The sequence below is a fragment of the Zingiber officinale genome, chromosome 6A, assembly GCF_018446385.1.
Source record: "Zingiber officinale cultivar Zhangliang chromosome 6A, Zo_v1.1, whole genome shotgun sequence".
Lineage (NCBI taxonomy): Eukaryota > Viridiplantae > Streptophyta > Magnoliopsida > Zingiberales > Zingiberaceae > Zingiber > Zingiber officinale.
This window is the reverse complement of record NC_055997.1, coordinates 133,212,500-133,284,588: the sequence shown is the minus strand read 5'-3', so window position 1 is coordinate 133,284,588 and position 72,089 is coordinate 133,212,500. Positions and strand designations below refer to the sequence as shown.

The window sequence follows — 72,089 nt, the reverse complement described above, 5'->3', positions numbered from 1 at the left end:
GTTTCTTTCTACAAATCAAGTTAGCGCAGCGAAAAAATAACAACAGAAACGTAAATGGAGAAATCAAACCTCAAGCACAGCGATATAACGAGGTTCGGAGATGAAACTCCTAATCCTCGACATGTCCGTAAGGTGGACGAAGCCTATCAATCCGTCGGTGGATGAGTCCCCGGAGAACCGGCTAATATGAACTCCTTCTGGGTGGATAAACCTCACCACAAAGTCTTTGCAACAGCAAAACAGAGGAGTACAACAATAGAGGAAACAAACAAGAACAATAGAAATTGTAAACACACTTGCTTGCCTTCTCGTCGGAGTCCGTTGATGAAACAGCAGCTTCACGGCTCCAGTAGCTAGAAAACTAGCACGAAGCTCACGCAAAGCTTCAGCAAACCGAGAGCTCAACAAAGCTCAAATCGCAGTAAAGAGGAAGAGCAAGAACTTGCAGAAGCAAGAAGAATAGTCCTATAGAGTCGCTCGACTCTTTATATAGCTGAATCTGCAAACCTGTGAAGGCAGAAGAAGACACAGAAGACCGAGATCTAGCCGTTGTCACTCACAACGGCTAGGCCTGGACCGATCAGGCTCCAACCTGATCGGTATCCCCTACGACCGCGATCTCTCTAAGAGCGCCCTATGTCCTCGATCGGCCATAGACTCGATGGACCGATGCGTCCCCTCGATCGTCTGGACCCACAACATGCATCCTTCCTTTTCTCCCGAACTTCTTTCGTGTTTTTGCAGACCCACGATAGTCATATCACCAACTCATGGACGGCTCCAGAACTTACCGGATCTCACTGGATCGATCCACAATCATCTCGATCGATCGATCGATCGATCGATCCTGATTTGCCCAACTCAAAGTCTAGGGTTCTCAAACCCAACATCCGGTCAACCTTTACATGTTGGGACTTCGTCACCAAGTGTCCGGTCAATCTTTTGACCCACTTGGACTTTTCTCTCCATGCTAAGTGTCCGGTCCTCCTAGACCCACCTAGATTTCCACGTGCCTAGCTTCACTCACCAGGACTTCCTTACTGCCTAGCTTCACTCACTAAGACTTTCACCTGGCTTTACTCACCAGGATTTCCATCTGCCTAGCTTCATTCACTAGGGCTTTCACATAGCTTCACTCACTAGGTCTTTCACCTAGCTTCACTTATCAGGATTTCCCATCTGCCTAGCTTCACTCACTAGGTCTTTCACTTAGCTTCACTCACTAGGATTTCCCTTCTGCCTGGCTTCACTCACCGGATTTTCTGACCAAGTGTCCGACCATTTGGATTTTCATCTTCTACCAATCTTCCCGTTAGACTTTCCAATCAAGTATCTGGTCAACCTTAACCTACTTGACTCTTCTTCACTTTAAACTGGTCAACCTTGACCAATCTCCCTAAACGGACAATTGCACCTCCACTCAAGTCCCCATACTTGACCCTCTTGGACAAGTCTCCATTATGACTCAAGCTTGAGTCATTCAAGCTAAGCCCTCGACTTTTCCGTGCCAACTCACCTCGGGTCAACCAGGTCAACCATGACCAGGATTGCACCTGACCTCCCAGTTTACATTCGTCAAACATCAAGATACAACTTGAGTCAGGTCAACTCGAGTCAGGTCAACCAGGTCAACCGTGACCTAAGGTTGCACCAACAACCTCCCAGCAAAATACAACTCTTCTGTTCTCGTCAAACATCAAAATACAACTCGAGTCAGGTCAACTCGAGTCGGGTCAACCAGGTCAACCTTGACCTAAGGTTGCACCAACAATCTCCCACTTTTTGATGTTTGACAAAACCATAACCTAACTTAGGTTTTCTAATGTTCTTCCTTGAACATTCTCCCCAAACCTACACTCTCTCCCTTTTTGACACACATCAAAAAGAGTGAATCAAGGTCAAGAGTTTCTTTCTAATGAAGGTCTCATACCTTTCATTGAAACCCTTAATTTTCCCCTTGATACTAAGATCAACAATTAACTTAGTGATAATCCCATATCACTCAAGTCTTTAGGAGTAAAAACTCCCCCTAAAGGTCAACTCCCCCTTGACCAGTAGTAAAACTCCCCCTAAAGGTCAACTCCCCCTTGACCATTGCACCAACAATGTCTTGGAGAGTTTCAAACCTTTAGAAATCTAAACCACCAACTTCCATAGCTGAAATTTCAGTCAACAATCGAAAAATTAGCATTTGACACGCTTTGATCGGTCACCAGACCGATCAGCCTTCACTGGATCGATCACCAGACCGATCCACACTCTCCTGGATCGGTCCTAGTGACCGATCCACACTATCCTGGACCGATCAGAATCCTCTCTGATCGGTCCACAAGACTGATATCAGAATTTCTGATTTTCCTCCCGAAATTCAGAAAATTCTAGAAAATTCCAGAAAATTCCAAAAATTGTAAAACTTTGAGGATACATTCCTCATAACATATACTATCAAGAAAAAATAGTTTTCTATGAAAATAACTTCCATTTTCAAATCTTGATACAAAGTTCAAAAGATCTTGAAATAACTCAAAGTTAATCAATCTTTGTATCAACTTACTCAATAATGAATGCTATCACTAGAAAAGCTTTATCAAGGTTTTTCAAATTAACTTTGAAATGATTTTAAACCATTTAATTTAAGACCACAATCTTAGGGCTAAATGTACATAACTTGTACACAAGCTTTCCCTATGATCCTCAATTTCGAATTAGGCTCATCTAGGTACAAGAACTATGCACCTTGATCCTAACTCATAATCCTAATATCTCACACACATCTAAGGTGTATCAAACACATCCAAGTCAATTTTGATGTGAGATATGGGTTTAGGTCATCTTAAGCTAAGTTCTCATGCATTTTCTGAACAACAATTTGATTTCCATATCAAATTATGTTTTTGTCCTTAAATCAAATTAATTGATTATAAATGCAAAAGATGATGACATGACATATAATGATATCATAAGTAAAAATATGTGTCAATGTCATGATGTCATGTCATAAAGTATGAAACTTAAATAAGGCATGACATATAGCTAACCCAAGTATTATCATGACATTTCAAATGATACTAAATTAAATATGATGTCATGACATGGCATATGACAAACAATATATGGCAAATAACATGTAAAGGTATAGGAAATACCTAATTCTAGCCTTAGTTGTCATTTTTGATAATTTTGATCATTTTGTCATAGGTTCTATATTCCTAAGAGTAATAGACCTAAAATCATATACCAAAGATTTTTAGATCAACTATGTGCCAATTAGATTGACTCTAGAAAACTCCTCAAATGTGATTGGCACATCCTAATCACCTTAGGAATAACTTTCCATTTCATTTTCAAGGCTTGATTACACCTTGAAAATTTCTAAAGTGCCACCTTTTGCCATGATTAGGTTAACTACCTATTCAAGTAAGGTTGGCACACCCTAAACCATCTACGTGATGGAATCACGCTCTCAGGAACCCAAAACCTATTTGAGCTCATTGGGTTCACTATGTCACGCCCCAGAGGAGTCCCTGTCCGAAAAAAAAATTCGATAACATCTCTCTTGTACGGGTGGCAATCTGAAGCATTACTACATACAAAATATACCTCAGCCACACTCGGCTGGAATATATGCACAAATAGAAACAACATAACACGTAGTTTAATATACTCAGTCAACTCGCTGGACAAAATGAATAACACATAACCATCATCTATAACCATCAGCCTAAATGGCTGGAACAAAATAGAAACACACACAGTGGAAGACAGAACGATAAATACTCAGCCTACACGGCTGGATATAAACGTAGCGGAAATCACAAAAAGAAAATAAATGTATAACCGACAAAGTCACTAACTAAATTACCTGCAACCACCAAACTAGACTCCAAAATCCATATCGAAGCATACAATACCAAGTTCACAAAACCAAAACATAAATAGCGTTAGCAACCAAAACCAGAAAGAGAAACTATCCTCGAGTGTGTCGTGGGACTGGCAGCTGGAACTCTCCAAGCATCCATGAATCATCTACTGCTCCCTGGCGAAAGAAAACCAATTTGCGAGGTGGTGAGTACAAGGACTCAGCGGGTATAGAAAGATAGTGCATGAATATAACGTACAACTATAAAGTGAGCCAAGAGTATATAGTCTCAGAAAGGAAATAGCAGATACCACCATGATGTTAACATAAATGATCATACCTGAAGTCATATCCTAGGCTAACAATAGAAGGTCAAAGTAGCACAGATCTGCTACTGTACTGCTACTAACTACAAGGTAGTAGGTAAGGTATATACAAATTTCCAATGAGAAGACATCTACAATGAGAATATATCTCAACCTAAGTAAGCATATCAGCATATGTGAACAACAACAGTAAACAATAACAGCATATATAGACAGTAACAACCAAAGCAAATATAATAACAACAGCGTATGCACGGATGGTCACTCCCGCCCACCTCTCTGCACCATGACCCTTGTATGGTCGAGAGGCCGGGTTAGTGACAGACTGTACACCACTCCAGCTACCACTCACACGAATGGCCGAGGGGACAGTTGCATAGTAGCTAACTAGCTACATCTGCGACAGGGTCCCTGCTGCTCGTACTCCAGCTACCACTCACACGAGTGGCCGAGTGCGGCACGACAGGACAAGCGGCATCAACTCCAGCTACTACTCTCTCGAGTGGCCGAGGATGCGGCATGCATGCAATGACATGATGCTAACAATGCAACAGTCATCATATATATGTATAAGCAGAAACAGGTATACTACATGAAGCCAGCATGCTCAATATAGTACATAAATAAACAGCAGTCAAAGCATACAAACATGGTATCTAGTGTCTGCTATTGATCATGGACAACAACAGGAGACTGTATAGATATAGAAACGAATTTCTCAAAGATTGCGTGGAAGTATCAAGCGCCGGAAAATAAGAGTGGAGTCAAGGTAAACAATCCTTATCCAAAATAATTTATGCACTAAGGTCAAAGTACTAAAAGAAAATAAAGCAAGAAGTACCCGCCTTAAATGTAGACCGAGCTAAACAATCTCCACGTCGAAGTGCTCGTCTCGAATTACAGCCCTGTAAATCACACAATGTACAGTTTAACTAATTTCATAAATAACAACTAGCTAAACCGAAACCCAACCTAATTAGCGGAAAACCCTAATTCAACTATGAACCTTGATTCATCCAAAATCCATCCAAAATTCAAAGCTATTTATCGAAACCAAAACAATATTGAGATTGTTTCGAAATATACAGACCCGCTCAGAAATCCAAAGTTGTCATGCCGAACAAAAACTACATCAAGATCAATTCACAACCCTTAAGTCTATCCAAACAAGTCCCAAGCGACACAAAGAATCAAGAACAGCATCACAGTACTCTAAACCTCAATTCCAATCGATCCAACACACTGAAACCATCCTCCAAGAACAAAACACATCACCAACAAAATTCAACTCCCAACCTGTTCCAAAATCCACAGCAAGCTTGCGGAACAAAATACCACAACAAATCCGAATCCTTACCTTCCTAAACCCGACCAATAAACAACGAAAGGAACCTTCACGAGGGCAGTGAAAGAAAGGAAGACAAACATCAAACTACAACCCTAAAATCCATTTCCATAGAACAAAACTCATTACAAGAAAATCCTACTATCATCAAAACCGAACAACCTCTCCCAAAATCACAGCAGAAAGAAGAGAACAACATAATAGAAAAGTCTTGGTGCCCTAGCAGAGATAGCCTCCGATTTAGTTTGTAACCTTACTAGAAAAACACACATTCATACCTACTAGCAGAATCTTCTTACTGGATCAGTTAGGGCACGGCTGATGGTGCGGAAAGAGATTGCCGGATGCGGTGTCCGGCGGCTATGGCTTCTTGGTGCTCGCGTGAGGAGAAGAAATCGCCAGCTGTGCGACTCGAGAGAGAAGAGGAGACGGCTGGCGCTGGGAAGAGGGGAGAAAGGGTTTCGGTGAAGGCAGAGAGTGGCAGCTTCGCGAGAGGGAAGGAAAGGCCGGCGGGGTGCGGCGTCGCTGGTGCTGGCATGAGGAGGAGAACCGGCGGCTGTGGCTCGAGGGAGAAGAGGAGAGCCAGCGAGCTACTGGGGTGCGCACGCGCGAGGAAGAGAGGAGGTTGCGAGAGGAAGAGGGCTCGGGGAAGATAAGAGTTCGGCGGGTGTGGGAGTTAGGGCACGGGCAATTTTCCTTTTATAACTTATGGATTTGTTAATTAAATCCTAGATCTATTCTTTAATCAACTCCCACCTCCGGGTATTCCAACCAGACTTTATCTAGCTTAACCGACCTGCCCTTCTTAAACTCGTCATATGGGCTCTAATTAAATCCAGAAAAATTTCTAAAAATTCCTGAAAAATCCAATAAAAATATTTGTCAAATAACTCTATTTTTAATTATTATTTGGGTGTCATATTTTACACACTAAATATTCACTAGGGAAGACTTCCCTAACAACCCTCCTAATGACCCTCCTAGGCTTTAAAGCCTTGGTCATTTGGGACTCATCAAGATCAACTCTAGGGGTGACTCCCCTTATGACCTTGGTGATGGTCTTTCTAGCCCTAGGTCTTGTTCCATAATCGAATGGAACATTATGATAAGTGGGCTTGATCACTTGAGTCTTAGGTTTGTGACCCAAACCTCTCATGTTCTTGGGCTTTGATTTTTGACCCTTAGACCCTTGAGTTGACTTCTCTAAATTCTTAAGGGTCTTTTCTAAATTGTCAAGTCTTGACCTCAAGACTTGATTTTCCTTTTCTAATACCTCAAGTTTTAATTTGTCATTTATCTTTGAGGTATTCCTAGGCATATGTCTAGTTGTTTTGGGATTTCTACCTAGGTTCTCCTTAACCTTAGATGAGTTAATTCTAGGGTTGGCATTTCTAGTATTATCCTTACCTAGACTAACATGTTTGGCACCTAAGTACATGTATCGATTTCTATGGTTATCGTGCTTATCATCATTGGCAATTGCAATAAAGCTACTAGCATGTTTCTTATTAGAATTGCAATAATGTGCCTTAAAAGGTACCTTAGGGTTTGCCTTAGCTCCCCCTATCAATGTGCTCGATCTCTTGTCCTTGTGAGGTTGCCTCCCCCTCGGACATTGACTCCTATAGTGTCCCCTTTGCTTGCATTGGAAGCACACCACGTGCTCCTTGCCCTTGCGTATCGGGACTCCGACTTCCTTGACCTTTGGCGCCGGTGGAGTCTTCCTTATCCTCTTTGGACACTTACTCTTGTAATGTCCATATTCCCTACACTCAAAGCACATTATATGTAATTTACAAGAAATTAAATTGCTTGAGTTACCTAGTGTTGAGGGTGGTTGTATGCTTTCTTCTTCATCCCTTCCGGAGGTAGAAGCTTCTTCTTCTTGCTCCAATCTTGAAGAAGAGCTCTCCTCCTTTTCTTCCTTAGATGTTGAGTAACCCTCAACTTCTAATTCCTTACCTCTATGATGTGAGCTACTTGACTCACTTGACTTCTCTTCATGACTTGAAGTGGAGCTCTCCTCATGGAACTTAGCCAAGTTATTCCACAACTCCTTGGCATCGTTGTATCCACCTATCTTACACAAGATATCATTAGGTAATGAAAATTCAAGGATTTTCGTTACCTCGTCGTTGATTGTGGATTGGTGGATTTGTTCCTTCGTCCACTTCTTCTTCTCGAGAGGTTCTCCCTTTTTATCCACCGGAGGAGTAAAACCTACTCGTACACAATTCCAATTCACTAGGTTAGTCATAAGAAAATACTTCATTCTTACCTTCCAATACACGAAGTCGTCGCGATCGTAGAAGGGTGGAATCGTGATGTCTTCTCCAAGTAGATCCATTCTCTAGCTTGTGCTCCCTTGGGTGTTAATCCGACGAAGAGCAACCTCGCTCTGATACCACTTGTTAGGATCGATGGTCGCGGCTAGAGAGGGGGGTGTGAATATCCGACCCCAAATTCGCGTTTCTTTCTACAAATCAAGTTAGCGCAGCGGAAAAATAACAACAGAAACGTAAATGGAGAAATCAAACCTCAAGCACAGCGATGTAACGAGGTTCGGAGATGAAACTCCTACTCCTCGGCGTGTCCGTAAGGTGGACGAAGCCTATCAATCCGTCGGTGGATGAGTCTCCGGAGAACCGGCTAATATGAACTCCTTTTGAGTGGAGAAACCTCACCACAAAGTCTTTGCAACAGCAAAACAGAGGAGTACAACAATAGAGGAAACAAACAAGAACAATAGAAATTGTAAACACACTTGCTTGCCTTCTCGTCGGAGTCCGTTGATGAAACAGCAGCTTCACGGCTCCAGCAGCTAGAAAACCAGCACGAAGCTCACGCGAAGCTTCAGCAAACCGAGAGCTCAGCAAAGCTCAAATCGCAGTAAGGAGGAAGAGCAAGAACTTGCAGAAGCAAGAAGAATAGTCCTGTAGAGTCGCTCGACTCTTTATATAGCTGAATCTGCAAACCTGTGAAGGCAGAAGAAGACACAGAAGACCGAGATCTAGCTGTTGTCACTCACAACGGCTAGGCCTGGACCGATCAGGCTCCAACCTGATCGGTCCATACTGTCCCTGATCGGTCTTGGGGACCAATCAGGCTAAGCCTGGACCGATCAGGCTATGTCCTGATCGGTCCAGGAAGACCCTGATCGGTCCTGGGGACCGATCAGAGCTTCCTCTGATCGGTCCAGGGACTGATCAACATGCATGTCCCTTCCTTTTTCTCCCGAACTTCTTGCCTTCTGATCGTTGTTTCCTGATCGGTCTGCAGACCGATCAGATAACACTCAGTAGGCTACTGTTTGGATACTGATCGGTCACCAGACCGATCCAGATACCCAATGTATCACTAGATCGATCCATTGATCGATCCAGAGCTTGGTTTTTGCCCAAACCAAGTCCCATGCCTTCCAAACCAACATCCGGTCAACCTTGACCTGTTGGTACATCATGCTTAGCATCCGGTTACTCCCTTGACCTGCTAAGACTCCCCACCAAGTGTCCGGTCAATCCCTTTGACCCACTTGGACTTTTTTCTTCGTGCCAAGTATCCGGTCACTCCCTTGACCTTCTTGACCTTCACAACACCAGATGTCCGATCAGCCTTGATCCATCTGGATTTTTCCTTGCCCGACTTCACTCACCAGGACTTCCCAACTGCCTGGCTTCACTCACCAGGACTTTCACCAACTGCCTGGCTTCACTCACCAGGACTTTCACTTTCACCTAGCTTCACTCACTAGGGTTTTCACCTGGCTTCACTCACCAGGACTTCCAATCTGCCTGGCTTCACTCACCAGGACTTTTCCGTCTGCCTGGCTTCACTCACCAGGACTTTCCATCTGCCTAGCTTCACTCACCGGGACTTTCACCTGGCTTCACTCACCAGGATTTTCCATCTGCCTTCCTGATCTAGAGAACGAGCTACCGAGCCCTCTCTGACCTAGTCCGGAGAACGAGCTACCGAGCCCTCTCCGTCTTTCACTTTCGGTCCAGAGAACGAGCTACCGAGCCATCTCTGACCTAGTCCGGAGAACGAGCTACTGAGCCCTCTCCGACTTCCACTTGCCAAGTTCCCATACTTGGACTTCTCCGTGCCAAGTCTCCATACTTGGACTTTCTCCCATGCCAAGCTCCCTGCTTGGACTTTTCCCGTGCCAAGCTCCCTGCTTGGACTTTTTCGTGCCAAGTCAACTCACCTCGGGTCAACCAGGTCAACCTTGACCAAGGGTTGCACCCACAACCTCCCAAGTTTCTGTTATTGTCAAACATCAAGATACAACTTGAGTCAGGTCAACTCGAGTCAGGTCAACCAGGTCAACCTTGACCTAAGGTTTCACCAACAACCTCCCAGCAAAATACAACTCTTCTGTTCTCTTCAAACATCAAAATACAACTCGAGTCAGGTCAACTCGAGTCGGGTCAACCAGGTCAACCTTGACCTAAGGTTGCACCAACAGTGTACAACTCATCAAGTACATCAAACTTTCAATCACTCGAGAGTGCTCTATATGAGAGATACTTTCACCTTGATTTTTTGATAGATGTTGACTCGTATGTATTGACTTTTGTGCCAAAGTAATATCATCATTGGTGAATTTTTCAAGAATCTTATCCACTTAATAGGACTAACTAAGAACAAGTTCTTCTGTTATTCTAAGAATTTTGATTCCTAGAATTACATCAGCTAGGCCCAAGTCTTTCATGTCAAATCTTGAGTTCAACATATCTTTAGTGGATTTGATTATCTTATCATTACTCCCAATGATAAGTATGTCATCTACATATAGGTACGAGATGGCGTAGTCATTCTTTGTGACTTTCATGTAGACACATTTATCATATTCATTAATCTTGAATTCACATTCCTTCATGATATTATCAAATTTTTCATGTCACTGCTTTTTGTGCTTGTTTCAAGCCATATAATGACTTCACCAATCTACAAACTTTATTTTCCTGTCTTGACACAGAAAACCCCTCAGGTTACTCCTGTTGGTGCAATCGACCTCCTAGGTTTTAATGTCAGATAAATATGTTTAAGTAAGAATGTTTTAGTATGGAGCTTGATCTAGAGAAGTCCTAGTTGTAGGCTAGGCAAGGGAAATCCTAGTTGGAGGCTAGGCAAGGAGAGAAATCTTGGTATATCGTGGAAGCCAGGTGGATAGGTCTGGAAGACTTGATCCCTGGGTAGCCGAATACTGAGTCCTAGTTGTAGGCTAGGTAAGGGAAATCTCGGTATGTCGTGGAAGCCAGGTGGATAGGTCTGGAGGACTTGATCCCTGGGTAGCCGAATACTGAGTCTTGGTGAGTGAAGCCAAGTGGAGAAAATCCTAGGGGGTGGTAACCTTAGGTAACGAGAAGTCTTGGAGGAGTGAACTCCAAGCAAGGTTGATCGGATGGTTTCCGGTCGACCGCGTGCGGTCGACCGAACTAGCGAATCTCGGTAAATCTAGGTTTAGGTTTACTATTATTTTCTGTATTACTATTATTGCTGTAAATCTAGGTAAATCTAGGTTTAGGTTTAGGTTTCTCTTGCAGGAAAAGTTTTAGTGGATCAGGCGATCAGACACTGAGCAGACAAAAGACCAAACATGTCTGGAGGATCATGTTTGGCAGGTAAGTTGAGGTATGCAACTGGAAGAGCTACAGTGAGGTCGGGTTCCTAAAGGGAACAACCTAAGGTCGATGATCCAACTGAAGAAACCGGGAAGGTTTCCAAATTGAGATCAAGACAGTTCTACTGCTGTCTTTATATTACTCATTCATTATTATGCTGTGTGCTAACATCTGTGTTGCAGGAAGTTTTTGTTCTAACACTATGCTGCAAGTCAGACTGGATCGGTCGACCGAACCAACGGTTCAGTCGACCGAACAAAAGCATAACAGAAAGCAAATGGCACAGACCAGATCAAAGTCAAAATCCGATGAATACCTGATCGGTCGACTGAACAGTAAGATCGGTCGACCGAACCTGATGACTCAGCAAAGCCAGCTCGTCAGCACTGATCAGCAAGCAAAGGAAATAAGCTGATCGGTCGACCGAACCTGGGGATCGGTCGACCGATCCAATCAACATTAAACGCGCATTAATTCAAGATTCTGGCAGACTTCGACGAACAAGGTAAAAGCTTGTTCGGTCGACCGATAAAAGGGTTTGGTCAACCGAACCATTGAAGGCCAGTTAATGCAGAATTTACGAGTCAGCGTCAGACTCCAGCTGTGGGTGATCGGAGCTAGTTCGGTCGACCGAACAGAGGGATCGGTCGACCGAACCTCAGTGCACCTATAAATTAAGGCTCGAGGTCAGAGGCCGGTAACAACTTTACTGATAAAAAAATTGTTGTTCTGCAAGCTGCTCGAAGCAACAAGTCTCCATCAATCTCTGCATTCGCGCCGACCACAAGCTTCGACTTTCAAATTCATTTGTCGGTAAATTTATTATTGTTGCACTTAAATTATATAAGATAGTAGAGCTGTTACTATCTTATATCTCTTGTACTTGTACGATCTGCTTCTCTCCGAGGAGTTCGGAGAGAAGAGTTTTAGTGCTTTGCCCATCGGTGCGGTCAAGGACTGCGGGCCTTCGAGTAGGAGTCGAGCTAGGCTCCGAATGAAGTAAAATACCTTGTCTCTCTTTATTTTCCGCTGCACGACTTCGGTTTCAAAAGAAAAGAATAGTTTTAAAGCGTGCGATATTCACCCCCCCCTCTATCGCTTCAAACGATCCATCAACTCCATGTAGATTTTCTCTTCTAAATCCCCATTTAAAAAGGTTGTCTTTACATTCATCTGATGTATTTCGAGATTCCATAGAGTGGCAATAGCCAACAATACTCTAATGGAAGTTATTCTCGACACCGAAGAATACGTATCAAAGTAATCAAGGTCTTCTTGTTGTCGGTATTCTTTGATTACCAATCTGGCATTATACTTATCAATTGTGTCATCTGACTTTATTTTCTTCTTGAAGATCCACTTGCAACCTAGTGATTTACTTCCAGGGGAAGACCCACAAGTTCCCAAGTGTGATTCTGCAAGATAGAATTTATCTCAGATGCAATTGTCTCTCTCTAGTGAGGTCCATCAAAAGAACCTACAGCTTCTAAGTAGGGGTGTAAATGAGTCAAACCACTCGCGAGCCATTCGTGAGTGGCTCGATCAAAACTCGACTCGAGTTCAGAGTTGACCGAGCTCGAGCCAAGCTCGAGCCAGCTCGTTTAATATTTGAGTCGATCTCGAGCCCATTTAATACTGGCTCGAAGGCTCGTCGAGCTTGTTCGAGCTTGGCCAATTTAATATTTAAAATAATTACTACTTTAAAGTTAAGTAATAAGTTGAGGAGGTGTTTATGGCTAGAGTGTTTCATAAGGTTCTTAGAAGTTGAAGGTTCGAATCTCAGTTGTACGCACTTATTTTTACATTTAAATTCATTGTTTTGAGCCAAGCTCGAGCCCATGATTAAATGGTTGAGTTGAGCTCGGGCTCAAATTTAGAAACTCGCTCGAGCTCGAGCCGAGCCTCTTTAATTTTCTTGAGCTTGAGCTCGAGAGCTCGGCTCATTTGTAACCCTACTTCTGAGTAACTTCGAAGTTCACTTTCCAATATGAAAGTGATAAAATTCGAGGTATTGGATTTTTCTACTTGAGCTCTTTTGCTCTATCTAAGCTCAACCTCCACTGGTTCCTCATCATCTTCACCTTGTGTTTCATATGTCTACTTTGAGGAGTTAGTATCCTCTCGGGTCTTATACGGAAACACATGCTCGAAAAACGAGAAATTTCTCGATTCTATTATCGAGTTCTTGTGTATCTTCGGTATTTATGACTCATACACAAAAAGCTGATATGCGCTGCTATTCTGTGCATATCTAATAAATATGCAGTCAACAGTGTTTGGTCTTATTTTAATTCTTTTTAGACCAAGCACCAATACTTTGGCAAGACACCCCCACATTCATAAATATTTGTAGGACAGTTGTCTTCCATTTCACAACTTATAAGGGCTCTTATCTATTTTCTTTCAGGGCACCTTATTTAAAGATAATTAGTTGTTAACATAGCTTCCCCCCACATGAACTCTAGCAGTCCAGAGCTCAATAGAAGAGTATTCATTATCTTCTTTAGAGTTTGATTTTTTCTTTCAGCGACTCCATTTTGATGAGGAGTATAAGGAGTTATAATTTCGTGTGTGATCCTATGTTTAGCACATGACTCAGCGAATGGTGATACATATTCACCGCCTCGGTTACTTCGAACCACCTTAATATTTCTATTAAGCTGATTTTCAACCTCATTCTTATAGAGTGTAAATTTCTCCATAACTTCATCCTTACTTTTAAGAAGATACACATAACTTTATTTTATGTTATCATCCATAAAAGTGATAAAGTATTTGTTAGAGTATATACTAAAAGCCTAGCTTTTTGTAAACATTTATTTTGAAATAAAGAATTACATTGGTCAAATGTCTACATTTATATGCTAAGTGTAGTTGTTCAATTAATTTATATTGTAGATAACATGATGTGTGGTGTCACACACAGTAGATCATGTTATCAATTTCTTATAAATTATAAATAGTTGCTCATGACTAAGATGGATAGAAACAAACTATTGGAATATTCGTAGTATAATTTGGTATTAGTTTATCTTGACTATAAAATTACACTAGTACACTCTGAGTGTATTGAGTAGGACCATTTAAGATAGTTTCTTTTTATACTGACTGCATAAAAGAACAAGACCTTTGTTATTATGGAAGTGTGTGCTCTTAATTTTGATATAATATAACAAGCATATATATTTAGTATTTATTTCTTTAATTTATCAAAGGGTGCGATTTAGTTCGATAAACCAATAGGCCCGATAAGTTGGGAAATAATATTATTTATAGTGTATGTTGTTAATTATAGAAGGAAACTGTGTCCTAGGAATCTAGGTTGATGATGTCCCCAAGAGGAGATCATAAGGATTGTCATGTAAACCCTGTAGGTGGACTTAGTCTAAGATGACGATAAGGTTGAGTTGTACTACTCTTGGAGCTAGATATTAATTAAGTGAGTTGTCAGTAACTCATTTAATTAGTGGACGTTCTATATCTTAAACACAAGGAGACTAACACACTCATGATAAGAAGAAGCCCATATCGTAATATGGGATTAGTGCGATAGTCCAATAATAACTCTTTAGTGAATGAGATATTATTGATGAACTTGAGTTAGGTGTTTAGGGCGAACACGGGAAGCTCAAGTTCATCGGGAGACCAAAACCAATTTCTCTTCTCGGTCCCTGTCATAGTCTCTTATTTATAAAGTCTTATACCCACGCATACCCACTTTCTTACCCATCCATAGGTGGTCGGCTAAGCCAAGCTTGGAGCCCAAGCAAGGGTCGGCCACATCAAGACTTGGATGGATCAAGTGGTGGCCGGCCCTAGCTTGGAGCCCAAGCTTAGGTGGCCGACCACAATAAATTAAAAGGATTTTATTTTTTAAAATATTTCCTTATGTGGAAGCCATGGTTTTAAAAAAGAGTTTAAAATTTAAATCTTTCCTTTTATAGTTTTCTACAAAAGATTAAGAGAAAGGTTTGATATCTTTCCTTATTTGTAGTTAAAAGGAAGATTTTAATTTTTTATAAAACTTTCCTTTTATGTAACCATCCTCATGATTTTAAAAGAGAGTTTTAAAATTAAATCTTTCCTTTTATAGCTTTCTACAAAAGATTAAGAGAAAGATTTGATATCTTTCCTTATTTGTAGTTAAAAGAAAGATTTTAATTTTAGAGAAAACTTTCCTTTTTATAAATCATCCACATGTTTTAATAGAAAGATTTTAATCTATAAAAGTTTCCTTTTATAACCAACTATGAAGGGAATTTTTAAAAGAGAAATTTTTATTTTAAAAATTTCCGGAAACAAATTAGGAAGTTTTAATTTTTGTTTAAAACTTTCCTTGTTTGGAGGATAATGAGGTGGTCGGCCATTAAGGGTTGAAAAGGAAATTTTTAATTAAATTTTCCTTCTTAAACATTGGCAAGGAATATAAGGAAATTTTATTTATTAAACTTTCCTTATTTGCCAAAACCAAGGAATATAAAAGAGAGGGTAGAGGTGTCTCACCTCATAACAATACATCTATTATTTCCTCTCTTCTCTTTCTTGGTGGTGGCCGACCCTCATCCTCTCCTCCTTTTCTTCTCTTTGGCCGGCGGCATTAACTCTCTAGGAGACTCTTGGTGGCCGGATTTTGCTTGGAGAAGAAGTAGAGAAAGGAGGATTTGTTTCTTTGTATCCCTTGGAGCTTGGTTGGTGGTTGAAGTTCTTCATCTCTAGGAGATTGTTGTTGGCTGAAACTTGCAAGGAGAAGAAGGAGGCTTGGGTGGATTCTCGTCTCGATAGATCGTTGCTCACACAACGTCCAAGATAAGAAGAGGAGTACGACAGAAGATCGTGAGGTCTATAAGCTACAAAAGGTATAACTAGTTATTAGTTTCCGTATCATAACTATTTCATCTTTTTGTTTAGATCTTGAAATACCAAACACAAGAGGCTAGTGATTCTAGGTTTTCGAATTTATGATTCGAGTTTGTGTTTCTTTTGTTTTTTCGATCTTGTGATTTGATTGTTCTTAATGGTTAAACCGAGGGTTACTATAAGGAGATTAAATATTGAAATTCGTTGAAAGACTTTGTCTAGGAAGTGGTGGATGCTCCCATAACCAAGAAGGCCTAGTGTCTCGCCATGTTTAACCTGAAAGCCGATCTCTGAACTAAATATTTAATCAAATTTGTAACATAGGTGTATTTGGATTAATAATGTTAAGCATCGTTTGCGATCCAAGTCTAAACCTCTAAGAACAGATAAATTGAATTTGTAATCAATAATGTTAAGTTCTGTTTACGATCCCAAATTTAATTTCTAAATAACACAATAGGTTGTTAGGAATGGTTCAGGACTTGTACAAAATTTTTGTACAGGGGAACCAGTACGATATTCTGAGTAGCAACCAACAATTGGTATCAGAGCTAGGGTTTGCCTCTGTGTTTGGTTTTCAGTTTAATTATGCATATGTCATACATAATTTAAGCAGAATAATAGTAGGATATGCTAACTCTGTGGTTACAGGCTCTAACTATTATAGCTTATAGAGATTGTGTGTGATTGGACCCTTGGACATGTCAAGGCATTTTATTTGTGTGCATGATTGTATGTATTAAATACAGCAGGAGTTGTATTAGTTTTAGGATTTTACATTTTTGTTTCAATCTAGATTACATGTACATTCCTTTGTGGAATATATGATCGATATATGTAAAATTCTATTTTTGTTGCAGATCGTATCCTTGCGAGGCGTGGTACTATTTGTGGACTAGAGGCGCAGCAGAAAAAGAAGCAAGATAGATGCGGCGACTAAATCTGATTGCGGTGGCTAAAGATGAAAGTAGCTAGGGTTGACAGCACACGAAGGACAGTGATGAAAAGGTCATAATAGTTGGAAAATTGTTTTTCCATATTTATTGCTTTATTTGCTGTGATGTGTGTATGCATGTTAAAATTCCTCACCTTAAATAACTAAGTGGGAGAGAGATTAGTAAATAAATTCCACGATCTCCATTACTGGTTTGTAAGTGATGCGACAAACTTGCGTGTTGGCTCTGAGTGCCTCCCTCCACAACGGATGAGTTTGTTTGCAGATCACTAGATCAAACTTCTTTTATGGATGATTATAGGAAATTATTTAAGAGCGTGTGATCTTCTCCAACTGAAGGGGCACAATCCTATTTAATGGACTAAGTATTAAATAATGGTATACACTTAGGCACATTTAGTAGTATCCTCCCCAATAGAGTCACTGTTATTATTTGTGTGACCAAAGGAATACCAACTATTAATTTTACTTGTCATAAAGTTATGATGATAAGATAATAAAATTAATGGGTAAGACCCTCCTCTTACAAATGTTTAATTTTGTATACGTCCACACTATCGTGGCATGCAAAATTCATGATGTTTTGAAGTGTTGGTAAATTTAAATAATATTGTTTAAGGAATCAATATTATTCTAAATTTAGAGTCTTGACCAAAAAGTTTATTTTGTGATTCTTAGAATGACTTTTAACCCACTAGCTATTATACTGAAAGAGAACAAACTTACTAGTCCCAACTACATAGATTGGAAAAGAAACCTGGACATTGTCCTAACTGCTGAAGGCTATAAGTTTGTACTGTTAGAGGTCTGCCCTAATGTGCCTAACAACGATTCTAGTGAAGAGGAGATTTTCACATCATAGGAAATGGGTCAAGGCAGATGAGATGACGCGGTATTACATTTTGGCTTCAATGTCAAATGTACTGCAACATCAGCATCAGGACTAACCAACTGCCTATGACATGATGAACAATCTCAAGGAACTTTTCGGACACCAAAATCGGGCTGCTAGGCAAGAGGCAATGAGAAAATTAATGACAACCACCATGTCAGAGGGGACACCCGTAAGGGATCATATCCTAAAGATGATGGCTTACTTGAACGAAATAAAGATCCTTGGAGTTGAAATCGATGGGGAAACCCAGATCAATATTATTCTCCAAACACTACCCAGAAGTTTTGAGCAGTTCCGCCTAAACTATAACATGAACAAAAGGGCTTATACGTTGGCGGAACTTCTGACAAAACTTCAGGCAACAGAAGGTATATTTCGTCATAGTTCTCAGATTCACTTTGCTGAAAATGTTTCTACTTTTAAGTCGAAAGGCAAGAATAAGAAGAAACAGGTTGACTCAGCAAAGAAGGTGAAAAGATCTCTTGGTACTGGACCTAAAGCTGGAGTGAAGAAGCCAAAGGGCAAGTGCTTCACTGCAAGCAGTCGGGACATTGGAAGGTAGACTGTCCTCGTAGGAATCAGAACAATAGAAGTATATCTTATTCTCTTGTAGTTGAAACATATTTAGCGGTGTTATCTACCAGTACCTGGTATGTAGATACAAGAGCCACTGATCATGTCTGCAATACATTGTAGGGGTTCCAGGAAACCGGATGACTATTTGAGGGAGAGATAACCGTCTACATGGACAATGCTACGAAAATGGCGGCTATTGTAGTGGGAGATGTCTACTTATCATTTGATAGGAATAGAAGTTTGGTTTTGAGAAATTATCTTTATGTACCAACTTTTAGAAAGAATTTAATTTCAGTTTCTAAACTGTTTGTGGATGGATATTCTGTTTCTTTTGATGACAAAGTAGTTATCAAGAAGAATAGGGTTATTATCTATTATGGTACATTAGTAGGCAATTTGTATACTCTAAATCCAATAACTCCCATAAAGCAACAAATGTAAACTAATAGCACATCTTCTAATTCTAATAAGAGAAAGGAACATTCGTAAATAAACCAAACATATCTTTGGCATCTAAGGCTTGGTCATATTAACTTGAGTATGATTCAAAGGCTTATAGCCGATGGACTCTTAGGTTCATTAGTGTTGAAAAATTTTCCAACTTGCGAATCTTCCTTGGAAGGTAAAATGACCAAGAGACCTTTTAAGGCCAAGGGGTATAGAGCCAAAAATGTATTGGAACTGGTTCATTCTGATTTGTGTGGTCCTATGTCTATCCAGGCAAGAGGTAGTTTTGAATATTTTCTCTTTTATAGATGACTATTCAAGATACAGGTACATTTACTTGATGCGTCGCAAGTTTGAATGCTTTGATAAGTTCAAAGAGTACAAGGCTGATGTGAAGAAACGTCATGGTAAAAGTATCAAGACACTACGATTTGATCGTGGTGGCGAATACCTCTTTGGAGAGTTTAGGAATTACTTATCAGAGGCTGGGATTCAATCCCAATTGTCTGCACCTGGTACACCCCAACAGAATGGTGTGGCAGAACGAAGGAATATGACTCTTATGGAAATGGTTAGATCGATGATGAGTTATTCAAAATTACCAAATTCGTTTTGGGGATATGCTCTGAAAACAGTATTGTACATTCTGAATATGGTACCTTCTAAATCAGTACCCTTTACTCCCATAGAATTATGGAATGGGTGTAAGCCTAGTCTGAGTCATAGTCGGATATGGGGTAGTCCAGCACATGTGCTGAAGGGAGATACTGACAAGTTGGAATCACGTACAGAAGTTTGTTTGTTTGTAGGATATCCTAATGGAACGAAAGGTGGTTTGTTTTAAAATCCTAAAAATCAGAAGATCATTGTTAGCACCAATACTCGATTTTTAGAGGAAGATTATGTAATGAACCATAAGCCCATGAGTGAAATTGTTCTAGAAGAAATGCGAGAGGACACGCCTACTTTAGTACCAACAATGCATCCTGCTTCCTTGTCCCTCATTCCTGGTCCCTCATTCATGTTGGCCTCCTGCTTCTTCTTTAACTTTCTTCACTTCAAAGATTTGTGACCCACTTGATCACAGTTGAAGCACTTTCCAGATAACTTCTTTTTGTTGATGCCTCCTCTGGGTCTTATCTTGGAAGATTTGGAGTTCTTTCATTTCGAGCTTTGACCATGCTCGACCACGTTGGCTTTCACAGTAGCCTGAGAGAACAACTTTCTCTCTGAACTCTTGTTGTCTTCTTTAATGTGAAGTCTAACAAGGAGTTCCTCCACATTCATCTCCTTCCGCTTGTGTTTCAGGTATTTCTTGAAGTCCTTCCACCGAGGGAGCAACTTCTCAATGATAGCAGCCGCCTGGAAGTGTTAGGACCAGTGGCGACCGGCTAGAGGGGTGTTAACAGCCCTGCAATAAAAAAAAAAAAGAACCTTCCTCGAACGTTATAGCTTAATTAAATACTTGCATAAAAATTAATTATATAATAAAGTAAAATTAACAAGAAAAGGCATAAAGAGGTTTATTTAGTTATAACCCGGGAGGTTGTTAATCCAAGGAAGTTGAAAAGCGTACTAAATCCTCCTTCAGACGGAGAAACCTCTTTACAACAATTAAAGCACTTAAAAAGCAGAGTTAAACAGAAGAAATTGTTTACAAGTGTTCTGTTTTAATTTCTGGAACCAAGACTGTATTTATAGCCTTGGTTGGGGTGCCTGAAGGGTTCCAGGCTCCTGGAGGGAATAAAACTTTTATCCCCATCGTAATGGATCGTGTTTGATGCAATCTGGATAACAATTCGAGTCCGGGTGCTCGGAAGGGTTTCGGGCGCTGGGAGTCTGGTGAGTCCGGGCGCCCAGACCAAGAAAGTCAACATCTTGTTGACTTTTGGTCTCGGTCTTCCGCTCCGGTTCCGTTTGCCTTGGTTCGGGTCTTCCACTCCAACTCCGATTACTTGGGTGATCTCGGCCATTTGGAATAGGGCTCACTTGAACCCAACTTCCAACATTTGAGCAATCTTCTGCTCCGTCTTCTCGTTCCTTGAAAACATCGTGCGCCTCCTTCTCGTCCGCCCACGTACTCTTCCGTAGCACTTCGTCCCTTAGATGCACCGAGTCCGTTGGCTCTCTTCCGTGTCGTACTTTTCGCTAGTTGCATCTTTTGCTCGACTTCTTATGCTCCTAAGTTCCTGCACACTTAGACACAGGATTAAAAACCAACAGGACCTAACTTAACTTGGTTGATCACATCAAAACTACCTTGAGGTACTAACAGGAATGTTTCACTCAGAACCATCCATGCTAAGTGGATCTCGTGCAAGATCACCTGAACCTCCTAGACTTGGCTGGTCATTATTTTGGAGTCAACCATCTTGTAGTCCAGGAATCAGCCCATGATGAACTTCTTGGCCCCTGCATCCTTTGTGTTGTACTTCTTATCCAAGGACTCCCACAACTCCTTAGCTGTTCTCTTCATGTTATACACAGCGTACAGCGAGTCAACAAGGCGGTTGAGGATGCAGTTTCGGAAAAGAAACTCAGAATGAGTCCATGCCTCCACTACACTGATGTTTTGCGCATCAGCATCCTTAGCACGCTTGGGAGAGTCCTCGGTCAAGAACCGAGCCAGATTAAGCGTGGTCAAGTAGAAAAGCATCTTCTGCTGCCACCTCTTGAAGTTCAGTCCACTAAACTTCTTTGGCTTTTACCCGTAATTGATTGATACAGTTCCAATTGGAGCGGAGGGGGCCTTCATGTATTGAGTCTGTTGCATCTCAACATTTTGTTCTGTGGCCATCTCAACATAATCAAATCAGTTTCAAGATTGTTGGACAAAATAATCTGTTGAAGATATTTAGGACTTTGTCGAATTTAAATTACACAAAATTAAATTCTACTTATCTGTAGAAATGATCTGAGTTGATAATCTCAGGCTGCCAGCAGGGGTTAGTTTTTGCTAATTGCTGAGTGCAGACTGACCTCCGAGTCCAAGTAGCAAAGTCTGAGTGGGCTGACCAGCTGGGCGGCCAAGCAATAGATTAGACGACCGGGAAGAGTGTAGAGCGGTCGACCAGGTAGTTAGGCCAAGCGGGTGGATGACATGTTAGAGTGTATACTAAAAGCCTAGCTTTTTGTAAACATTTATTTTGAAATAAACAATCACATTGGTCAAATGTCTACATTTATATGCTAAGTGTAGTTGTTCAAATAATTTATATTGTAGATAACATGGTATGTGGTGTCACATACAGAATATCATGTTATCAATTCCTTATAAATTATAAACAGTAGCTCACGACTAAGATGGATAGGAACAAACCATTAGAATAGTCGTAGTGTAATTTGGTATTAGTTTATCTTGACTATAAAATTACACTAGTGCACTCTGAGTATATTGAGCAGGACCATTTAAGGTAAGTTCTTTTTATACTAACTGCATAAAAGAACAAGACCTTTGTTATTATGGAAGTGTGCGCTCTTAATCCTGATATAATAACAAGCGCATATATTTAGTATTTATTTCTTTAATTTATCAAAGGGTATGATTTAGTTTAATAAATCAATAGGCCCGATAAGTTGGAAAATAATATTATTTATAGTATGTGTCGTTGATTATAGAAGGAAACTGTGTCCTAGAAATCTAGGTTGAAGATGTCCTCAAGAGGAGCTCATAAGGATTGTCATGTAAACCTTGCAGGTGGACTTAGTCCGACATGACGATGAAGTTGAGTGATACTACTCTTGGAGCTAGATATTAATCAAGTGAAGTTGTCAGTAACTCATTTAATTAGTGGACGTTCTATATCTTAAATATAGGGAGACTAACACACTTATGATAAGAAGAAGCTCATATAGTAATATGGGATTGGTGCGGTAGTTCAATAATAACTCTTTAGTGGAATGAGATATTATTGATGAACTCAAGTTGAGTGTTCGGGGCGAACACGGGAAGCTCAAGTTCATCGGGAGACCAAAACTAATTCCTCCTCTCGGTCCCTGTCGTAGCCGCTTATTTATAAAGTATTATATCTACTCATACCCACCTTCTTACCCACCTTAAGGTGGCCGGCCAAGCCAAGCTTGGAGCCCAAGTTAGGGCCGGCCAAACCAAGGTGATCAGTTGGTTTCATTAGGTGGCCGACCCTAGATTGAACCCAAACTTGGTGTGGTCGGCCACATTAAATTAAAAAGGATTTTATTTTAAAATATTTCTTATGTGGAAGCCATGGTTTTATAAAAGAGTTTAAAATTTAAATCTTTCCTTTTATAGTTTTCTACAAAAGATTAAGTGAAAGGTTTGATATCTTTCCTTATTTATAGTTAAAAGGAAGATTTTAATTTTTGATAAAACTTTCCTTTTTTGTAACCATCCTCATGATTTAAAAGAAAGTTTTAAAATTAAAATTTTCCTTTTATTGTTTTTACAAAAGATTAAGAAAAGATTTGATATCTTTCCTTATTTGTAGATTGTAAGGAGGATTTTAATTTTAGAGAAAACTTTCATTTTGTAAATCATCAACATGTTTTAATAGAGAGATTTTAATTTATAAAAGTTTCCTTTTATGACCAACCATGAAGGGAATTTTTTAAAAGAGAAATTTTTATTTAAAAATTTCCGTAAACAAATTAGGAAGTTTTAATTTTGTGTTTAAAACTTTCCTTTTTTGGAGGGATTAAGGTGGTCGTCCATATAAAGTTTGAAAGGGAAATTTTATTAAACTTTCCTTTCATTGGCAAAGAGAATAAGGAAGTTTTAATAAAACTTTCCTTATTTGCCAAAACCAAGGAATATAAAAGAGAGGGTAGAGGTGTCTCACCTCAAAACAATATCTCTTTTATTGGTTCCTCTCTTCCTTGGTTGTTGGCCGACCCCTCTCCTCCTCTCCATCTCCTATTCTTCTTCCTTGGCCAACGACATCTTCATCTCAAGGAGTTTTTGTTGGTGGCCGAATATTGATAGAGGAAGAAGGAGAGATAGGAGGCTTTGTTTCTAGCATCCCTTGGAGCTTGGTGGTGGTGGTGGCCGAACCATATCTTCTCTTGGAGTTCTTGTGGTGGCCGAAACTTGTTGGAGAAGAAGGAAGCTTGGGTGGTTCTCATCTCGATAGATCGTCATCCACACGACGTCCGAGATAAGAAGAGGAATACGATAGAATAACAAGAGGTTGTTGCTTATAAAGAAGGTATAACTAGTAATTCTATTCCGCATCATACTAGTTTTCTTTGTATAGATTTTGAAATACCAAACACAAGAGGCATATGATTCTAGATTTCAAATTTGTGATTCGAGTTTGTGTTCTTTTGTTTTTTTTCAATCTTGTGATTCGATTGTTCCTTTTGGTTAAACCTAGGGTTACTATAAGGAAATTAAATATTAAATTTCATTAAAAGGCTTTGTCTAGGAAGTGGTGGATGCTCCCACACCTAAGAAGGCCTAGTGTCTCGCCATGTTTAACCTGGAAGTCAATCTCTGAAATTAATATTTAATTGAATTTGTAACATGGGTGGTGATGCGGATATGTTAGAGGCCCAAAGGGAATTAAGGAAAAGGAGAGGGGTGTTTTGGTCTTTTGAGGATTAGGGTTGGGAGTTTATAGTGGACATTATTTTTCGTGTCCGAGGGGGGAAGGAGGGGTCTTGCGCTTTGGCGCCGCCGCCATGGGGGGGTGGGGGGAAGGAGGGGTCTTGCGTTTTGGCGCCGCCGCCATGGGGGGGGGAGGAGGGGTCTTGCGTTTTGGCGCTGCCGCCATGGGGAGGAACAGGGGGGCTCATCGGGTTTTTGCGCCACCACCGAGCACGGGAGGGGAAAGGCCACTACAGCCGGCTGCCTAGTGCCAACAACCCTCTCACTGTCCCTAGCGTCACTTCCTTCGTCACGGGCCATCTGTTGCCCTCCTTCTCTCGCTCGAATGCACGTCGCTGCTCTCAAGCGTTGTCGTCCCCTCCTTTATGACGGACGCCACCAGCCACGTCGTCGGCTACCTCCTCGCGCCTGGCCTCTAAGCTCTCTCCGATGGCTCGATCGCCTGTCTCGTGCACGCCCACGACCTCACGCCGCCTCCCTGTCGTAGAACATTGCAAACAACCTCCCTCCTCGCCCAACACTCTACCCCAGCCGCACCCTCCACTGGCAGCACCCTTCGCGTGTCCTTCCTCATTGCCGTCTACGCCAGTACTACATCAGCCAAATGTCGCCCCGACAGGGTCCTACTACCTTCAGCGCAGATCCGGAGGTTGGTACCGCCTTTAGCCGCCATCACTGTCGAGTCCCACGACCTCCGCTGTCGTCGCCAGGTCTAGCAGCCACCACCGCCATCTCCAGCAGGAGGCGCCGCCTCCAACTGTCGGTGTCACTCGTATTATTTGTCTATATCAGCCTTCGAGCCGAGATGGTGTTCCGGCCATCGAGCTGTTATATTTCATTTTGTACTGTTATTATGATTGTGGTTATTGGTCTTAGCCGGCCTATGTGTCATGCACCGGTCAGCGAGCCGCTATCATATCCAGCTTACGTGTCATCTTTTTGGAGCCCTACCGCACTGGACTCTAGGGCGTCGCTCTTAGGTCCAGCTCCCCAGCTAGCTCACGCCCATCTACTCATCCGGCCCATGACAACTCAATCAGCACCGCGATCAGCTCACCGACCCATCCGAGGGCGCCCCCCTGGGGCCAGGGTACGTTCTCGTACTCCTTATCCGTGCATTTATTCCTCTATTATTATCTGGCTGCTCATATATTCGTGGGACCCACCTCGAGCATCGAGCTACTAGGGATCGGGGCAACCCGGTCGCTGGTTAAAGGTGTTACTGACCAGAAGACTTCGGACGACTTGGTCAACATAGAGGACAACTCACCATCCGGGTCATGGAGATGCAGTCAACCTTCTAGACACATCACACTGGCAGGTCCGTCTTTCTAGATTCCCGATAGGATCAAATTGGCGCCATCTGTGGGAACGCACCTGATCTGGAACATGAAGATGGACGACGCCGGAAAGTCCTGTCATACTCATGACCTTGATGGATTCCGACGAGTATATCATATTTCCCTCACTCCACGGGTATTCGGGAGTCGAGAAATTGAGTCAGACCCGTTGCTGGTCGGCAGGTCAATTTTTCCGGTATATTTTCTTTCAGTCATAGAACTATTATAGTTCCTCGAGTGGGGGCGCCTGTGCCGATCGACCGGGTGTATATTATCCTAGCTACAGGCTCGATGTCGAAGACCCGTGTCGATCGACCGAGCGTATATTATCCGAGTCATGCGCTCGATGTCGAAGGCCCCGTGCCGATCGGCCGGGTGTATATTAGCCGAGCCACAGGCTCGATGTCGAAGACCCCGTGCCGATCGGCCGGGCGTATATTATTCGAGTCATGGGCTCGATGTCGAAGACCCCGTGTCGATCGGCCATGCGTATATTATTCGAGCCATGGGGTTCATGTCGAAGACCCCGTGCCGATCGGCTGGGTGTATATTATTCGAGTCATGGGCTCGATGTCGAAGGCCCCGTGCCAATCAATCGGGTGTATATTATCCGAGTCATGCGCTCGATGTCGAAGGCCCCGTGCCGATCGATCGGGCGTATATTATCCGAGCCACGGGCTCGATGTCGAAGACCTCGTGTCGATCGGCCGGGCGTATATTATTCGAGCCATGGGCTCGATGTCGAAGACCCCGTGTCGATCGGCCAGGCGTATATTATTCGAGCCATGCGCTTAATGTCGAAGACCCCGTGCCGATCGGCTGGGCGTATATTAGCCTAGCCGCGGGCTCAATGTCGAAGACCCTGTGCCGATCGGCCGGGCTTATATTATTCAAGCCACGGGCTCGATGTCGAAGGCCCCATGTTGATCGGCCGGGTGTATATTATTCGAGCTATGGGCTTGATGTCGAAGACCCCGTGCCGATCGGGCGGGTGTATATTATCCGAGCCACGGGCTCGATGTCGAAGGCCCCGTGCCAATCAACCGGGCATATATTATCTGAGCCATGCGCTCGATGTCGAAGGCCCCATGCCGATCGGCCGGGCGTATATTAGCCGAGCCACAGGCTCGATGTCGAAGACCCCGTCTGATCGACCAAGCGTATATTATTCAAGCCATGGGCTCGATGTCGAAGACCCCATGCCGATCGGCCGGGCGTATATTATCCGAGCCATGGACTCGATGTCAAAGACCCCGTGCCGATCGGCCGAGCGTATATTATTCGAGCCATGAGCTTGATGTCGAAGGCCCCGTGCCGATCGACCGGGTGTATATTAGCCGAGCCACGGGCTCGATGTCGAAGGCCCCGTGCTGATCGGCCGGGCGTATATTATCCGAGCCATGCGCTCGATGTTGAAGGCCCCTTGCCGATCGGTCGGGCGTATATTAGCCGAGCCACGGGCTCGATGTCGAATACCCCGTGCCGATCGGCCGGGCGTATACTATTCGAGCTATGGGCTCGATGTCGAAGACCCCGTGCCGATCGGCCGACCATATATTATTCGAGCCATGGGATTGATGTCGAAGACCCCGTGCAGATCGGCCGGGTGTATAATATCCGAGCCACGAGCTCGATGTCGAAGGCCCCGTGTCGATCGGTCGGGCATATATTATCCGAGCCATGCGCTCGATGTCGAAGGCCCCGTGCCGATCGACCGGGCGTATATTATCTGAGCCACGGGCTCGATGTCGAAGACCCCGTGTCGATCAGCCGAGCGTATATTATTCGAGCCATGGGCTCGATGTCAAAGACCCCGTGCCGATCGGCCGAGCGTATATTATTCGAGCCATGCGCTTGATGTCGAAGACCCCGTGCCGATCTGCCGGGCGTATATTAGTCGAGCCACGGGCTCAATGTCGAAGACCCCGTGCCGATCGGCGGGACGTATATTATTCGAGCCACGGGCTCGATGTCGAAGGCCCCATGCGATCGACCGAGCGTATATTGTTCGAGCCATGGGCTTGATGTTGAAGACCCCGTGCCGATCGGCCGGGTGTATATTATCCGAGCCACGGGCTCGATGTTGAAGGCCCCGTGCCGATCGGCTGGGCATATATTAGCCGAGCCATGGGCTCGATGTCGAAGACCCCATGCCTATCGGCTGAGCGTATATTATTCGAGCCATGGGCTCGATGTCGAATACCCCGTGACGATCAGCCGAGCGTATATTATCCGAGCCATGGGCTCGATGTCGAAGATCCCATGCCGATCAGTCGGACGTATATTATTCGAGCCATGGACTTGATGTCGAAGGCCCCGTGCTGATCGGCAAGGTGTATATTAGCCGAGCCACGGGCTCGATGTCGAAGACCTTGTGCCGATCGGCCGGGCGTATATTATTCGAGCCACGGGCTCGATGTTGAAGGCCCCGTGCCAATCGGGCGGGCGTATATTATCCGAGCCACGGGCTCGATGTGGAAGGCCCCATGTCGATCGGTCGGGCGTATATTAGCCGAGCCACGGGCTCGATGTCGAAAGTCCCGTGCTGATCGGCCAGGCGTATATTAGTCGAGCCATGGGCTCAATGTCGAAGACCTCGTGCCGATCGACCGAGTTTGAGTTATGCTAGAAGACAGTCGAGCGGCGACCTTAAACCCTCGCGTCATCGGAGGTCGAGCGGTGACCTTAAACCCTCGCATCATCGACGGTCGAGCGGCGACCATAACCCTCGCGTCATCGGCGGTCAAGCGGCGACCTTAAACCCTCGCGTCATCAACGATGGAGTGGTGACCTTAAACCCTCGCGTCATCGGCGGTCGAGCGACGACCTTAAACCCTCGCGTCATCGACGGTCGAGCGGCGACCTTAAACCCTCGCGTCATCGGCGGTTGAGCGGCGACCTTAAACTCTCGCGTCATCGGCGGTCGAGCGACGACCTTAAACCCTTGCATCATCGGCGGTCGAGTGGCGACCTTAAACCCTCGCGTCATCGACGGTCGAGCGGCGACCTTAAACCTGTGTCTTCACCGACCAACTTATCAGAGCATCAGATATTCTATCTCCCCCGTTCGGGGTAGAGTGATCGTCATTGGTCTCGGGCCAGCTTTAGATATTCTATCTCCCTCGTTCGGGGTCGAGCTTATCAGAGCAGCTATCTCCCCCGTTCGGGGTCGAGCTTATTAGAGCAACTATCTCCCCCATTCGAGGTCGAGCTTATCAGAGCAGCTATCTCCCCCGTTCGGGGTCAAGCTTATCAGAGCAGTTATCTCTCCCGTTCGGGGTCGAACTTGTCAGATATTTTATCTCCCCGCTCAGGGTCGAGCAGTCTTCACTGATCTCGAATCAAGTTATCAGTGCATCGTATTTCTTATCTCCCCCGTTCGTGGTCGATGGTCGTCATTGGTCTCGGACTGGCTTATCAAATATCCTCTCTCCCCCGTTCGGGGTCGAGCAGTTCTCACGAGCACTCATCTCCTCTGTTCGGGATCAAGCCATCTTTAATAATCACGGACAAGAGTGTCCACTGGTTTCGGACCCGGATATCTCGCGGACTCTATGCCCGCTCGGCTAAAGACTTTCGCTTCAGTGCGCCTTCGATTCACGAGCTATGCTCCAGTTCAGTCTATGTGTGATGCGCCTGTTCAGCTCATTACTTTCATCTCTGCACACTCAATCTCACGGGTTATGCTCTCACTTAGTTTTTGGGCTCCGCTCCCGCCCTGCGCTGTTTCGTCGCTTGCTCGGTATTCGGCTATGTGCGCACTTGGCATTCGGCCAATAGCTTGCCTGACAGCTGGTCCGCACTATTTTTCGTCGCTCGATCAACACTTTGGTAGTCGTCTGATCCTTCGCCCGATAGTCCGCTTAGCCACGCACTTGTTTCACTCGACATCCTTCCGATTGCCCGGTCGACATCTTACCGGTTGCACGCTCTGCATCGTCTGCTCGGCGTCTACTCACTCGATCGACATCCTTCCGACCGTCCGTCAGCCCACACGCTTGAGCTAGGTCGCACGCTCAGCATTGCTCGTTCGCTCTGTCCACTCGTCATCTTGCGTGCCGCTCGGTTGACTATCATTTCACTCGCCGCTCACTTAACGTTTTGCCGCTCTCTCGGCATCGCGTTCTGCCGCTCTCTCGATATCGTTCCGGCTGTTGACTTGGTATTATTTCTCGTAGTTTGCTCGACATCGCTACCATCTCCCGCGCGACGCTCTCTTGATTATTTGGTTCGCATTTTTTTGATCGCCTGATCAGCATCTTCTTGATCGCGAGCTCGGCTCGATCGCCCGTCTTTCTACCTGATCAGCATTATCTCCGTTGCCTGGACGACATTATTTCTTGTCGCTTACTCGATGCTACTTGAGTCACTTGCTCGACATCGCCACAGTTACTCATTTAACATGATAGGATGAGCCCAGTGATTTCGCGTTCGGTAGTGATTCTATTTAGGGCTTGGTCCAGTCAGTCGGACTTGCGCCTCCTTCGACTAGACTTGAAGGGGAGGCTTGTGATGCGGATATATTAGAGGGCCCAAAGGGAATTAAGGAAAAGGAGAGGGGTGTTTTGGTCCTTTTGAGGATTAGGGTTGGGAGTTTATAGTGGACACTATTTTTTGTGTCCAAGGGGGGAAGGAGGGGTCTTGCGTTTTGGCGCCGCCGCCATGGGGGGGGAAGGAGGGGTCTTGCGTTTTGGCGCCGCCGCCATGGGGGGGGAAGGAGGGGTCTTGCATTTTGGCTCCACCGCCATGGCGAGGAACAGGGGGGCTTGTCGGGTTTTTGCGCCACCACCGAGCACAGGAGGGGAAAGGCCGCTACAGTCGCCTGCCTAGCGCCGACAGCCCTCTCGCTGTCCCCAGCGTCACTTCCTTCGTCACCGGCCATCCGTTGCCCTCCTTCTCTCGCTCGAAGGCACGCCGCCGCTCTCAAGCGTTGGCGTCCCCTCCTTTATGACGGACGCCACCAGCCACGTCGTCGGCTGCCTCCTCGCGCCTGGCCTCTAGGCTCTCTCCAACGGTCGATCGCCTGTCTTGCGCACGCCCACGACCTCACGCCGCCTCCCTACCATCGAACACCGCAGACGACCTCCCTCCTCGCCCAGCGCTCTACCCCAGTCGCACCCTCCACTGGCAGCACCCTTCGCGTATCCTTCCTCATTGCCGGCTATGCCAGTACTACATCTGCCAAATGCAGCCCCCGGCCGGGTCCTACTACCTTCAGCGCGGATCCGGAGGTTGCTACCGCCTTTAGCCGCCATCGCCACCAAGTCCCACAGCCTCCGCTGCCATTGCCAGGTTTGGCAGCTACCACCACCGCCATCTCCAACAACGGGTGCCGCCTCCAGCTGTCGGCGCTGCTCGTATTATTTGTCTACATCAGCCTTCGAGCCGAGATGGTGTTCCGACCATCGAGCCATTATATTTCATTTTGTACTTTTATTATGATTGTGGTTATTGGTCTTAGCCGGCCTGCGTGCCGTATTATCCGGCCTATGTGCCGTGTACCGGCCGGCGAGCCGCTATCATATCCGACCTACGTGCCATCTTTTTGGAGCCTTGTCGCATTAGACTCCAGGGCGTCGCTCTTAGGTCCGGCTCCCCAGCTAGCTCACGCCCATCTACTCATCCGGGCCATGACGACTCGATCAGCACCGCGATCAGCTCACCGACCCATTCAAGGGGGCCCCCCGGGGCCAGGGTACGTTCTCGTACTCCTTATTCATGCATTTATTCCTCTATTATTATCTGGCTGCTCATATGTTCGCGGGACCTATTAGAGTGTATACTAAAAGCATAGCTTTTGTATAAACATTTATTTAGAAATAAAGAATCACAAAGGTCAAATGCCTACATTTATTTGTTAAGTGTGGTTGTTCAATTAATTTATATTGTAGATAACATGGTATGTGGTGTCACACACAGAAGATCATGTTATCAGTTCTTTATAAATTATAAACAGTTGCTCACGACTAAGATGGAAAGGAACAAACCATTGGAATATTCATAGTGTAATTAGGTATTAGTTTATCTTGACTAATAAATTACACTAGTACACTCTAAGTGTATTGAGTAGGACCATTTTAGGTAAGTTCTTTTTATACTGACTTGATAAAAGAACTAGACCTTAGTTATTATGGAAGTGTGTGCTCTTAATCCTAATATAATAACAAACACATATATTTGGTATTTATTTCTTTGACTTATCAATGGGTGAGATTTAGCTCGATAAATCAATAAGCCCGATAAGTTGGGAAATGATATTACTTATAGTGTGTGTTGTTGATTATAGAAGGAAACTGTGCCCTAGTAATCTAGGTTGAGAATGTCCCCAAGAGGAGCTCATAAGGATTGTCATGTTAAACCCTACAGGTGGACTTAGACCGACATGACGATGAGGTTGAGTGGTACTACTCTTGAACTAAGATATTAATTAAGTGAGTTGTCAGTAACTCATTTAATTAGTGGGCATTAGACATCTTAAACACAAGGAGACTAACACACTCATAATAAGAAGGAGCCCAAAATGTAATTTGAGATTGGTGCGGTAGTTCAATAATAATTCTTTAGTGGTATGAATTATTATTGATAAAGTTAAGTTGTGTGTTCGAGGCGAACATGGGGAGCTTAATTTCATTGGGAGACCAAAACCAATTCCTCCTCTCGGTCTCTATCGTAGCCTTTTGTATATAGAGAATTATACCCACCTATACCCACCTTCTTGTTAGGATCTCTTCGTACGGCTAGAGAGGGGGGTGTGAATAGCCGACCCCAATTGCTCGCGTTTCTTTCTACAAACTAGGGTTAGCGCAGCGGAAACTAAATGCAGAAAGAAAACAGGAGAAGAAATCAGACCTCTACGCAAGGATGTAACGAGGTTCGGAGATGAAACTCCTACTCCTCGGCGTGTCCGTAAGGTGGACGAAGCCTATCAATCCGTCGGTGGATGAGTCCCCGGAAAACCGGCTAAATCAAACTCCTTGTGGGTGGAGAAACCTCGCCACAATTACTTGCAACAGCAAGCTAAGAGTACAAGAGAATAGCAAGAACAAAATACAACAGGAATGTAAACACAGTAGCTTGCCTTCTCGTCGACTGGGGTCCCGGATGAAGTAGCAACTTCACGGACAGATGCAACAAGCAACTCAGCAGCAGCTGATCCAGTCGTGGAATGAAGCTCACGCGAAGCTTCGACAAGGAGGAGCTCAACAAAGCTCAAGCACAACAACACTTCCAACTGGAAGGAAGAAGAAGAAGTATCACGTAAGATGCCCTCGCCTTTATACCGTGAAGAAGAAATGAAGAAACTAGCCGCTGCATCACAACGGTAGAACCCGATCGGTCCGGTGGACCGATCAGTCTCCTCTGACCGGCGATCAGGCTCGATGTGGAGCTTCTGTTCCGTCCCTGATCGGTCATCGGTCCATGGACCGATCAGGAACCTCCGATCGGTCCACGATCGATCGGAACTTCGACGGCCTGGGACCGATCAGCCAGGCCGATCGGCCCTCGCATCGATCAGCCTCTCTGCGCCCGCCTCCTGCTCGACGATCGACCCGGTCACCGATCGACCGTTATCACACGCGAGGCTATCGATAGCATCGACGGTCACCGCACCGATCGAATATTCGAGATCACCGATCGATCACCGATCGATCTAGTTCATGGTTTTCGCCAAACCAAGTCCAAACCAACATCCGGTCAATCTTGACTTGTTGGTACTTCATTCCTAGCATCCGGTCACCCTTGACCTGCTAGAATTCTTCGCCAAGTGTCCGTCAATCTTTGACCTACTTGGACTTTCCTCAACACCGATGTCCGATCATCCCCGATCCATCGGATTTTCCTTGCCCGGCTTCACTCACCGGACTTTCACCGGCTTCACTCACCGGATTTCCATACCGCCTAACATCCCTAGGACTTTTTCACCGCCGCTTCACTCACTGGACTTTCAACCGCCTAACGTCCAGTTAGGACTTTCCAACCGCCTGGCTTCACTCACGGTGACTTTCCACACCGCCTAGCATCCCGCTTAGACTTTCCCACCGCTCGCTTCACTCACCGGACTTTCCACACCGCCTAACATCCCAGTTAGGACTTTCTCGTGCCAAGCTCCCCGCTTGGACTTTCCGCGTGCCACCTGCTTGGACTTTTCCCCTGCCAAGTCTCCGACTTGGACTTTTCGCGCAAGCTCCTCGCTGACTTTTCCTCGAATCACGGTCAACCAGGTCAACTTTGACCTAAGGTTGCACCTACAATCTCCCAAACACCTATTCTTGTCAAACATCAAGAATACAACTCTCTTCTCGTCAAACATCGTCAAACATCAAAACACAACTCGAGTCAGGTCAACTCGAGTCAGGTCAACCAGGTCAACCAGGTCAACCTTGACCTAAGATTGCACCAACACTTCTTACCCATCCTAATGGGACCGGCCTAGCTTGAAACCCAAGCTAGGGCCGGCCAAGATCAAAGGATTGAGCCAAGTTAATTGGCCGGCCATGGCTTGGAGTCTAAGCTTGATTGGCCGTCCATATTAAAAGGAATTTTATTTTTATTTAAATTTTTTTCTTAATGTGGATATCATGGTTTTAAAAGAGAGTTTAAAATTTAAATCTTTCTTTTTATAGCTTTCTACAAAAGATTAAGAAAAGATTTGAAATCTTTTCTTATTTGTAGATTGAAAGATGGATTTTAATTTTAAGAAAACTTTTCTTTTTTAACCATGTTCATGATTTAAAAGAGAGTTTAAAAAATTAAAATATTCCCTTTTATAAGTTTCTACAAATGATTAAGAAAAGATTTGATATCTTTCCTTATTTGTAGATTGAAAGGAGATTTTAATTTTTAAAGATAACTTTCCTTTTTGGAAATCATCCACATGTTTAAAAGAAAGATTTTAATTTATAAAATTTCCTTTTTACAAACCACCATGAAGGGAAAAACTATTGGAGAAATTTTTTATAAATTTCTAGAAACAAATTAAGAAGTTTTAATTCTTGTGTTAATTAAAACTCTCCTTGTTTTGGAGATTAAAGTGGCCGACCATGTTGTTTAAGAAAAGAGAAATTGATTTTAAATCAATTAAATTTTCTTTTTCATGGCAAAAGAATTAAGGAAGTTTTTATTTAAATTTCCTTATTTGCCAAGACCAAGGATTATAAAAGAGGGGGTAGAGATGCCTTCATGGCTAACAACTCTTATTCTCTTGCTTGGAGATCTCTTGGTGGTCGGCCCTCTCCCTTCTCCCTTTCCCTTTGCTCTCTTCTCCTTGGTGGTGGTGGTGATTGGATTTTAGAAGAGAAGGAGGCTTTTGGGTGGTGTTCATCTTGGAGGATCGTCGCCCACACGACGTCCAAGGCGAGGTGAGGAATAGGCAGAAGATCTCTTGGTCATTAGCTTACAAAGAGAAGATATAACTAGTAATTTTCTTCCGCATCATACTATTTATTTTCTTTGTAAGAATTCTAAATACAAGAGGCAATTAGATCTAGTTTATCGAATTTATTTTTCAAGTTTGTGTTTTCTTCTTTTCAAATTTGTGATTCGATTGTTCCTTTTAGTTAACCTAGAGTTATTAAGGAAATAAATATTAGCTTTCCTTAAAAGGCTTTGCCTAGGCGGTGGTGGTTGCTCCCATATCCAAGAAGGTCATGTGCCTCACCATGCAGTCCTGGAAGCTAATTTTGGAAATTAATATTTAATGGAATTAATAATATAGGTGGATTTGGATCAATAGTGTTAAGTTCCGCTTGCAATCCAAATCTAAATCATCAAGAACAGATAAGTTAAATTTGGAATCAATGATGTTAAGTTCCATCTACGATTCCTAATTTAACTTCTAAAGAACACAATAGGTTATTTAGGAAAAAGGTTCGACACCTGTACAAAATTTTTATACAGTGGAACCGGTACGGTCTTCCTAGAACTAACCAACAGGACCCACCTCAAGCATCGAGCTACCAGGGATCGGGGCAACCCGGTCGCTCGTTGTAGGTGTTGCTGACCAGAAGACTTCGGACGACTTGGTCAACATAGAGGACAGCTCACCATCCGGGTCATGGAGATGCGGTCAACCTTCCAGACACGTCACACCGACAGGTCCGTCTTTCCAGATTCCCGACTGGATCAAATTAGCGCCGTCTGTGGGAACACACCTGATCTGGAACGTGAAAATGGACGACGCCGGAAAATTCTGCCATACTCATGACCTTGATGGATTCCGACAAGTATATCTTATTCCCCTCACTCTACGGGTATTCGGGAGTCGAGAAATTGAGTCAGACTCGTTACTGGTCGGCAAGTCAGTTTTTTCGATATATTTTCTTTCAGTCATAGAATCTATCATAGTTCCCCGAGTGGGGGCGTCCATGCTGATCAGCCGGGTGTATATTATCCGAGCCATGAGCTCGATGTTGAAGGCCCGTGCCGATCGGCCGGGCGTATATTATCCGAGCCATGCGCTCGATATCGAAGGCCTCGTGCCGATCGACCGGGCGTATATTAGCCGAGCAAAGGGCTCGATGTCGAAGACCCCGTGCCGATCGGTCGGGCGTATATTATTCGAGCCATGGGCTTAATGTCGAAGATCCCGTACCGATCGGCCGGGCGTATATTTTTCGAGCCATGGGCTTGATGTCAAAGACCCCGTGTCGATCGACCGGGTGTATATTATCCGAGCCACGGGCTCGATGTCGAAGGCCCCGTACCGATCGGCCGGACGTATATTATCCGAGCCATGCACTCGATGTCAAAGGCCCCGTGCCGATCGGCCGGGCATAGATTATCCGAGCCATGGGCTCGATGTCGAAGACCCCGTGTCGATCGCCCGGGCGTATATTATTCGAGCCATGGGCTCGATGTCGAAGACCCCGTGCCGATCCAGCTGCCGGCGCCGCTCGTATTATTTGTCTACATCAGCCTTCGAGTCAAGATGGTGTTCCGACCATCGAGCCGTTATATTTCGTTTTGTACTGTTATTATGATTGTGGTTATTGGTCTTAGCCGACCTGCATGTCGTATTATCAGGTCTATGTGCCATGCACCGGCCGGCGAGCCGCTATCATATCGGGCCTACGTGCCGTCTTTTTGGAGCCCTACCACACTGGACTCCAGAGCGTCGCTCTTAGGTCCGGCTCCCCAGCTAGCTCACACTCATCTACTCATCCGGGCCACGATGACTCGATCAGCACCGCGATCAGCTCACCGACCCATCCGAAGGCGCCCCCTGGGGCCAGGGTACGTTCTTGTACTCCTTATTCGTGCATTTATTCCTCTATTATTATCTGGCTACTAATATGTTCGTGGGACCCACCTCGAGCATCGAGGTACCAGGGATCTGGGCAACCCGGTCGCTGCGACTTGGTCAACATAGAGGATAGCTCACCATCCGGGTCATGGAGATGCGGTTAACCTTCCAGACACGTCACACCAGTAGGTCCGTCTTTCCAGATTCCCGACAGGATCAGGTGGATTTGGATTAATAATGTTAAGTATCGTTTGCGATCCAAGTCTAAACCTCTAAGAACAAATAAGTTAAATTTGGAATCAATAATGTTAAGTTCCGCTTGTGATTCCTAATTTAATTTCTAAAGAACACAATAGGTTGTTAGGAATGGTTCAGGATTTGTACAAAAATTTTGTACAGGAGGACCGTTACAATATTCCGAGTATCAACCAACACGACCAACCCTACGCCCGAGTCACACAGTAGAGAGGTCGACTGGGTAGTAAGGCCGAGAAAGTTTGACCGGACAAAGTAGCCTACCGGGTGAGAGGCCAGTTGGGAGAAGCAGATTGGCCGAGCGAGAGGTCGGTCGGGTGAAGAAGATAGGCCGAGCGAGTGGCTGGTTAGGCGAAGTACACAGGCCGGGCGAGTGGTCGGTCAGGCGAAAGCCAAGCGACCTGGCGAACAAGCGGTCGATCGAACTGGGTGAGCGGACGACTAAACTGAACGAGTGGCCGGACGAGAGGCCGACCATGCGAGCTTGAGGGCTACTGGGTGAGCTTGAGGCCAACCGGGCATAGAGGCCTAGTGAACTTCTTCTGGAAGAATGAAACAATCGAGCGGGCCAAGCAGAGAAATTGGCCAGGCGAGCACACTGAAAGATTGGACATACGAGCACACTAAGCGAATTGAGGCTTGTGATGAACACAGTTTCCTTGAAATAGATTCGCCCCACCTCCAACTGTACTTCGAAACTTTCTCGCGTCATCTATCTCCCAGGATTCAATGGTGAATCATGATTCCCACCAAACACTGATGGTCATGGTGAACTGAGAGGTACTCGACTGCTATCACGTATGCTCCACCGAGCAAGAGATGCACGATAGAGGAGGAAGTGAATGTAGGCGGAGAGCTTCAGCTTTTCACGTGTGTAACATTTTGCCTGTGGTCGCAGCCTCCTTATATAAGAGCTCAAGACCAAAGGGTAGCGTTAATGATTATCTAAAGATCATTATTCGCCAACTGTGAAATGCCAATGTTTTACTCGGTTGCATTATCTTTCATTAATGCATCCGTTACACAAGTAGTAAAAAAGTTTATGTGGTAAAATATTGGTTGTTCCACTTGGGCAAATTTTGCCCTGATCGATCTAGCATTCAGCATGCGCAGGTCATGCTTGCACATGAGTCAACTTTATTCAATGCAATCCGGGCCTTGGATTAACACCCCCCTGCGCACCCACGCGTGAGAGAGAGCATTTCCCCTTGCATTTGTTCACATCATCAATGCATGTGAATCAATATAAACTAACCAATATACTTTGAAACTCCCAATATTGGACTAAAGTCCCATTCATAATGGAACTTCATATCTCTTCCACCTCTTATCTATTCATATATATCCAATAGTTGTTCATCTATTCTAGGAGGTTTTAGGACAAGCTAGTGCTATTGCATTCAAGCTTCCAAAGGGCACTCCATAGCAATCAAGTTCTTTGTAATATGTACTTATTACATTTCATTATTTGTATCCATTTTCATATTTGTGTATTTCTATAAGAATATACATTTGTAAGAAGTTTCTTCACCTCCAAAAGATATCCAATAAGGAGGAAAATTAAAGTAGTAAGACTGCAATGGAGTAGGAATCCATGAGTTTCTCACCACTTAAAATATCATTCTGCATGATGTGTACATGATGGTCCCTCACTAGGTGGAACACTTTTTTGTCTTCAACATCTAAGGTATATGATAATGAATGATGTATGATATGATAATGAATGTATGCGATCAAGATTTATGAATAGAAGAATGAGTTCAAATTAGTCCCCAAAACACAAAAGAAATTGATACTGATTGTCATGAGTGGAATCAAGAGATCACATGATGGTTAAAGTTAAGGTGATATGACAGTCAAAGTCAATGAAGGAGAATATCTCCTCATCTGGCTCTGATTGGTGGCCTGGTGCTAGGGCTCGTTGGATGGGTTTAGTCGGATTCTGAGTTGTGCGAGAAAAAGGCTGAGCGACCTTTAAGTCGGTCGAACATAAGGATTTTAATGCTTCACCTCTGAGCTAAAAAAATAACATGTTGGGCCACTCAATAGCCGATCGAGTTTAAGGACAGTCGTCCTTACAAGCCGACTAGAATAACTAATCCACCGTCAAAAGGAGGATTGAATTTATTACTCTGTAGGAGCCTTTCTACATACGTCCGATTAATCTAATCATTGATCAACCCTATGGGTATATGTTCAATAGTAGAACTGACCGGGTTTATATGACTCCATACCCATCTCTTCTATGTATAAGTAGGATAGCTTTATAAATCTTGTCGGATGACTAGGTGCACTTTACCTACAAGTTATTATACTCTTGGCCGAACAAAAGGTGGACTAGGCCTAATACACTTGAGCTCAGGATATTGATCGGACCTCTTAGAACACAACATTTCTCTAGAGGCTCGTTGTATGACTGGGCAGACAAAATACCGATCGGGCCTAAGGCGCTTAGCTTCATATTGCGGATTGAACGAAATTCTAGCGCGCACAAATTATTATATTATTTCTCAAATAGATTCTCAATGTGTCTAGGGCATTATATTATTTCTCAAGCAGATTCCTAACGTAACCAGGGCATTATATTATTCTCTGAATGGATGTCTTAAAACTACACAGAATATAATCGAGCGGCTTAATGTCGAGACAGATATAAAGACGGTCAATCTTACTAGCCGACCAAGATATAAGCAGTATAATACACACTAGAATAGATTATACAAAATATAACCGAGCAGCTCAATAGAGACGGCCGACCTTAAGGACCAACCGAGATATACTTAGCAGATAACATCCCAACAACTTGTCAGAATAACAACTGTGTCAGAAAATATTCTTTTGGAAACTTCTGCGGGGACCATCACGTCTCTCATCAGCAAACCATTTATAACAACATATTCTTTCATAAACCTCAGTAATAACATAAGCTATAAACGACAAAAGAGGTATATATGTGGGTAAGAGAAAGATTCCTCAAAGGATTATTGAACATCACCTGAGTTGTACAATTTCCTTTACTTAACAAACTTTGACATATTTTGCCACCTCATGATTGCGGAAGTTATGTTAAGTGGTATATAAAGGGGAGTCATCTCTGTGGCGGAGGTACGCTCTCTGAACATCTGTAACTTTACTCTCGTGTGCACGTTCTTATTGTTCTTCATCTAACCGTCCGGATCTGTATTGACTTGACTGTCAGAGGACTTTCGTTAAGGGCTCCCCCTGGTTTCTGGGTGTTGATGTTTTATTGACTCATTTTCGTATGCGCAGGAGCAGAAGGAATCTTTTCTGTAGAGTAAAAGACTTTCTACTAGTCAACCACTAATCCACTATACCTAGTGCGTCATCTTCAGATAAGATCATAAACAAAAAAGAACAAGTTTTGAAGTTCATTACATAGGTTCATTAAGGGTTGTTTTTGTGATTTAAGTGAAGTTTTGATGAAAGATAATGTTTAGGAATCCTGTAAAGTCAAGTTATTTAAAGACAACTTAGCTATAAATAGAGGACCAAATAGAGCTTATCAAAGCTGGCATAATTGAATTAAACCATCATTCTTGTGCTTTCTTGTTTCATTTACAATTTAAATTGTATTTCTCATTCGTGTAAGACTCCTTGCAAGAGATCTCTTTAGACTCCGTGCAAGAGATCTCTCCACCTTTTGTAAAGGAGAAAGTTAAATTCAGGAGTGATTCATCTTAAGGGCCATAAGTCATGAAATAGGAATGAAAGATTTTGAACCACATTGATGCGGTGATAAAGGAGGGCCCATCCAGCATGGGTCAACTATCGAGGTGGAGGTTAAAAGCAAGGTGGTCAATACAGGTTGTCAAAAAACTCGCCACAGTATCTGAGCGGAGGTCGACTACAACAACCAGTTGGGGCAATCAGTGTCCGATCGACAAGAGACTACAACGATCAGTCAGATCAATTAGTGTCCAAGCAAGACAACCGTCTAGCTCGAATAATATGGTAAGATCGTCAGACGCTCAGTGTCGGACGATAGGACGCTGAGAAGACTGAAAGCTTGTCTGATCAGGAAGGACAAGCTACTACACCCAGTCACCGCAAGGAAGAGTAGCTGAAGCTGACAGAATGGAGGAGTCCCGGCAGAGAAGCTACCTCGGCCAAGCAGTGGGACCAGTGTCATATATCTCAATATCCTTTTGGAAGATAGTATCACTGACACGAGGCATGACTAACACGTAGACGTATGGCGGAAACTTTTACTGTCTTATCAGGGATATGCATGCCCTGTTAAAGTATGATGTCAGAGGCACTTTCCTGACAAGTCATTTCATAGAACACATTGAAGAATGTGTCCATGCCTAGAGAAGCGTGAACGTCGCCTACCAAAGCTCTATGTAAAGGGAGGGTCCAAACATCGGCGGAGGTATACGTTATTCACTGTTTGCGTTTGTGTTATTATTGCTCCGCTTTCCTCTACAATTCCAATGACTGACTTGAACCCCAGAGATCCAATGCCGGGGACTCCTCTTACTTGACACTGATGTTACTTGTTTTATAGAGCGGGACACAATCTACATCCAATCAATATAGCAACCATATTTCTAACTTTCTACCTCTCGTTTTCGGACAGGATGACACATAAAATCCTATGAGATAGTGTTTGTATTTATTGGTTTTATATTTTCTTTGCAACTAACTTGATTGTATGACCTTGTAAAGCATTTGCAAAAGTAAATATTTTAATTTTAAGGTCAAGTGTTATTTACGCCCCCTTTGGTTATCCGACATGATAGTCACGAATTGATCCTGACATTCCTTGGAAGGTTAAGTACTATTACATAGTATTCACATTCTCTCTCTACTATCATCACTGATTGATCTTGACATGCCATTGTCATAGTTTATTGTGCTCAGTAGTCCACCTCCCTCTAGGTCCTTGGTCCTTTGGATACATCAAACCATCCAAGCTCACTCCACATATCGTCTTTTACTAGGTCACCCTACATATCCACCTGTTGTTGGATTGCCCTAGAGTTCACCTCAACATGAGGTCCTTATTCTTTCATATGTATCTACATTCAATCCTTCACTAAGTGATCTATAAAACTCTCCTTGTTCTAGGTTGTTAAAGCTCTGGATTCATAAATTGCCTCATGCTTCTCGTCTTACAACTCATCTTGCTAAGATTTTTTTTATCAATCAAATATCTTATACCATCACCTCTAGGTCTACCATAATTTTGAATCAGTAAGCCAACTTAGCCATGCAATTGTCAAACATCAAACTCAATATCGTTGAATTAAGTCACAAGTCACTAATATAAGTAAGTCTATTTTACAATTTACTTGACACTAGCGGTAACTATTTCTTCTAAATTTAATGAAAAAATTAATATCCGACTCGCATAGGGAGAATATGAAGAGATTTTTTAAATCCGACAATTAAATAATTAGATAATTAGATATGAAAATCTCAGATTTAGGTATGGAAATGGGATCTTCATTAGATTCATGGCTAGTAATTAATTTATACTCTTACATCATAATTTTACTACAAAGATCATTATAATACCTTTTAAAATTTTCTAAGAGAATTAAATAAGGATAAGAATATTGTTAAAATTTGGATAAATTTGAAATTTGAATGTACAAATTAATAATTATTAAATTCTAAGTGCTCTCTTTGCTACAACTCCGTTTGAAAATTCTTCCAAATGTTTTCTTTTCAACTCAATTGAGCCATATGATATTTATCCAAGTAGAAACTATACACAGGGAGCAACTTTGGAAATTTAATATTTATATTAGGGCTCAAGAGTTCCCTCCACATGCTTATCCGAAGTCCGAATAATTTCCCTCCCTCCCTCGTTTTCTGCTTCTCTCCCCATTTTGTTCGTACTCTCGCTGTGTCCACCTTCCTTCGTCCCATTCTCCGCTCTCTCCCCCCGCAAAAGCCCTCGGATCTCTGAATTGAAGCCTCAGTCCTCGTAATCCACTACCCTTCGACCGATCATATTTTACCGCCGCTTTCGCCTTTGATCCCTGGACATAATTAGGGTTTTGGGCTCCGATTCGGCCTCCGGAGACTGTATCTCGGGCTTTGCCCCGGGTGCGGCTGTGTCTCTCTGTTTTCCTCCTGCGTGATCCGATCTGGATTTATGACCGGTGGGGAGGAAGCTGGGAATCGATCGGAACAGCAGCTGGCGCAGATCTTCAAGCCGCCGAAGCAGTACTTGCCGATTTCCTCATCAAAACCACCTTTTTGTTCTCCTGATGAGTACCACAGGTTCGACAGCCTGCAAGGGTCCAATGACGAGATGGTCGATGCCCTAGTCTTACAAACTCCTGTTAGTTTCTGGTGGAGTTTTGTTAGTTTTTGTTCTTATTCTTAAGAGTCCCGATCGACGCTTGCAATCTTTACTTGTTGTTTGTCTGTTCGAGTTTTCAGGGTTTCCCTTACGAATAACAATCTCTCAAAAGATAAACCTTTTAGGGAATTAGAAACGCTGAACTCTTGTTTTGTTTTTGTTTTTTGTTTTTTCACTCTTCACATTATGCTTTTTTGAGATTGCTTCTGAAATTTCATATAGAATTATACCAGAAACATGTTTTGATTTCGAGAAAAGAGTACTTTTTCCAGAAACAGTCTTTCTTCCATTTTTTATTTTTATTTAATTTTTATAATTTGGTATTCGCTTGAGTTATAGGATAAAGAGTGTAACTCTCTGCTAGTGTGGTCAACAATCTTATTGTTGGATTAAACATTTAAAGCACCATAGATGGTTGAGCATTTGAGGAAAGCACAAATAATTGTTTGCATAATATTTATAAGCTGAGTGCAGTATGGTAATTATTTTTCCATGTAGTTAACAGCCCCTACTCGTCCATTGCCTTCATCAGGAGGTTAAGTGTGTAGGAATAAACACACTTACTACTGTGTATTCAGTATGTTTTCTCCTTGTGGATAAATATTATGTTCTTGTCTTTCTTGTCGACTTCTCTATTTGAAAACCAGTTTACTATTCATGTGTCTAGTAAAAAATGTAATACTCTATGAATCTATTTTCTTTCTGATTAGTAGTTGTTAACATTTGACTAGCCATGACTGAAAATGTTATATATACTTTATGAGTATACAGATGCTTAAATCAATAACATTTTTGGGATAATAATGTAATTAATAAGAGTAGTCAGCCAATGTCAGAAACCTACAAGTAGATCTATGTATTTGTTAAGGATTGGATGGCCGAGTTAGAGGGGGGTAAATAGCTATTGTATACTTGCAAATATGAATCATGACTACTACTATCAACACAATATTAGCAGCAGAAATAAACATACACAAGAAAACACACGTACAAGATCGCCAACATGTTATTTAAAATAGTTCGGTAGTCCCTAGGTTCCTACTCTGCTGCCTATGATTAGTTTGTGAATCACTCATGAAAAGCCACTATATTTCGTCTTTGTTGGTCAATTACCGGAGGTTAAGAAACCTCTTACAATGCACAAGAGAAGAAGGGTTATAATGAGGCTTTAGAATAGTGGAAGAAACTACAATATCTAACCAATCTTGTTTTCACCCGCCTTTAAGCCTCTAAAGAGCCGTCCATTTACAGTCGTCAATCTTCCAACATTTCTTGTTGTCTATCTTCCAATAGTCGATTGCTTAGTCACCAACCGTGGGTAAAATAAGTTAATTTGGCATCACATACTATTCTTTTCTGATCTCTTCACACCTCTAAGCCATCGAGCATGCCATCTTGGTCATGCCAAGCAACAATTTCTACAAGTTCTATGTGTATTTTTGCGGTCCATGCACACTCAAAAACACATCAAATACATAGGACAATGTCTAATTTAAACCCTTTATCTACACAAAACCTAAGATCACACTAGACTACTTGGTGCACGATTGAACCGATAGTATCCTTGTCCATTGTTAATCTTTACCAGAATATAGCAACATATTACAAAAAACATTGTTTCCATTTTATTTTCTAGTAAAAGTTTTGACAATAGCTATGTTATGGAAGAAAATATTTTTGTGTTTTAATTTAGGTCCACAATTTGATAGTTGTTGATTCTAGAACAAACTGTTCTATTCTTTCCTCATTTTATAAGAAAAGGAGACTTTGTAATAAAATTGATGCAAATAAATTTTTATCCTATGCTAGCTAAGTAAAAGGAGAAGGAAATTAAGAAGGTTTATTTATGTAATTATTGAAGGGGAGCCTTGACGCAATAGTGAAGTTGCTACCATGTGAACTTGAGGTCATGGGTTTGAGTCGTAAAAATAGCCTCTTGCAAAATGCAAGGTAAGACTGCGTACAATAGATCTAATGTGGTCCGACCCTTCCCCAAGATCATGCATAGGTGGGAGCTTCGTGCACTGATTTACTTTTTTTTATTTATGTAAGTCTTGTGAAATAAAGCTTGGACGAGTGAGCGCCACTAGTTTTTTTTTTTTCCATTTATCTTCTAGTAGAAACACTAAAAGTTATGCTAATGGCATATTTCATATGTATTTTTTTTTCAAATTAGGAATTATGAGACATGCATTTAAAGAGGCTTTTGCTACTTATTGACATAAGCATCTGCAATAAGAGTGAGGAAATGCTTTGGTCCAATAGAGTAGGCACAAACTTAAAGATAAATATTATTAGCGGGGTTGAGGAGGAAACTATGGAATATGTAATGATTATGAAGTTTCCTTTAGAAATGTTATCCCATAACCTACGCATACTGTGTTCTTTCTCCCCTAAAAGATAAATGACACTCCTGTCCTCCATCACTTTATTGGCTTAAAGGTATTACTGAATACCACAAGTATTTTTTTTTTTATCTAGAATGAAGCATTTTAGCCTTGTTGTGTGCTGTCTATTTCACTGAAAGGTTCATGTAGCATTACTAAGTAGTTTTGCCAAGTGAATATATGTCGAAATGATGATCAAAGAATTTTGGCCTCGTTTAGAAAAAGTTTGATGTCCTTTTTGTTTGAAAAATATAGTAACAATGCTCCTTACTCATTATAGATCCATATTGCTCAATATATAAAAACAAGATACCTGGAAAGCTAATGAGCTAGAGATTATTATATTGGTCTGATTGTTGGATGTACCAAAGTATGGTGTGAGAAATAATGATACTAATGGAAACATATTGGTAATATTATTCTAGAATGTCTAAAACAAGATAGTTTAAAGATAATTTAGGAAATTTTTTGTATTTAGTGATGATGCCAATGTTAGTCAGATATATTAAGAATTAGTTTAGGGGTGACAAGAAACTTGTTCATTGATGGAGCACTGAATCAAGACCATACTGGGATCTCTCAACATAGAAAAGAATACATACAGAACTAGCCCATTGCTATAAATCCCTTATGTCTCTAGCACTTCGTGGGATTTCTCATCATTTCACTTTACCCATATCTGAACCTTTAAATTGTTTTATTATCAAAGTATGGTTATGCTCCCGCCATCAAAATGTACCGTTATGCTCCCGCCATCAAAATGTTTAGGTACTATTTCTATTTTCCAGGCATGCCTTGTCAGATGTCCAACTGATGGACTTGAGACATTCCATAAGGGACTGCTGCTGTAATATATTGGGTTTGAATTATTTTTGTTCCCCTTTCAGTAGCACTAATTGAGATGGAATCTGCAATTCACCTTAAATTACTGGGATAAAATTCATCCTCTAGTCCTTATTTTGTTTGATAATTCATTGTTTCACACTTATTTTATTTGAGGTTCACTGGATGTATTAGATGGATTGTAGGGCATAGGCCAGAAATTGCTTTTTAGGAACTTTGTTGAACATTTTTAGCAATTAAAATCTTTAATAGATTTCTATGTGAAATTACTTTTATTTGAGGTTCACAGGATGTATTTCTTTCTGGGGGTTATGGTTCCTTTCTCTCTTTAGCTAAATTATGCACAAATGTGCAATTGAGCTCATCGAACCAGTAAAGACTAAAGAGTTCAAATATGAAATCATTTTGGCTGTGTGCTTTTTAAATTGTACTGTATTATTGGCATTTACGTGCTACAAAGAAACATTTGTCGGACAAATGCTTTCTCTACAAAGATGCTTTATTATTATAAACTCATGTTAGATCGTCATTAGTTTTGAACTGTATATGTATTGCTACTTACTAGAGACCTTGTTCATCCTTAAAATGAGGATTTCATCTCCTCTACCTTATCTTCATTTTAAACTTCTTTCTTTAAATGCCAAATTGTAATAAAAAAATTGAATATTTTATGTAGTTGAAGCGAAAGTCTGTGCAAGAAGATAATGACATTATAAATGTAAGTGAATGGACAACCAGCCCACAGTATTCTGTAGGAGTTACTAGTCCTCTACTCACACCAGTATCTGAGAAAGGAAGGAAGACAAACAATAGGTCCAAGGTTGCAAAACACAATAAGCTTGAAGCTCTAACTCCTGTATCAAATATTGGTGAGTGTTTCTTTTCTTCTATTTGATCAACAAAATATGATTATATTTGTGTCTATATTGACAAAATTTACTTATCAGATGATCACACTTTGGTATATTGCTTGAGGAGTTTAGTTATGAGTATAACTATCATTATCATTTGTCATTTCAGGCTTACCTTCAGGTGATAATCTTACTCCAGTTGGTACTTGCCGCTATGATAGCTCCTTAGGTAAATAAACTAATTGCTTCTATATTGATTGAAAAATCACTTCTATATAAATGTGGTTTTTTGTTACATATTTTTTTTACTTTCCTTTTCCTTTTTTTAGGGCTTTTGACCAAAAAGTTTATCAACTTGCTGAAACACTCACAAGATGGCATCCTCGATTTAAATAAAGCTGCGGAAATATTGAAGGTGGTATATTTAACTATTAATTTAGAACTTAAATTAGCTTTGCTTATCTGAGATATCCGCTATACAGGTACAAAAGAGGAGGATTTATGATATCACTAATGTTCTTGAAGGCATTGGACTTATAGAAAAGAAATTTAAAAACAGAATCTGTTGGAAGTAATTCCTCTTCTTTCCTCTGCAGATATTTGCTTTTCTCTGAATTTCATCTAAATTGTTAGATTATGAATATCTGGGCATATGTTATTGAAGTAGCTGTCTCATGACAGGGGTGTAGATGACTTGGATCCAGTTGAGGTTCATGGTGATGTTTCATTATTACAGGTTTTCCCATTTCCTACATGTTTTTTGTCCGCTTATTAACTTGAAGCATTTGAAAATTCCTCAATGCATATTATAATACTTTTTGTTACTAAAGTAATGCAAACTTAATGTAACTTTAGGCTGAAATTGAGAAACTTACATTTGAGGAGAGGAAATTAGATGATCTTATCAGGTTAGCTTGATAGCTTCATGTAAAGCTAGATGATGTTTAAAAAAAACTTAATAATATTATGATGCTTAAATTCCTTGCAGCCAAATGAGAGAAAAATTGAGGGAGTTTACTGAGGAAGAAAATAATCAAAAGTACGTTTTCTCATTCATTCAAACAATAGATTACTATTGACCAATTGTCATGCACAAGCAACTTTTTTTTCCCTCTAGGTGGCTCTTTGTTACTGAAGATGATATCAAAGGCCTTCCATGCTTTCAGGTTCAGTTGTTTTCTTAGACATTTTAGTCGGCTTAAAGTTCATCTTACATATGAAATGGGCAATAAAAATAAATTTAAGCTTCTATAACTAATTGCCAATTTATTCAGATGTTTGGATGGTTCTGATCTATGCAGAATGTAACCTTAATTGCAATTAAAGCTCCTCATGGTACTACCCTAGAAGTTCCTGATCCTGATGAGGCAAGTAGAAGAGAGAAGTTATTCAAAGATCAATGTTTTTTTGGTAAAGCTTTGCATTTTTATATTACTAACAAATTTTCTTATTCTAAATGCAGGCTGGAGAATATCTCCATAGGAGATATAGGATTGTCTTAAGAAGCACTATGGGTCCTGTAGATGTTTATCTTGTGAGGTACTCTTTCATTTTGCTCTCAAAACCTATAGCTTTGCATGTCAGTTAAATACTTGAATTCATGCTTTTTGTTACCCAAATTATCAACCATTTTTTTTTCTTTTCTCTGATAGTCAATTTGAAGAGAAGTTTGATGAGTTGAGTGACATGAATACACCGCCAAAGCTCCCTCCTGCATCAAATTCAAGTTCTGTTGACAACTCTATTGTCCCTTGTAATGCTGAAGAGAGCATTGGGATTGGAATGGATGTTGATATTCAACAAAATGAGAGGATATGGTTTGATTTGAACTCTTCACAGGATTTTAGTGGTGGCATGATGAAGATTGTTCCTTCAGAGATTGATGTAAGTATTTTTAGATTATGCATATTTAACTTGCAGTAATGTGATAATCTTCCATAAATTTGTGATGGATTTGGTGGACTTTGAGTTTATATGGATCAGTTGTAGAATCTCATAATTTTTCACAACCAGAATTACAAGAGAATCCACGACACTAGCTAACGTACTATAACTCCATAAATTTCACAGTAGGAGCGACATGCTTTTGTTTCACATTCATAATGGTTGGATTGTATGCCGATGAGAAAGAAACAATTTCTATGCCCTACCTCCTTTTTATTGACTTAATTGTGATTGTTACATGTCTTGCAAGTAATTTCTTGTTCCATTCTCTTCTAAAGACTATCACAACCTATTAGTTATACTAAAAGAGAAAAAGCTATTATTGTAGGATCGATGGGGTGTGCTAGAGGGGAGATGAATAGTGCTTGACTGATTGTGCTTGCTTGGATTGTTAGTATGCAGCGGAATATAGAAATAATAAATAAAAACAAAGACAATCATAGAAGCACACTAAGATTTTATGTGGTTTAGAATCCCAAGTTCCTATTTCACGATCCTACTTCTCAACGCGAGTCCACTATTTTTTTTCTTGTCTAAAACCTTCCAGAAATCTCTTACAAACCCTATTTTTGCAGTGGTACACATAAAAGGTATAACGAAGATAATGATAAAGGTAATACACTTTACAAAGAGGATCATTTCTGGAAGCACGGAATGCTTGTAGCACTTGTCTTGGAACCTCTTAAATCACACGAACAACTTCAAGAGATTTACGAGTAGTAATGAATGTTGTGTTGATTGTAAAGTTATTCTAAAATGCCATCGTTGATGCCCTATTTATAGGTGCTCTTCAGGGCCCTTCATCGACCGGATCATATTCCAGTTGCTCGGAAATGAATTTTCATTTTACTGTGGATAGAATTTTTAATTTTTTTGTTGCTCGATGTTATCCACCCACTCCGGTTGCTCAGACACCTTTCTAGTTGACCAGAAATGAATGTTTCCAATTAATCAAGGCTTGATGCTTATCTATTCGATTGGGCCACCTTTCGGTCGCTCGGATCCAATTGTCATTGCTCAGGGTTTTGGTTGATTGAATTTCTTATTCGGCTGCCCGGAAGCTAACATTTTCATGCATCACAATGGTTAGTCTGAAGTATCATAGAATATATAAATATGCTTAGTATTTAGTGTGCCTGACCTATCGGGCTTGCTTGGTGGTATTTGATTTACCTAATCTACTTGGACCTCTTACTTGTTTGGAGTTCACTCCTCTAAGACTTCCCTTTTGCTTAGAATTCATTTCGGACTTTCACACCTACCTAAAGTTCACTCCTTTAGGACTTTCCGTACTTATCTAGAGTTTACTCTTCCAGGACTTTCCTTTTATCTAGAGTTCACTCTATTAGGACTTTCACACCCATTTAAAATTCACTCCTTTAGGACTTTCCGTACTTATCTAGAGTTCACTCTTTTAGGACTTTACACTTACTAACATCTGGTTTCCTAAACCTGCTAAGATTTCCAACTAGTCTCTTAACATTTGGTCTCCTATGACTTGCTAGGACTTCTTCCTTTGCCAACTATTTATTGGACTTCTCACCAATGCCAAGTGTCAATGCCAAGTGTCTGACCCACTTGGACTTCTATTTTACCAACTCCCTGTTGGAACTTGATCAACCTTGATTAATGATTGATTGCACTAACCATCTTCCCCTAACACTTAGGGTCCGGTTCCCTTAAACATATCAATCAAACAACAACATCTAATTTGGTTGATTGCACCAACAATTGTTGTATCTTATCATTTGCTGATGCAGGGTCATTGTAAAAAAAAAAAATGTATCGCTAAGTTTGTTCTATTCTTTGCAGACTGAAGCTGATTATTGGCTTTTATCAGATGCAGATGTTAGCATCACTGATATGTGGAAAACTGCACGTATCCTCTACAAGATATTGATTTCCTTTATACTGTGGTTTCCCTAAATTTTGTTGAGAACCTTAACTCCATTTACAGCAGAGGTTCAATGGGATAGCATGGCAAGATTCAATGCATGTGATTTTATTACAGATGGCGCTAGTACTCCTATACCACGAACTCCATCAGGAGTTGAGATCACTGCAGATGCAAATTCCTCCCAGAGATGAGTGCTGGTTGGATGTATTGGTGGAAGTGGGAAGCCATCAACCTCTTATTGGCTCATGCCAGTGAGGATTAAGGCCTCACCTGAATGCGGATTGAAGCATTAACTTAGGAATGGTGGAATGCTTTTGTAGCAGGCATTCAAGTTTCTTCAAGCTCCATCCGGTATATGGTAAACTGCAGCTCTACTGAACTGTCATCATGCATAGCAAAATGAGAGGCTGTTACATGAGTGAGTTGGCAAGTTTCTAATGTTGTGGCTTATCTAATCTTTCATAACTTGATTAGAAAATCAGACAAGTAGCACTTTTATAGGATCCTAATCAGTTGTTTTGCTGCCTTTCATCTTTTGATATATAAAGAAACGTTGTTAGAACCCAGTTGTGTAGCTGAATGAGATGTAGCCGTGCCACCAGATTATGCTTCTAGGTTGCTTTTGAGTTATTGCTCTTGAAGACATTTGTCTCAATAGTTTAGTTTGTTTTATGTCTTATGTTTTCCAGCAGGTTTATGCATTTAGCCTTAGAGGTGAGAATTCGAGTCCCGATCCTATTGGACTCAGTTCAGTTGGGTCATATTTTGTTAGTTTTATCTAGCAAATCTGATGATGTGTTTGCTTCTCAATAAAATGTTTGATCGGGATAGGTAGAGGTGAACAACAAAAAAACTATATTTGATTGTTAACTAGCTTAATCTGAACCAGTCATATTATGAAATGTAGGATTTTAGTTCTTGGGTCAAAAAATTTCTATTTGTTACTCAGTTTTGGTATCTAGCTTAAAAGTTAAGTCCCAACTCTAGAAAATTTAGTACGCTACCAAATTAATTGGAGGAATCTGCTCTGATGGATTGCATCTTGTACATCTAATAAGTCAAGTTGGTGATACGATGATTCTAAGTTTTGTTTGTTTTAAATACGATATTTTTCTTTTAAAATTGTATATATTGTCCTGCACATTTTACCTACATATTCTATGAGCATTTGTTTATTTTTTTTCGATTTGAAATTGTTGCATGCGCTTAATATTATAATTCAACCCACCATTAAACATAAAATTTTATTAGCATAACCAGGAGCTTAAAAGATTTTTTTTTAAAAAAAATCACCTATGGCGATGCTGTAAGTGTCGCTCACATTAGGTGCCTAGGATAACAATACATTATATGCATATAAGAAATGATACCTTACGGATCTTACCGATCACACTTCTAATTATTTTTTTTCAATTTGATTTTTTTTTTGGTATTCAATATTATAATTTAATCCTTAACTCCTAAAGACAAAACTCTCAATGGTATATTTGCAAGCCAAAACAAATAATTTTTTTTTAAAAAAAGAATGCATATGCCCATACTGAGTCGTATTAAAAATATTATATATACACACACATAGAGGATGATTATTCTACACATCCTGTGAGCATTTCAAATATATTTAATGTGTATTTTCATTGATTAAAGTGTGGCAGTTGGTTATAATGGGATAAGTGATCAATTTTTGTTGAATATATATTTTTAGAAAAAAAAAATTCTTCTCACTTCCTAATCATTTGATGGTCGATATAGTTATGTTTCGATTTTGCATCTTTTTAAGTTTGTTTTAAACTTGGGCACAAGTAATCTAAATATTTAAATCATCCTCTTTTATTTTTTATCCCACCTTATTTGCTTGTGAATTGCTCTCCTATGTTGCTGGACTTGCGTCGTTTGAATAAATAACCTCTTGTATAGGATCGTAGGGATCCATAGAGAGGGATGTCAATATCGATTGTCTCACTTTCTTCAATTTTGTTGTGTATTTGTTCTTTTTTATCTATAAGGGTTAATACTTGAAACGAATACTTGAAACGGAATAAGGAATAATAAATAAATTAAAGAAAGAAAAAAGTATGAGATTTATTTAGTTCCTAACTCCCTAGAATTAGTATATATAAGGCATAATCACATGTGCATGTTCACTAGATTTTTTTTTTTTTTTTTTTTTTTTAGGCGAGAAACTTCTCACAAATTTGTCTTACAATCACAAAAGATAGTGCTTCCTCGGTCGCACGAGCAGAACTTCGAGAATGTTTATGAGCATAGCAGAAGATGAGTAGTAGTAGAGAGATTGATATCTTGAACTTTGATCTCGAGGTTCTTTTATAGGTCTTGATCGATCTACTGATAAGTCTCGTTCAGTATATCGACCTTGGTCAAACCTAAACCCTATGACCAAATTTATCATGATCTAGACTGAGCCACACGTCATTATCAAGTTTATCGATCGATCCAAAATATTTTCGGTCTATAGAACTAGGGGTGAGTAAAAATTCGGAAAAACTGAATTAACCGAACTGAACCAATTGAATTTAGAAATTTGGTTTGGTTAATTCGGTTTTCGGTTTTTTTTTTGAAAATTTGGTTCGGTTTTAGATTAATTCGGTTCGGTTTCGATTTTAAATTTTGTAATTCGATTAAACCGAATAAACCGAATAAGGAGATTATTTTAATTAATTTTTATTTTAAAATATAATTAATTAAATAAAATCTTTATATTTAAAGGTAAAACCGAATAGAGTTTTAAAATTTGGTTAATTCGGTCTATTCGGTCGAAAACCGAATTAACCGATATTTTATCGATTCGGTCGGTTCGGTTTCATAGGGAAATTCGGTCGGTTCGGTTGGTTGAAAAGAAATTCGGTTTATTCGGTTCGGTCGGTTCGGTTTTGACCGAATGCACACCCTTATATAGAACCAAGATGCGTCACCGATCTGAGTACGGACCCAAACCTGGTCAACTAAACTCAACCGGTCTATTGAACTGTTGGATCGATCGACTGAACTAGTTTGGGTTTGATTCAACTTGAGTTAAGTTTGGTTACTTCGAACTTGGTCCAGTTGTGTCTGATTGCATTCATTTGCTCTCTGTTTTGCTTTCAGCTTTAAGTTCCTTCAAAACAATCATACAAAACACAAATAAACACACAAACCTAATCCTATAAGTTTACCTGACCTACTAGGCTTACCTTAGTCTTATCCTATAAGTCTACTTGACCTACTAGACTTACCTCTTGTTTGAAGTTCACTTCTCTAAGACTTCTCACTACCTAAGGTTTACTCTCTTAGGATTTTTTTATCGCCAAACTGTTAGTACAGGTTGCACTAATAATCTGATTTTGATGTATGACAAATAGGTCAAAGTTAGATATGGTGTGTGTTTAACCTTTCTATCAAGTGTGTAAGAGTTGATTGGTCTGAACGACCTGACACCAGGCTGAAATCTAGCTAGGTCCACGAGACACGATAGTTAGTGGGAAGTCCATGTTGGTTAATCCTAAGAAAACGTACCAGTTCCACTGTACAAAATTTTTTGTACAAGTGTCAAACCTTTCCTCAAATAACCTATTGTGTTCTTTAGAAGTTAAATTAGGAATCGCAGATGGAACTTAACATCATTGATTTCAAATTTAACTTATTTGTTCTTAATGGTTTAGATTTGAATCGCAAGTGGAACTTAACGCTATTGATTCAAATCCACCTATGTTATTAATTCCATTAAATATTAATTTTCAAAATTGGCTTTTAGGACTGCATGACGAGGCACATGACCTTCTTGGATATGGGAGCAACCACCACAACCTAGTCAAAGCCTTTTAAGGAAAGCTAATATTTAATTTCCTTAAATAACTCTAGGTTAACAAAAAAAACAATCGAATCACAAATTCGAAAAAGAAGAAAACACAAACTCGAAAAATAAATTTGATAAACTAGATCTAATTGCCTCTTGTATTTAGAATTCTTACAAAGAAAATAACTAGAATGATGCAGAAGAAAATTACTAGTTATACCTTATCTTTATAAGCTAATGATCTCGAGATCTTCTACCGTATTCATCGCCTCGCCTTGGACGTCGTGTGGGCGACGATCCTCCAAGATGAACACCACCCAAAAGCTTCTTCCTCTTCTTCTAAAATCCGGCCACCACCACCACCAAGGAGAAGAGAGCAAAAGGGAAAAGAGAAGGGAGAGGGTCGACCATACTAAAAGGGTCTCCAAGCAAGAGAATAAGAATTGTATCTCATGAAGCCCCCTCACCCCTTCTTTTATATTACTTGCCCAAGGCAAATAAGGAAAAACTTTTTACAAAAAATAAAATCATCCAAGAGTTTTTCCTTTTTAATTTTCCTTTTCTTTCCTCTTGATTGAATCAATCACCAATTTTGATTTATAACAACTAGGATATTGACAAACATTTTAAATCCTAAGAATCACAAAAATATTTGGTCAATACCAACACCTTAAAATATCCATGAATTTTGTATGCCACGATAGTGTGGACGTATACAAAAACAAAGAGAAGATTTTATTCATTACTTTTATTATCTCGTCATCCTAACTTTATGACCAATAAAATTAATAGTTGGTCTATCAAATATTTTCGTCAATGACTTTGAATTTGAAATAATATTGATTCCTCAAAATAATATCATTTAAATTCACCAACACTTCTAACACTGTGAATTTTGCATGCCACGATAGTGTGGACGTATACAAATTCAAACATTTGTAAGAGGAGGGTTTTACCCATTAATTATCTTGTCAATAAGTCTTTATGACAAATAAAATTACCTCAAACACCATGAATTTTGTATGCCACGATAGTGTGGACGTATACAAAACCAAACATTTGTAAGAAGAATTTTTCCCATTAATTTTATTTTCTTGTCATCCTGACAAATAAAATTACCTCATACACCGTGAATTTTGTATGCCACGATAGTGTGGACGTATACAAAATCTCAACATTTGTAAGAGGGGGTTTTAATTTTATTATCTTGTCAACCTATCTTTATGACAAATTAATAGTTGGTTTTCTTCGGTCACACAAATAATAGCAGTGACTCCGATGGGGAGGATACTATTAGACGTGCCTAAGTGTATACCATTACTTGACACTAAGTCCTTAATAAGATTATGCCCCTTCCGATGGGAAAGATCACACGCTCTTAATTAATTTCCTATAGTCATCCTAAATGGAAGTTTGATCTAGTGATCCGCAAACAAACTCATCCGATATGGAGGAAGGCACTCAGAGCCAACGTGAAAGTTTGTTTGCATCACTTACAAACCAATAATGGAGACCGTGAAATTTATTAAAATAAATCCCTCTCCCACTTAGTTATTTAAAGTGAGGAATTTTAAGTTATAGCGCATATAACACATGCATACACACACATCACAGTAAATAAAAGCAATAAACATGGAAATTAATTTTCCAACTATTATGGTATTTTCAACACTGTCCTCCGTGTGCTCCAACCTTAGCTGCTACCATCTTTAGCCACCGCCATCGGGTCGAGTTGTCGCATCTATCTTGCTTCTTATTCCGCTGCGCCTCTGGTCCTCCGATAGCACCACGCCTCGCAAGGATACGATCCGCGACAAATATAGAATTTTACATACATCGATCCTATATTCCATAAAGGAATGTACATATATTCTAGATCGAATAAAAAATATAAAATCCTAATAACTAATACAGCTCCTGCTGTATTTAATTTTACAATCATGCACACACAATTAAATGCCCTTGACATGTCCAAGGGTCCAATCACACACAATAAAAATATGCCATAATAGTTGGAGCCTGCAACCACAAAGTTAGCACATCCTACTATTATCCTGCCTAAATTATGTATGACAAGTGCATAACCTAATTTGAAAACCAAACACAAAGAGGCAAACCCTAGCTCTGATACCAATTGTTGGTGTTAAAGTGTATACTAAAAGCCTAGCTTTTGGTATAAACATTTATCTAGAAATAAGAATCACATTGGTCAAATATCTACATTTATAATAAATGTAGTTGTTCAATTAATTTATATTGTAGATAACATGGTGTGTGGTGTCACACACAGAGGATCATGTTATCAGTATCTTATAAATTATAAACAGTAGCTCACGACCATAATGGAAAGGAATAAATCATTGTAAGGTCGTAGTGTAATTAGGTATCAGTTTATCTTGACTATATAATTACACTAGTACACTCAGAGTGTATTGAGTAGGACCATTTGAGGTCGTTTCTTTTATACTGACTTTATAAAGAAACAAAGACCTCGGTTATTATGGAAGTGTGTGCTCTTAATCCTAATATAATAACAAGTACATATATTTGATATTTATTTCTTTAATTTATCAATGGGTGAGATTTAGTTCGATAAATCAATAAGCCCGATAAGTTGGGAAATGATATCACTTATAGTGTGTGTTGTTGATTATAAAAGGAAACTGTGTTCTAGAGATACTAGGTTGATAATGTCCTCAAGAGGAGCTTATAAGAATTGTCATGTTAAACCCTGCAGGTGGACTTAGTCCGACATGATAATAAGGTTGAGTGGTACTACTCTTGGACTAAGATATTAATTAAATGAGTTGTCAGTAACTCACTTAATTAGTGGACATTCGATATCTTAAACATAGGGAGACTAACACACTCATAATAAGAAGGAGCCCAAAAATGTAATTTGGGATTGGTGCGGTAGTTCAATAATAGTTCTCTAGTGGAATGAATTATTATTGATAAAATTAAGTTGTGTGTTCGGGGCGAACACGGGATGCTTAATTTTATCGGGAGACCAAAACCAATTCCTCCTCTCGGTCCCTATCGTAGCCTCTTATTTATAGAGTACTATACCCACCTATACCCACCTTCATACCCATGAGAAAGGGGCCAGCCAAGCTAGCTTGTGGTTCAAGCTAGGGCCGGCCAAGCCTTGGTTCATGGGTGGCCGGCCCTAGCTTGAACCCAAGCTTAGGTGGCCGGCCCCCATTAAATTAAAAAGAATTTTAATTTTAATTTTTATTATGTGGAAGATATAATTTATTACAGAGAATTAAAATTAAAATATCTCTCTTTAAAAGATCTACAAAAGATTAAAAGAAAGAGATTAGATCTCTTTCCTTATTTGTAGATTGGAAAGATATTTTATTTTTTTTCTTTGAAAAATTATTCACATGTTGAAAATTAAAATTATAGAAATTTCTTTTTATCAACCATGAAGGGATTTTAAAAGGAAATTTTATTTTTTAAAATTTCCAAAGACAAAAAAGGAAGTTTTAATTGTTGATTAAAATTATCCTATTTGCTCTACATGAGGTGGCCGGTCACATACAATTAATTAGGAAAATTTATTTAATTTTTTCTTAATTAATTGTTGTCAAGGAAAGTTAAGGAAATTTTATTATAAATAAATTTCCTTATTTGCCAAAGCCAAGGAATATAAAAGAAGGGGTAGGGGTGCCTTCATGAAGAACAACCTCTATTATTTTTCTCCCTCTTTTCCTTGGTGTGGTGGCCGGCCCTTCCCTTTCTCTCTTCTCCTCTTGTTGGCCGAAACCTATCTTCTTGGTGGAGCTTTTGTTTGTGGCCGGATCAAGGAAGGAGAAGAAGGAGAGAAAGCAAGTCTCATCTCTAGCATCCCTTGGAGCATTGGTGGTGGCCGAAATTATTCATCCTTGAAGAAAATTATTGTGGCCGGCCATCCTCTTCCTTTCTTCCTCTTTTGTGGTGGCCGAAACTTATCTCTTGCTTGGAGTTCTTGTGGTGGCCGGATACTACTTAGAGAAGAAGAAGAAGAAGGAGAGAAAGCTTGTATCCCTTGGAGCTTGGTTGGTGTTTTGTTCTTCGTCCTTGGTGAAGCTTCTTTGTGTTGGCCGAACCTAGCTAGGAGAAGAAGAAGGTGCTTGGTGGTTTCTCATCTCGGAAGATCGTTGCCCACACAACGTCCGAGGTTAGAAGAGGAATACGGTAGAAGATCAAGAGGTTTTTCTACAAGGTATAACTAGTAATTTTTCTTTCCGCATCATACTAGTTATTTATGGAAATAATACCAAATACAAGAGGCTTACGATTCTAGAATTTCGAATATGTTTTTCGATGTTGTGTTCTTTTCCTTGTGATTTGATTGTTATTTTCGGTTAACCTAAAGTTATTTTAGGAAATTAAATATTAGCTTTCTATAAAAGGTTTTGTCTAGTCGGTGGTGGTTTCTCCCATATCCAAGAAGGCCGTGTGCCTCGCCACGTCAGTACTGGGAACCAATTATGGAAATTAATATTTAATGGAATTAATAACTTAAGGTGATTTGGGTCGAACGTGTTAAGTTCCGCAGGAGATCCAAGTCAAAACCTAAAAGAACAAATAGATTAAGTTTTGGATCAAACGTGTTAAGTTCCGCAGGTGATCCAAAATTTAATTTAAAAGAACACATGGTAGCTAGGAAAAGGTTCAGACCTTTGTACAAAATTTTTGTACAGTGGAACCTCTAGGTTTTCCGAGTAGCAACCAACAATTGGTATCAGAGCTAGGGTTTTGCCTCTGTGTATTTGGTATTAGTTTAATTATGCACATGTCATACATAATTTAGGCAGGTTAATAGTAGGATGTGCTAACTTTATGGATGCAGGATCCAACTATTATGACTTTTAGTTATTATGTATGTGATTGGACCCTTGGACATGTCAAGGGCATTTATATGTGTGTGCATGATTATATTATAAAATACAGCAGGAGCTGTATTTAGTTTGATTAGGATTTTATTTTTGATCTAGATACATGTACATTCCTTTTATGGAATATAGGATCAAAAATGTAAAATTCTATTTATGTCGCGAATCGAATCTTGCAAAGAGTGGAACCTTCTAAGGACCAGAGGCGCAGCGGAACTAGGAGCAAGATGGATGCGACAGCTAGTCCTGGTGGCGGTGGCCAAATATGGCAACAGCTTGGGATGACAACACACGGAGGACAACTAGAGATAAAAGTCATAATAGTTGAAAATTAGATTTTCTATTTATTGCTTTTATATTGTGTTGTGTGTGCATGTTGGTTTACATATTTAGTAGGCTAGCATAGTTAAAATTCCTCATTTATAAATAACTAAGTGGGAGAGGGATTTTTAAGTAAACCCCATGGTCTCCATTACTGGTTTGTAAGTGATGCAAACAAGCTTGCGCGTTGGCTTTGAGTGCCTTCCTCCATAACGGATGAGCTTGTTTGTGGATCACTAGAACAGACTTCCATTTTTGGATGACTATAGGAAGTTAATTAAGAGCGTGTGATCTTCCCCAACGGAAGGGGCATAATCTTATTAATGGACTTAGTGTCAAGTAATGATATACACTTAGACACATTTAATAGTATCCTCCCCAACGGAGTCACTACTATCACTTGTGTGACCAAAGGGAAACCAACTATTGATTTGTCATAAAACTAGATTGGCAATATAATAAAATTAATAAACCCCTCTTACAAATGTTTAAATTTGTATACGTCCACACTAACGTGGCATACAAGATTCATGGTGTTTGAGGTAATTTTATTTGTCAAAAGGTTATATTGACAAGATAGTCAATGGGTAAAACCCTCCTCTTACAAATGATGAATTTGTATATGTCCACACTAACGTGGCATGCAAAATTCACGGTGTTTGAGGTGTTGGTGAATTTAAATAATATTGTTTGAGGAATCAATATTTTTTAAATTCAAAATTTTTTGACCAAATATTTGATCAAAGGCAGATCAACTATTAATTTTATTCGTCATAAAGTAAAGTTGACGAGATAATAAAATTAATGGATAAAATCTCCTCTTTGATTTTGTATACGTCCACACTATCGTGGCATATAAAATTCATGGGGATTTTAAGGAATTGATCTTGACCAAATATTTTTGTGATTCTTAGGATTTAAAATGTTTGTCAATTCCCTAGTTGTTATACTATAGAAAAGACTTAGTAGTCCCAATTGTAATGATTGAAAATAGGACTTGGACATTAAGGTAGACTGTCTTCTAAGAACTAAGAACAATTTAGGTGTATTTAATTCATTAGTTGAAACATGTCTAATGGTGTTATCTACCAGAACCTGGAGTGTAGATACAAGATGCCATTAATCATGTCTGCAATTCATTGCAGGGTTCCAGGAAACCCGACAACTAAATGAAAGGTAAATCACCGTCCACATGGGCACTACTGTAAAAGTGGTAGCTGTTGCAGTGGGAGATGTTTATCCTTTGATAAGAATAAAATATGGATTTTAAGTAATTGTCTTTACGTATCAAGTTTAGAAAGAACCTGATTTCAGTTTCTAAACTATTATAGATATTGTGTCTATTTTGATAACAAAGTTGTTATCAAGAAAAATAGGGAAGTTATCTATTCTCGTATGATGGTTGACAATTTATAATCCAATAACTCCCACGATGCAACAAATGGAAATTAGTAACACATCTTCTAATTTTAAGAGAAAGCAACATTCGGAAATGAACCAATTATATCTTTGGCATTTAAAAGCTAGGTTATACTTGAGTAGGATTCATTGATAGCTAATGAACTTTTGGGTTCATTGGTAGTGGAAATATTTCCAACCTGCGAGTCTTACTTGGAAGGAAAATAACCAAGAAGCTTTTAAATCCAAGGGGTATGGAGTCAAAGATATGTTGAAATCGGTTCATTCTGATTTGTGTGATCCTATGACTATCCAGACAAGAGGTAGTATTGAATATTTTGTCTATTTTATAGACAACTATTCAAGATACAAATAAATTTACTTAATGTACCGCAAGACTAAGTACTTTGATTAGTTCAAAGAGTACAAGGTTGATGCGGAGAAATGTTAAAGTAAAAAAGTCACTATGGAAGATCGTAGTGGCAAGTACCTCTTGAGAGATTTTAGGAGTCACTTATCAGTAGTTGGATTTCAATCCCAACTAACTACATCTTGTACACCCCAACAGAATGGTGTAGTAGAAAGAAGGTAAAGGACTCTTATGGAATAATTAGATAGATGATGAGTTATTCAGAAAATTACCAAATTTGTTTTAAGGATAAAACTCTGAAAACGAAAGTGAACATAGTACCTTCCAAGTTAGAACTCTCTACTCATATTGCTGAATAGGCGTAAGCCTATTTTGAAGCATATTCAGATTCGGGTAATCCAGCACATATGTTAAAGAGAGATAATAATAAGTTTGTAAGTTATCCTAGATAAACAAAAGTAGGTTTATAGTCTTAAAAATCAGAAGGTCATTGTTAGCATCAATGACTGATTTTTAGAAAAGGACTATATAATGAACCACATGCTCATAAGTAAATTTGTTCTTAAGGAAATAATAAAAGACATGTCTAATCTAGTACCAACTGTACAAGATGAGATACCACAAGAAAACTGCAACACGTATCACAAATGATACACAATTGTAGAAAATGACTTGTCGTAGTGGGAGGGTTGTTAAGCAACCTTAAAAGATTCATGTTTTGGGAGAGTTTTTGAACTCGATCCCTGAAGGACTGTTACGCTCCGCAAGTGTATGGAAATGTCGCAAGTAATATAAAAGATTATCGTATCCACAGGGACTGGAATAAGCACTAGTAATGTCTCAATGCGAATTAGCTAAACAACTATCCAATCGTTTCAAAAGCAAAGTAAAGGTAAACAAATCTAATATTAAAGATCAACAAACAAGAGTTTAGTGTTTTGGGTTATGATAAAGGGAGATTCTAGGAGTTTCGGTTTCTTTGTAAGATTTCTTGAATGTAAATGGTTCACCAATTCTTATCCCTCAATTGCCAAACATGTAGAAAGTTGCCGGTTCCCTCTTGCAATAGACAACCGGCTAAGGACTGAGAAATGTATCTAAATAGGATTAATTAGACATGAACCTATGTTGTCCTTACACAGAAGTGCACCTATTACTATGCCTTCCTCGGATATCAACGTAGAAGCCCACGACTCATTAATCTATCAAGATACAAGAAGCTAATCATAAAATTCATCCTACTCTCTTGAATATCCCTATTTCCTCTTCAAGATTATCTCTCAAACGTCCTTACACGGGCTTGCACCTGTCACGTGGATCCCTCGAATGATCGAGTGAGAGTTTATCTTTACCAAGTCTATAAGAAATCCAAACAATCAATCAAGAATGAGAATTGAGCGCAAACCACCATCAATCATTCAAGATCTAATTGATACAAGCAAGATAATGTCATCGAAACAAGAAAATGGCAAATCCATAAGAGATTACATCAATCCATCATACAAATACTCCCTTAATCCTAGAATACAAGATCTACTCCATGAATCGAGGAAGAAAACCCGAAGAAATAGAGATTACAAGCATTCCTTGAATCCCCCAATCCAAGAAACCAAGAAAAAGGGAGAAAAAGGAAATTTATCTACAAAGAAACTTCGTCTTCGGATCCAATCCACGCTCCGGAGTCGAAATCGTCGAGATCTCCCCTTGAATCGCCCAGAAATCCTCCCAAGAATGGGAGGAAACCACCAAATCTTGCTTTCTCCCAAAGGGGGAGAGATCCCCTTTCAATTCATGAAGAAGGGTTTAAATAGAGGAGGGAATCGGGCGCCACACGGCCCCGTGACACGGCTCTGCCAAAACTGCACGGCCGTGTGTCTCCACACGGCCAGAACCCTTCTGCTCTCTGGAAATGCTACACGGCCGTGTGGTGCACACGGCCACAGCCTGCTTAGTCTCTGGAAACGCTACACGGCCGTGTGGTGCACACGGCCGCAGCCTGCTTGGTCTCTGGAAATCTCACACGGTCGTGTAGACCCACACGGCCCTGTAAGGCTTCTGCTCTGGTTGGCTTCAAATCTTGACACGGCCGTGCGAGGTTCACACGGCCATGTCGTCTTCCTCTTCTATTGGTGCCAAACTCCACACGGCCCGAGCTCCATACCAGTGCAGGGCCGTGTGAGGTACACGGCCCGGTGCTTTCTCCCTTCGTTTCCTCCAATGCATGCCCAAAGATGTAGATTCTTCACCAAATCGACTCCTGTGTACAGAAAATGCACAAAAAGCATATCTACGAACCAAAAGAGTAAATATGCTAAAAGGAAAGCTGGGAGTATAAAAATGCATAGATCAAGCATGCTCAAAGTATGTAAATGTGCGTAAAAACATGCATAAAGGAGTATATAATCTACGCACATCACACCCCCAGACTTAAACCTTTGCTTGTCCTCAAGCAAAATGCTGCAGTCTAAATTCATATGTTCTACAACACATTCATAAAACCCAGTGCACTTTCCTAATTCTATCAAAAAGTTTCATTAACAGGCATGTATCATGGAAACAAGTAAAGTATGGTTCAAGCATAAAAGTAACTCAACACCCTTCAAGTTTCAATCCATGTCCTAGTCAAGTCGTCATCAAATTTGAATTCCTAATGTTTCCAGTGAAAGACAAGTAACCAGTGATAGGCACTTACTTACCATTCACTTGGTTCATATTTCTCAACTAACCCAAGGTCTCAAAGGTGTGCTCAATCTCAAGAGAAGCTAAACAGTCATTTCCCCAGTAAGCTAACTCGGTCTCAAAGGGGTGACTTGCTAGATTCCACTCATGACAACTGTTTTTTATATCCCTTATTGTTCATTTTTTTTTTTATAAGTGTTTGTATTGTGCAAAACTTATTCACAAATGTACTTTTAGCACACATGTTGGGATATTTTGATTTTTCCAAATGAGCTTTAATGATTTGAGCCTCATCCAGTAACCAAAATGAAAGTTGAGAGATCACCATGGAAACCAAGTACTAAGTAAACAAGATGAATCATGACTATTTCAATGACATCAACTATTCAAGCATTAAGCACAAGTGTAGTGAAGATAAAATCCTTAAGGTTGAACCAAAACTAAAACTCATCACCATAAGATTCTTAGCTTGTTTCATGCTACCCAAGATAGAAAAAAGAACTACACAAAGTTTACTAGTAGCATCATGCGAACATCATGAATCGAGACAATAATCGTGCTAACATTTCACTTGAATCCAAGAAAGCATATAAGTGAAGATTTGATGTTCTCAAATTTTTTTTTGCCATGATTATTTCAAAAACAAGCAAAATAAAGCAACAAGCAATGAAAATAAGAACCAACATGAAAAACTAATCAAAAACTAAAAACTGAAAACCAAACTAAACAATACATGACACCCCCCAGACTTAAACTTTTCATCGTCCCGATGAAATCAGTATGGTGGAGGAGGTGGAGGTGGACGAGGGAAAGGAGGTCTACGACGTGGTTGGCCAATAGGAAAACTAGGAAAACCTGGAATCTCACCCAAGGATCTATGATACTCATATAAAGCATCAACTTGTTGGCTAGTAAGCGTCATACTCTGCATAAAATCTCTCATCCTAGCCTGATCAGTATCATAATCCTGCACAAACTCAGCCACTTGACCTTGAAAATTCCTCGTAAACTGAAAATGATTTTGTACCTCCCTAAACTGATCATCAGATAAAGAGAAGCGCCCCTCCAACATTTTTCGTTGGGAATCTTGCTTCTCATGAAGTGATTCTAGAGACGTACGAAAATCTGAAAAATCGAACCTAGAAGATCCCGTGCCATACGCAAAAGAATGCCTAGCAGGCTTCATGAAACTAGAAGGCTGCGTATGTCCAGATGACGAGGGCTCATGATGTGGCTCAGTGTCTCCAGGTATAGAAGGGTTATCCTCAAAATCTAACTTAGAAATTACCCAATTAGCCCGGTTACGAATAGTAGTTCGTTCAGGAAAAGGAAGGGGTAAAGGAGAACCATTCCTCCTAGGAAACGCGAAACCATACTCATCCCGAACGATCATTTTCATAGCAAGACATGTATCAATGTCAATCATGTCATTACCATGAATTATTTCCAACCCATCAACATCAAGATTTAGATTACAAGCTATTCGGGTAATCAAACCACCAAAAATAATTGATCCCGATGATGCCCTAGCTGATCTCAATAAGGTTTGAACAAAATGAAAACCAGAGTCAAATTCAACCTTATAAAGCATAGCCCATAAAGCATAAAGCTCTATCTTCTTAACCACCCCATCACTCTCTCCCCTACCAAAAATAGTTTTACTCATGACTCTATGTAGATACCTAAAGATGGGGTTTTGCATATGGGAGGCCTTAGCTCTTGAAGGCTCATAAGGTTGATCTAACCCAGTTATTGCATTCCAAAAATGATTCCAATTAAACCTTGGATCAAACCTACGAGGGCTACCGGTGGTTATTCCAAAACAAGAATTAAAGTCACTAAATGCCCATAGAAATTCTTGATTCATTAATCTAAAAGAGATTTTTCCAAAATAATCATCTTCATTTGTAAAATGGACATCCAATGAACTTAAAAATTCCAAAACAAGACGAGGATATATAGGCAAATGCGTGTACATAATATCACTCCAATCCAAAAACCCAATCATCAAATCTACATCTTCCCTAATTCCAAGCATATCAAGAACAGTTGGGTCCATATATCTAGTACACACAATCTTTCTATTGACAAGAATTGCGAATCTAGTTACTTGATCATCATTTCTGAACACAATATTGAATTCATTGTCATTACCTTCGTTGCGTGAAGTCCTTTTGCCTTTGCCCTTCACTGGTTGTTTTCCTTTGCCTCTTGATGGCTCCTTCTCTTTGTCTCCACTAGATCCACCACCTCCTTTGCGTAATCTCTTCAAAATATTGGACATCTTGATGAGTTTAGACAGGGGAAGAATTATCTAGAGTTGTGGAACTTCAAAGAACAAAACTTCAAAGAACAAAAGATCTTAGGTTAGGAGAACAAAAGTCCAAGTCTTAGAGAGGAGGAGAATCGGATCTAAAAGATCTTGAGAGATTAGAGAGGAGTTTTTAAGAAATTGGGAGAGGAAGATATGTTTTGGAGAGTTGGGGGTGTGCGGAACACGGCCAAGATCTGGCCGTGTGAGGTAGGAGGTAGACTTTAGTAGTTCTCCTACACGGGCCGTGTAGATCTACACGGCCCCCCCATCTTTCCTCTCGGGATCCTCTGCATGGGCCGTGTAGATCCACACGGCCTCCACCTCTTCCTTCTCTGGATTCCTCGCACGACCGTGTCTGGAACACGACCTCTCCATCTTTCCTCTCGGGATCCTCTGCACGGCCGTGTCTATGACACGGCCTATACCTTTTTCTCCTCGGGAGATCCCACACGGCCGTGTCTGGATGACACGGCCCAAACACTTCCCTTCTCTGCAACCTTTGCCTGGCCGTGTATAGCACACGGCCTGACTCTGTTTTGCACCTAACCTGAAAACAGAATCAAAAGAATGCATCAAACTAAAAGAAATTACAATACAAATCAAAACTAACTAAAAGAACCCTTGGGTTGCCTCCCAAGAAGCGCTTGTTTAAGGTCTTTAGCTCGACCAAACTTAATCATTCGCTCCTTTTCCTCGCCCTTGGAGGACAGATATACTTTTCGTTTCCGTTGGGAGATCTTCTCCCAACATCTTCCACCACATTGTCTCCTTCATTTGGTGGCCTACCATGAGGATGGAAATTCCATTCCTCAAGTTTATAAATGCTTGTCCTGCTACAAGCATTTAAGAGAGACGAGACATGGTTAGAGATATTAGATAAATCATATTCCAACTTTTCCTTACCAATTACCAAAGAAAGCTTATGATTTTTGACATCAATTATAGCTCCAGCTGTAGCAAGGAAAGGTCTTCCTAATATGATAGGAATCCTAGGGTCCTCTTCCATGTCCAACACGACAAAATCTGTGGGAATAACATTCCCATCCACCTCTACTGGCACATCTTCTATAATACCCAAAGGGTACCTGCAGGAATGATCAGCAAGTTGAAGTGCCATAGTAGTAAGTTTAATGTTTTTGAGACCTAATTTATTACAAATTGAATAGGGAATGAGGCTAACACTCGCCCCCAAGTCACAAAAAGCTTTTTCAAAAAATTCTTTCCCTATGTTGCAAGGAATATAAAAGCTCCCTGGGTCCTTCAGTTTTGGGGAAGTGTTCTTCTCAAAAATAGCACTACATTCCTCACTAAGTGCAATGGTCTCGACCTCTCCTCTTCTTCTCTTATTTGACATGAGATCCTTCAGGAATTTGGCAAATCTAGGCATTTGTAAAATAGCATCAATAAGAGGTACCTCTACACAAATTTCCTTAACTTTTTCTAGAAACTTGCCAAATTCTTCATCCTTCTTGAGCATTGTAAGTCTCTGAGGAAAAGGGACAACTTTGCTCTGATGGTTCAGTGGAAGAGTCTCTTCAACCTCAATGGTACTCTCCTCATTAGCTTGAATCTGATTTGATATAGGAGGAGAGAGCTCTTCTTCTCTTTGTTTCCCTTTTGAAGCAGTCACTTGGGAGTCTCCCAAGGTCCATCCGCTCCTAAGCTCAATCCTATTGCAATGCTCCATAGGATTCACATCAGGTTTTCCTGGAAGCTGTCCTGGTGCTCTGGATGATGAGGAAGCTAGTTGGGCAATTTGACTATCCTGGATCTTTTGATGCTTTTCAGAATTATCCATTCTCTGAATGAGCTTTGCTAAATCTTGCTTCATTTCATTCTGATTTGAGATAATTTCTTCAAGCATCTTTTCAACATTTGACTTTGGTAAGCCTTGAGAAGATAGATGTTGAAAATTTTGTTGCCCAGCTTGAAAATTTGGTCTTGCCCCCATAGATGGTCCTTGATCTTGATTGTTTCTGTAAGAAAATTTTGGATGACTCTTCCATCCAGGGTTATAAGTATTTGAGTATGGGTTGTTCTGCCTTTGATTGTAGCTCATGATTGCATCGCATTGTTCAAGTTGATTGATTTGTGCAGTGATAGCTCCCAATGGACATGAGTCATTCGAATGCTCTGAACTCCCACATACTTCACAAGATGTACTAATAACATTGACCATATTAGCACTAGTCCCCATATTCTCAAATTTCTTTGTAAGAGCGCCCAATTTTGCAGACAAAAGAGTGACTGCATCTATATCAAACTTCCCTGATGCTTTAATTGTTGGGTTTACAGAGGAATAGCCACCACTTCTTTCATTTGCCCATTGATGATGATTTTGTGCTACGCTTTCAATGATTTCTTCGGCTTCATCTAAGCTTTTGTTCATAAGTGCCCCTCCAGATGAATCAAGGGACACTTTGGTATGATAGTTGATACCATTGTAAAAGTGTGCAACACTAACCATCTTTCCAACCCATGATGTGGGCATTGTCGAGCATACTATTATATCTATCACTTGCTTCAAAAAGAGATTCCGAGTCAGTTGCTTGAAGCTTGCAATTAAATTCCTCATATGAGTTTTGCTTGGTGGATAGAACTTATCAAGAAACTGTTGCTCACACTGCTCCCAAGTGGTGATGCTATTAGGGGCCAAAGAATTCAGCCATTGCTTTGCCCTATCTCTTAGAGAAAACCCAAATAATAATAATCTAACTGCATCTGAAGGAACTCCATTCATTTTCATGGTACCACATATTTCATAAAAGACCTCTAAGTGTTGATTAGGGTCCTCATGAGGTCCTCCACCAAATTGGTTCTGCTGCACCATAGATATGATTGCGGGTTTGATCTCAAGGTTATTAGCTTCCACTGAAGGTCTTGAAATACTAGATCGAAAACCTCTCGCATAGGGTGCTGCATAATCCTTAAGTGGTCTATTTGCCATATTCAAATGTTCCTGTTCTTCAATTTGCCTTTGCAGAATTCTTCTTTTATGGAAAGTTTTATCAATCTCAGGGTCAAAAGGAAAGAATTCCCCTGCAAAGTTTGATCTTCGCATACACAAGAACAAGATTGCAGACAACAATTCGACACAAAAAGAAAAATAAAAGAATCAAAAATGCAGAATTGAGTTTGCACAAAAAAATTAACAAGAAGAGAAAGTCATACAAGAAAGTAAAAAAAAAACAGAAATCTAATGATTAGTTACAACTATGCAATATGAAAGGAAAACAAATGTTATGTTTAGTCTAACTCAATTGATAATTCCTAATGTTATAGCGCAGTCCCCGGCAACGGCGCCAAAAACTTGTTACGCTCCGCAAGTGTACGGAAATGTCGCAAGTAATATAAAAGATTATCATATCCACAGGGACTGGAATAAGCACTAGTAATGTCTCAATGCGAATTAGCTAAACAACTATCCAATCGTTTCAAAAGCAAAGTAAAGGTAAACAAATCTAATATTAAAGATCAACAAACAAGAGTTTAGTGTTTTGGGTTATGATAAAGGGAGATTCTAGGAGTTTCGGTTTCTTTGTAAGATTTCTTGAATGTAAATGGTTCACCAATTCTTATCCCTCAATTGCCAAACATGTAGAAAGTTGCCGATTCCCTCTTGCAATAGACAACCGGCTAAGGACTGAGAAATGTATCTAAATAGGATTAATTAGACATGAACCTATGTTGTCCTTACACAGAAGTGCACCTATTACTATGCCTTCCTCGGATATCAACGTAGAAGCCCACGACTCATTAATCTATCAAGATACAAGAAGCTAATCATAAAATCCATCCTACTCTCTTGAATATCCCTATTTCCTCTTCAAGATTATCTCTCAAACGTCCTTACACGGGCTTGCACCTGTCACGTGGATCCCTCGGATGATCGAGTGAGAGTTTATCTTTACCAAGTCTATAAGAAATCCAAACAATCAATCAAGAATGAGAATTGAGCGCAAACCACCATCAATCATTCAAGATCTAATTGATACAAGCAAGATAATGTCATCGAAACAAGAAAATGGCAAATCCATAAGAGATTACATCAATCCATCATACAAATACTCCCTTAATCCTAGAATACAAGATCTACTCCATGAATCGAGGAAGAAAACCCGAAGAAATAGAGATTACAAGCATTCCTTGAATCCCCCAATCCAAGAAACCAAGAAAAAGGGAGAAAAAGGAAATTTATCTACAAAGAAACTTCGTCTTCGGATCCAATCCACGCTCCGGAGTCGAAATCGTCGAGATCTCCCCTTGAATCGCCCAGAAATCCTCCCAAGAATGGGAGGAAACCACCAAATCTTGCTTTCTCCCAAAGAGGGAGAGATCCCCTTTCAATTCATGAAGAAGGGTTTAAATAGAGGAGGGAATCGGGCGCCACACGGCCCCGTGACACGGCCGTGTGAGATTCACACGGCTATGTCCAGTTCCCTCTCTGCCAAAACTGCACGGCCGTGTGTCTCCACATGGTCAGAACCCTTCTGCTCTCTGGAAATGCTACACGGCCGTGTGGTGCACACGACCACAACCTGCTTAGTCTCTGGAAATGCTACACGGCCGTGTGGTGCACACGGTCGCAGCCTGCTTGGTCTCTGGAAATCTCACACGGCCGTGTAGACCCACACGGCCCTGTAAGGCTTCTGCTCTGGTTGGCTTCAAATCTTGACACGGTCGTGCGAGGTTCACACGGCCATGTCGTCTTCCTCTTCTGTTGGTGCCAAACTCCCCAGTGCAGGGCCGTGTGAGGTACACGGC

The 72,089-nt window shown here is 40.7% G+C and overlaps 1 protein-coding gene across 4 annotated transcripts; it reads left to right on the top strand.

Moving 5' to 3' along the window:
• Nucleotides 1-43,090: 43,090 nt before the first annotated feature.
• LOC121998213 (transcription factor E2FB-like) lies at nucleotides 43,091-52,133 on the top strand. Of its 4 annotated transcripts, none has more exons than XM_042553007.1 (14): nucleotides 43,091-43,624; nucleotides 47,552-47,744; nucleotides 47,896-47,955; nucleotides 48,056-48,141; nucleotides 48,209-48,297; nucleotides 48,408-48,462; nucleotides 48,582-48,634; nucleotides 48,715-48,765; nucleotides 48,844-48,892; nucleotides 49,028-49,093; nucleotides 49,189-49,265; nucleotides 49,379-49,610; nucleotides 51,511-51,549; nucleotides 51,628-52,133. In XM_042553007.1, exons 1-14 carry the CDS (start codon nucleotides 43,436-43,438, stop codon nucleotides 51,820-51,822), a joined length of 1,434 nt encoding a protein of 477 aa, XP_042408941.1. In that variant the 5' UTR covers nucleotides 43,091-43,435; the 3' UTR covers nucleotides 51,823-52,133. The 4 variants fall into 4 exon arrangements, with proteins under 4 accessions (XP_042408941.1, XP_042408942.1, XP_042408944.1 ...); XM_042553008.1 differs by having other exon boundaries at nucleotides 43,101-43,624; nucleotides 51,631-52,133; XM_042553010.1 differs by having other exon boundaries at nucleotides 43,101-43,624; nucleotides 51,483-51,549; nucleotides 51,631-52,133.
• The last annotated feature ends 19,956 nt before the right edge of the window (nucleotides 52,134-72,089 follow it).

Excerpts from the sequence above, each read along its gene's own strand:
- LOC121998213 (XM_042553007.1), top strand. The coding sequence starts at position 43,436 with ATGACCGGTGGGGAGGAAGCTGGGAATCGATCGGAACAGCAGCTGGCG. Across the intron at positions 48,142-48,208 it reads AAGCTGCGGAAATATTGAAG|GTACAAAAGAGGAGGATTTA; the intron begins GTGGTATATTTA and ends TCCGCTATACAG. Across the intron at positions 48,298-48,407 it reads AAAAACAGAATCTGTTGGAA|GGGTGTAGATGACTTGGATC; the intron begins GTAATTCCTCTT and ends GTCTCATGACAG.